The sequence below is a fragment of the Misgurnus anguillicaudatus genome, chromosome 10 (assembly GCF_027580225.2).
Source record: "Misgurnus anguillicaudatus chromosome 10, ASM2758022v2, whole genome shotgun sequence".
Classification (NCBI taxonomy): Eukaryota; Metazoa; Chordata; class Actinopteri; order Cypriniformes; family Cobitidae; genus Misgurnus; species Misgurnus anguillicaudatus.
The window spans coordinates 29,028,066-29,079,246 of NC_073346.2; the positions used below are offsets into that span (position 1 = coordinate 29,028,066).

A 51,181-nucleotide genomic window follows, 5' to 3' on the forward strand; every position below is an offset into this window, starting at 1 on the left:
TCTCCAGTAGCCTCCACTCGTATCCCCTCTTGAGCAAATGCCAGCTGGGCTCTACAGGTGGCAAGCAGCTTCAATAAAATGTAAGATGTATTTGGTCAGGTTGTTTTAAAGTCAATAAAAAATAAAAAATTTGTTATTATGATACAATAAGATTATTATTGATTTTATTTTTTTTAATTGTAATTACATTCATTTGAGCAATTTGCTTATCCACACAATAACTAACACAACAACTAATGTAACCCTTACAAGCTAAGCTATTAACTCTTTACCACCCTCAATTGAATTAAATGTGTACATGATTTTAACCCCTGACTATTTCAGAGTTAAATTTATATTGTATTTATAAATACCTCCTTATAAATATATGTATATCCATATACATAATATAGGAATTGTGTCTCTTAATATAGGCGTTTTTGAAGCAGGATTCTGTACAAGGTTAGGCTTTTTAGTTTCAAAATAATCAACTGTTTTAACATTTTGGAGACGTAAGCAGGCGTACACCTGAAACACAAAGCAGGTTGAAAGGTAAAATATTTAACAGTATTTAAAGAGATACGGGCTTCTCCATGTAAACAAGACAGAAATATACATTTCTAAAGTGTTTATTTAAATATTTTTTATATTTATAAAGTGCAAATTAAGCACATTTGATAATAAGGAAGTGCTCTTATTCTACATCCACCCCTAAATCGACATAATGGTACAGCCCAAACCGAAGGCCGAGATGGGCCGATCTTCAGCTCGCAATGAGCAGCGTGCCATCATCACATCACCTCACAGAGCGGCAGAGGGGAGCGACTGCGTCCGCTGATAGTCACGAAGTTTATTTACACTCACCGGGACCAACATACCGGATTTCTTGATTGGACTTTGATGTCGGGATATACATGCGTCTATCTCATACTTAACATTGTTTTTATAAAATCTTCCGTCTGATTGTTTCGGGGATTTTTGTCGTGCCTCAAGTGGAAACGGGGATCGGTCTCGTGTGCCTTTGGACACCGGAACGATCAGAGGAAGTTTCCGTGTCTCAGTGAAGGAATGAATACATGTCTAGCGAGGAAAATCCGCATGATTTAACGCAACACATGGAAAGCAAAGATATTGACACACAGCTGGGGATGAATCAGGTGACACCATCGGAAGCACGTAAGTCTATTTAACTAGTTTATTATTTAAATATTGTCCAGTAATCTCTGCACCTCAATATGATTAGCAATAAGGTAAGATAGAAATCCATAAACCTTTCATCTTATTAATACGCTGAATATATAATACAAGAACAATATTAAACCTGCAGCATGTAAGGTTAACTTTTACAAGATACTAAGGAATTAATGCAGTCTTTGTTTAGTTCTTAATAATCACCCCCAAAAATCTGATTTTGTGCATAGGGGTAACTTAATTCATTCCCTTATGAAAATCCCTCAGTTAGTATCAGATATCATTTGTTTCATACGAGTATTTTAATTTTTATTTGACGAGACCACCTAATATTCTCCATTACTGGTTTGTTATGTCGTCATCATATCCAGGGCATGACGTGTTGGGGGGCCTGACGTGACGTGTTGAATCATCAGGTATTCACGCGGGAATTACGCAATGCGTGCTGGATGAATGGACAGTGCATCAGATATTTGTTTACCCTGGTCGCGGGTTTACGCAATGGTTTAATGTAATTGAACAGACTTGCATAAAAACTGATGCTGTTTTATAGTGCCGCCTCTTTCTGTGCCTCGCTCATGCTCTTTGCAACCTGTAGCATAAAATAAAAAAAAGATGATAAAAATCGAAACCCATTGATCCAAGCGACTGATCAAGTACTTGAAACTAAAGAAAACAAACAAGTTTTTTATCAGTGACTAAACCTAATAAGTAAAACCATATGCTGTTCACTGTTCTACTACCGTAGGGAATAAAAGCAAGATGTTATCTTATCTGAGACCTGTGTTTTAAGGTTTTCTTCTAAACTCAGAAACTGGACTGAAGTGTCATTATTGGCATGATGTGAAATGCATTCATTTGGTGTGAAACTGCAGAAAGAGCAGCCATTGACTTACATGGTCATGAAGATTTTTCCAAACTGATCCTTATCCCAACTGAATTTATGTGGTAAATAATTCCACCCACCCTTAACACTGAATTTTAGCAGTTCCCTTGTTTATTGCCCTGCTGAATATCTTGTATGCAGCTTCATGCTGTTGCAGATGAAGATGGTGATCATATTGTGCATTGGTGATCTAATCCAGTGTATAAGAATTCCTAGAAATTTTCACAAATTGGTCGTCTATTGCATATTTCATTACTTATCTCTCTGTGAGAAGCATTGTCTTAAATCTGTTCCATTTATGCTTTAAGTGCAAAAATAGGTTCATACTCAACTTACTTGTTTGTCAATTGTCTACATTTTTATAAGAATGCCCTTTGATGTGGTGCTCACTTTCGAGACTTATGCTTTTTCTATTTCAATGGGCTTTTTTTGTTAGATAGTGGAACAAGATGCTGCTGTGTTTTTGTTGTTGTGTCCTTTACATTGAGGACTTCATTTACTGTTTCCTGTTACATATTAACTTTCTTTTAAACCATCAAAGAAGAGTCCCATTTGTGGCTTTAGTCTGATTAATTACCTTTCATTGTCCTACCATCTTGGGGACCATCCACACAGACGCTTTTAGCTGTACATGTACAAATCTTGTATTGGATTTGTATCGGCCATTTGGAAATCTGTTTTTTTAAAACCGCGGGTCCCACAGTAAATAAATTTGAGATCGACACCCGTGCGTATTTGTGTGTACAGTCAGACAATCCGTATATTTTAGCCCTTTCACACGCAGATAACAGAAAAAATTTGAAAAATGTATAACAGGGTTCCCACGGATCCTTGAAAGTTTGTGAATCTGGGTGAAAAAATCCAAGGCTTTGGTAAGTTTTTGAAAGTATACAAACATAGATACAGGTCATTGAAAGTGCTTGAATCTATTTTATGCAAAAAGTTTTCTGGAAAAAAAATCCATATTATTCCCCGTGTAGTGTAGAATAATATCATAAAAATTCTAGAATCTAGACTTTTTAAGCACACGTGCTAAACTGTTGCTAAAATGCTTATATCTTCTGTATGCGAATGTTGATTCATACCAAAATGCTTTTTTGCATAGTTGTGTTAGACACATGAAAAAGTCTCGGGTTATGTATTTAACTGTTGTTCCCTGAGAAGGGAACGAGACTCTTCGTCTCCCTTGCCTTACTTCCTGCGTCCCTGTAACGCCGTCTTTGGCACTATACTTCCTGGCTTCCGCGTCACCCTGTCTTTGTCGTTAAGCCTCACCATTGGTTGAATTTGATATACACATTCAGACGCACTTACCCTTGGAGGCGTCCCCAAAGTGTCACAGCAGTGTCACAGCAGTGACGCAGCGCGAGTTCCCTCGAAAAAGGGTACTGTAACAATGTATTTTTAAAGGTAACCTTGCTCTCACTTGAAATGTGTCCCCACATTTAGTACTTGAATTTGAGGGTTTTGGACCTGGAAAGTCCTTGAAAGGTCCTTGAAATTGAAGTTTACTAAGGTATGAGAACCCTGGTATAAGTTTACTTATCATCTGCTATTTCTCTTAAGAGAAGCCCCGCACATGCATTTATTTTCTGATCTTATCAAAAACGTATTCACTCGACTGAGATAAAATACAATGTGAAGCCCACAACATGAATAGGAGCTGAGGTGTTTTAAGTTGTATGAGGTCTGCTCTGTGGCGTTCTGCCTTGTCAGGAATTTTGAAGAGCATCTTCTAATCTCTCTTTTCTTTAGATCTGCATTCAGCTATGAGTGTCGCTCGGTTCCCCTTCCGCCTTTCATTTTACACCCCCAGCTGTCGGCACTGTTTGGTGCTCCCTCACTATTGTCCCACTCTGCTAAACTTAGAATCTGTCTGCATTGTGATGATTCATTAAAGTTCATTTTGCTCAATGAATCTGAATCAAACACTCATTAGTTGCTGTTTTAATAGTCGTTACACCTGTTTAGTTTTTTTGCATGCTACAGATACAGAATTGGTGTGAAACACAGTTTCAAAGAGCTAACACTTCTGTATATGATAAATCTGCCTAGTTTATATGTTACCCTCCACTAAATCAGGACAAATCATTATTTTTGTGGCTAAAAAGTGTAGTAATGTTGTCCATCAATGTTTTATTAGATTTAATAGCTCTGTTGTCTCTTCTTCTAGATAAGTTCAAAGAGGTGTACTGTTCAGGTTCAATAAAACATTAAACATGTATTGTTTGTCAGGGTCTGAGAGTGCCTTTGTTCTCATTGTGGAGACTTTGCCAGTTTAGTGTGATCAATAAATGTTGGCCATAAATGGGTTTGGTAGTAAATGGGTATCCATTTTAAATTCAAGTTGAAACTCAGTGATAACTTAAAAGCCAGTTTCTGTTTGTGTAATATGTAATGATGACCCCCCCCCCAACACATAGTCATGCACACATCTCTGTCACACCCGTAAAACTGTATCGTTAAGTTCCAAAGCCCTGTACCAATGAGCCGTTATGTAAATGTGCCTTTTTGGGATGACAACATTATTGGCTTGTAAGATAGCTTTGGGGAGGAGACCGAGACCTTGCAAAAGTTGAAGTCTGCCAAAAAGACAAGTTCAGCAATCAGCACAGTTTTTGACCTTTGGAGTATGCAAATTTGAAAATAACCTTTAAATGAGTACTAATAGCCTGGAGAAGTGTGTTTAATTGGTGTAAAACAATCAAATGATTCACATTTATGGACCCAAACCGCAAGCTTTAGCACTCATGTGCACCAGTGATAACTAAAACAGCCTGAGGAATGGATGCGCTTCTCCAGTACATCAAATCTGCCCTAGAAAGTTTATCTCTGGAGTAATTAATTGTCAGACCCAGAAACTGGAAAAAAAATGAAGCAAAGATATTTTCAAGGCCACATGTGTTTTTTGCATTGGGACTGCTAAACCCCTGGTAATTGTTCATTTCATTTACATAATCTCAGCTGCCAAAAAATATCAAATAAGCTTTACTGAATGTTTGCTTCTTACAATGCCTATAAAAGTTTGCATTTAAAAAGGATTTGGTAAATCCCCTGTGTACCAGTGGAAATCCTATTCCACTCCATAACAGTACACATTTTGGAAAAGCTTAACATTTATGCAGATTTGGACAAAATAATGTTTAAATTGCTTGTTGAAATAAGGACAGAGGTCAAGCTACCTTATTACGAACCATAATTTGACAGACTATGGTGTGTTTTCTGGTGTGGCCACGGAGTGCTAAGAATGTTAAACATTCCTCAGTGAATGTGTGTCCTCTGTTTAGCTGAGTGAGTGAGTGAGCGACAGAGAGATGAAGGAATAGAGAGAGAGCAGAGAGGGAAGGAACTGTGTGACGAAATTCCAGGCTCATGCCTGCATATACAGATTGAATCACGTCAGGTCTGCTTTCCCATGTAGCACCCAGATGGTGTAAATCACAGGCCTGCCCTGAAACAAGAAGAGCTTGCTGGTTTCTCACATTGAATAAAGGCGTCAAACTGTACTAAAATATGAAATTCCTTGAATACATTGGGATCGTTACATTTGTTAAATTTTAATGGAACATGATAGCTGATCTGCTTTTGGCAGTTACGTGTGGTGTGCAAAAATCATCCTTTTTTCAGCATTATATAAACTAAAATGTTGTGCACCTACGACCTCCAGTGAACTGTGTCCTAATAAGAAGTTAAACTTAAAGGTATAGCAGAAGATTTTCTTTTTCCGGGTGGATCATCAAGACTATTGGTCATCCCGGTTATCAATCATTCTGGTGATATGTTGTCCCTAGGTTCGCTTTCTCCAAATGCGCACTTTCAGGTGTATATGTGTGGTAGTCTACGGTTTACACCATTTTTTGAACTCGCGTTCTCACCTTGTTTTTTCAAAATGTCTGAGGGTCGCAAGAGAAAGAGTGTCTACGAATTGTATGACAAGAAGAGAAGAGAGAGTGTTTTTGGGAGAATATGTCACAAAAAGTCGAGGTTGGGCTTCCCACGCAAAGTTTCTACTTGACAGGTAAAGTTTGGCATGCTATTTGGAAAAATCCATTAAAAAATTTGATGTAAGCTATGATTAGCGATGCTAGCCCTGGCACAAGTCACGAACCGCGCAGACACGTAAACATGCCGACATCAACTTGTAAACAGAGCGAAGAGAAGAACTAGGCTCCTGCATGCTCTCTCTTGTGCACGGGTTCAATAGGCGTTCCCTCTCTGGAGCAGGTAGAGTGTTGCGCATATGCATTTTTTTTTAAAGTGGAGGGGCGGTTCTTTTCAAAAATTCGGGAAAAGCTTCCGCTATACCTTTAATATCCTTGCACTCTCAAAACATTAAATTCATTTTAGTTATGTTAAGAGCTTTTAAGATGTTTAGATATGAAGCTAAACACAAATATGATGAAATTTGCATCACATGCACTTTACACTGAACCATGCATACATGTAAAAACTGAACTATACTTCAGGCATAACAATCAGATTTGTGCGAGGAGCATGTATGTTATGTCTTACTGTGCATTCACACCAAATTTTTTGAAAATTTTGAGTTTACTCGCTTTATTCACAAATAAAATTCTAGTCATCCGAGACATTCATGCGGAAATTTGCATCATGGGAGGGGCTTCTGTGACTATACTCGCTTCCTGTAATCACGTCACTACTAGAGCAAGCTTCTGGTTGGTTAACGTGGTGCGAATATCCGCCAAAGTTCAGATTTTTCAACTTGCGCGTTTTCCCCGGCAACACTCAATTTGCATGGAACCACACCAGTTGTGACGCGCCATTCGCTCTTATGCTGCGTTTACACCAACCGCGGTAGAGGCGTGAAGCGCGAGTGATTTCAATGTTAAGTCAATGTGAAGACGTGTTGACGCGCGCCAGGAGGTCCCGCGGTGCGGAAGACTCGTTTCTGCCTCATTCGCGCGTGGAGCTCGCGTGAAAGGCGTGAATTGAGCGTTGTGCGCGGTACGCGCGAATGGTGCTTTTGTGCATTTTGCAGTTCACGCGAATTTGTGGCTGACGCCCGAGTTGAAAAATTTGAACTTTGGCGGAATTTCGCGACGCGTTAAACAATCAGGAGCCTGCCTGCTGCTGTGGTGGCAGCCCCGCCCAGAGTCACTCACTCAACCAACGCTTGATATTGTCTGTAAGCAGTCACCCGGAGCTATACGACACAAGTTCTTATTTCTATAGAGAAAACAGGAATAAAAAGGACCTTGCTAGGAAGAGTGTCAGTAAGGACTTTGGGCAACCTGGTAATGCAGGGTTTACACCAAACGCGTTTTGGGCGTCAAAATCGCGTCTACCGCGCCTAGTTTGCCGCGTGAACACTGTGAATCCATTCGCGCGTGTAGAGCGGAGTAGACGCGCGGAAAAAGCAAGCATTTGACGCGCGTCCTAGGCAAAATCCACTTCTTGTGGGAGGGGCAACTGCTGTGCGAGTGTCTGTTTGACTGATGTTGATTGTGCATTTATCAAGAGAGTTAGTTTGTATTGGGTAACCTTACTATAGGGGGGAAATAAACGGCGCGGGTCGATAAACGTCACGTGACTCAAAAGTGAAGTGTGTATTACAACTTACCAGGTTGCCCAAAGTCCTTGCTGACACTCTTCCAAGCGAGGTCCTTTTTATTCCTGTCTCCTAATAGAAATAACAACTTGTGTCATATAGCTCCAAGTGACTGCTTGAGGGCGGGGCTGCCACCACAGCAGCAGGCAGGCTCCTGATTGGTTAACGCGGCGCGAAATTCCGCCAAAGTTCAAATTTTTCAACTCAGGCGTCAGCCGCAAATTCGCGTAAAACGCAAAATGCACAATAGCACCATTTGCGCGTACCGCGCACAACGCTCAATTCGCGCCTTTCGCGCGAGCTTCACGCGCGAATGAGGCGGAAACGCGTCTTCCGCTCCGTGCCGAACGCCTCTTCCGCGCCGCGGGACCTCCTGACGCGCGTCAACGCGTCTGCACATTGACTTAACATTGAAATCACTCGCGCTTCACGCCTCTACCGCGGTTGGTGTAAACGCACCATAAGTTGTAATACACACTTCGCTTTTGAGTCACGTGAAGTTTATCGCCCCATTTATTTTCCCCCTATAGTAAGGTTACCAAATACAAACTGGTAACTCTTTTGATAAATGCACAATCAACATCAGTCATCTTGCAAACAGACAACCGCATAGCACTTGACCCTCCCACAAGAAGCGGAGTTTGCCTCTAACGCGCGTCAAATGCTTGCTTTTTCCGCGCGTCTACTCCGCTCTACACGCGCGTATGCATCCAAATTGTTCAAGGGGCAAACCACACGCAGTAGACGCGTGATGCATGAAACGCGGTTGGTGTAAACTCAGCATTACCGTGCCAGAGGATGCCTATTCGCATCTTTGCATTGACTTGACATGTAAATCACTTGCACAGTAAAAATTTTGTCTAGGTAGTCACCATACTAGGTTTTAAAACATAACGTTATTATCTTTCTAAAACACTTTTGAAATACCTGAGCTACATTCTTTGTCATACAGTATCATCTTTTTTAGGTGGTGTAAAGTTCAAACCTGGAAATGTAATTAGGGACTTCACTTTCCCTTATTTTGCAGTCTTGATGTGTCGTGTCCTAACTTTAGTCTGTATAAGCTGTACTCCACTTTAGACTTCCTATGTGTTGTCAAAGGCAGGATTTACAGTCTGTTTCCCATGAGAGGACTGGAAAGAGTTGATCATATCATAAAATACACAGACTGTAATGACAGTCAGCTGATCTGTTCTGTAATGTCAAAGCCAGTCTGACCCAAATGTCACCGAGTTTCAAGTGGATGTTTTGTATTTACTTTCATTTTTATAGGCTTTATTGGCCCTTTTGTTATAGCATCTGTGGTATATCAGGCCCTATTTAAATATTTGTTTCCATTAGGGCTGTGTGATGTGTATCAAATAAATATCATCGCTATCATGCACCGTTGCAAACGCACGCATATCCCAAGTTCCCAAGAAACATCCAGATACTATATTTGATATCGTCATTAGGGGTGTCACGATCCTCCAAATCCTTGATTCGATTACATTTTTGATCCTAAGGTCACGATTCAATTCGATTCTTGATTTTTACATTTTTTTAAAGACAAAAAAATGCTATGCCATTATTATTTATTATTATTTTATAGTTTCACATTAACATCCACATTGCCTGCTTTTCCTCCCATGGGGGTTTGTGGGCTTCACTACGCGAGAAAGCTTGTAGAGAGAGGACTCCTTCTTGCACACACATGGACTTAATGCGCGCGTCTTGGACTCCTAGCATCTGAAATAAATCTAGTGCGTCATAAGCAGCTGCGCTTCTTTGTCTCACGTGCACGCGCTCTCACATCTGTCCGAAGTCTAAACATAAACTAAAGGAGTAATTCTTACATATTTGTTCAGTTTTATGCATTTCATGCAAGCTGAAGCAAACTATCCCTTTTGTTTAAAATATGACCAGCTGCATCTTGGCGCCTCTCTCACTCTCGTGCACGTGCAGAGAGCTGCGCTCTGTCCAAAGTCAGATCACTAGGTAGTAATCCTGTTTATGATATGCATTTCAAGAAGTTGTAGCAATACATCCCTCGTGTTTAAAATATAAATCTCTAAGTTTTTTTCCCTGTGACATGGGGGCGTGGCAGCATCGACGATCCCAATTTTTAATTCGAAGTTCGAGGGTGTGACTTAATTTAGATCGATTTCGATTTAAAATCGAAATCGTGACACCCTTAATCGTCATCGACCTAAAACTTTGATCATACGTTACTTTTTAAAGTACTAAAATTAAATTGCTTTATATCACAAACCATTGTGATATGCTATAGGTGCACTCACTACCCACTGTGCCTTGATTCTACTTTAATTTAAGTTTTCCAAGCCTTGACAAATATTTCAAATATTTCAAACAGTTCAAAAGTTGATAAGTTTCAGAAAGGCAAACAAATGATGCATTTAGCCTAGACTCTTACAGGGATGGTCAACAGAGATTACTCAGCCATTTAGAATACGTCGCTGACGTAACAACCTCAGATTGGTATTTTGTTACGCTTCGTCTTTTGACCAGCACATTGCTCGCATTAGCTAGATACAGATCAGAACAGTGCAATCAAAACAATGTGGTCATATGACCTGTCTCTGGTCTTAACCAAAATAGTCACCACATGTTAAACAAAAATTGTAACAATTGGTGTGTTATTTTAAGCCTCATGCCTAATTTGCTGTATAACAGTTTGCTTATGTTTAATTTGCGAATGATTTTCTTGGCTCTGGTTCTCTCTTGCTGTCCTGGACATGGTAGGAGTGAGTTCACATTGTGTAAGTGCTCCAGCTCTCAGGTTGGGTCTACATGTGAAACCCATAATTAGGCTTTTGCTGCTGGGATATCCACAGTTGTTGGGTGGGGTTGGAAACTCAGAATTTCACAGAATCTATTTTAAATTGAGATATTTACGTCATGTACATGCTGGTTAACCTGTTGAAGGTTTTAGGTTTGCGTGCATTTTTATATGAGGAATTCTGACAGTCCTAAAATTAAGAGTTGATTTATACTTACATTGGCTGTTACTCATATCTTTATAGCTGGCTGATATAATTTAATGAAATTGTTCCAATTATTATACAGTTTATTTACATAAGAATAAATATAACTGCTTTCATTTTGAAGAAAGAGTATTCATTACATTTGATGAAGACTTGAGATATATTTGTGGTCTTTAAAAATAAATCTCAGAAATATTTTAATGCAGGTTACAGTTTAATCTAATAATCTAATATGTTGATTTGTGGTGCATGCTGAAAAATTGATTGTTGGTGTAAAGAAACTCTTGTTTACTTGAATGAGAGAAGTCTTCGAATATTTAACACATTGCATGAGTCCCCAGGAAAGCCTGCTGGCATGGTGATAAAGCAGAAAGTTATGAATGGCATCTGTCACTTCACGTTATCTATGACTTTCATCTTTGTGAAGGACTTGACACATAGGAGACCTTGTCTCTTTCTCTTAAGCCCGGAATACACTGCAAAATTTTTGCACTCCTATACGATCATTACCATATTGCACTGTGCGTCGTGGATCGAGTACTCGAACGTTGCATTGATGATCGACCGACCTATGACATCAGTAACGTTACCACGCATGATTCAGTCAGTCATAGTCAGTCATATTTATTTATAAAGCACATTTAAAAACAACAGCTGTTGGCCAAAGTGCTGTACAGAATGTAGACATAGAGCAAATACAAACAGATTAAAAAACATAGAGATTAAAAAACAAACAGATTAGTCCGCGCACCAACTTGCCGATCCACGCAATGCACGGCAACCCGACGATCCTGTGAAGCTGACCACACCTCACATCACTGAGACAATCTGGTTTAAGAGGATGCCGTGATTTTCGGAAATACAGTCAGTCAGTTAAATTAAGTTTTATTTGAGTGTTTTTAATAAAAATATTTTTATTTTCACCATGACGTGTACGCCTGGCCCCTATGATTGCCCCAGTTAATCGAGTACTCGTTCTTTAGACCTAGTATGGATTAATCGAAATAAAAAATGAGAAATGCACATCCCTTGTTTAAACTTGGGGTACGACAAGCATGACGGCTGCGTCACATGTTAGCGCAACGTCCCCAGCATGCGCTAGTGGTAAAAAAATACCAGTGCGCAGGTCGTAATAAACACACTGGGCGTTGATCATGCTGAATTTCTGACACTGTTGGAAAACTATTGTAGGCTATCTTTGGACGCAAGTCCGGGAAAATGGCCGTCTTTGAACCTTTCTCACTGAACAACATCGGACCACCGATAAAGAGCCACGGTCACAGAAATCGCAACGATTGTTTCACGATGGCAATCTTTCATCTGGGACAGCCAAAAATCATGCAGTGTATCCCGGGCTTTATTTTAAAGATCTTTTTTTGGAAGAAAACTGATTGTGGCCACAGAGTAGACCTTCTCCTATCAAAGCCCACACTTACATCTTATCTTATTGTGGTTGTGGTTTGAATGGGACCATGACTTGTGAATAATACATTATTGTCATTTATTTGGCAGATTCTATAGATAACTTTTTTTGAATGCCTGTTCTGTCCAAAAGGGAATTATAACCAGAATATATTACATTACATTAAATGATGCTATTATATTGTGTGAAAATAATCTTACTACGTATTCAATATATGTACATTCAAGCTGTGATTAAATAGGTTTTCATTTTTTATTAGCTATTTCTCTAACAAAGTTTAACAGCGAGAAGACATTACAGCACCCTCACAGTCTCTGGGTGGGGGGTGGGTGTCGAGGATGAGGTAATTCATTAGGCTTCCAATGAGATCCAGATTCATTCTTAACCCCCTCCCGTCTTCCGATCTTTGATTTCACGGACACTGCTTGCTTCCGGCTCCCTGTTCCCTCTTATTTCCATTTTTGAAAAACATTTCCCAAGCTTTTTACCCGTAAGGATCAGTGCTGTATTGTTGGCAGTAGTCTCTATTTAAACCGTTTTCTGTGATTTGCCTGTTTTAGGGCAGAGGCTTGTTTGTGACCAATTCTTAACCCTTTAGAACCTGAAGCAAAAATAGGTTGTTTTCACAGTTCATTATGCAAGGTCTTGAAAACATAGTTATGTATATTATATTGCATTTCGGTCAAGAGATCCTCCTTAAATTTATACATTGCACCTTTAAAGTGAGAAAAATTAAGTTAATTTTTTAGGTTTTAACAATTGAAGTAATTCAACTTTCACTTTTTACAATGGTGTCCTAATGCTTTTTACCTCAGCATATATAATACACTGCATTGCATAATTTGTCTCTGAACAGCATGCTGGTAGTGAGCGGGATGAGTCAAAAATTCACCTCAACCACACCTACAGGTTAAAGGATGCGTAAGCCATTCTGGATATTTTGCCAGACTTTGTCACCGGAATAGACACACCCAAAAATGATTGACAGGCAGAACGTTTTCTGAATCTGATCACAGTCCATGTCACCACATTTTGTTCTCTAGTGCTGTCAAAAACAGAGGCATGTTTATCAATGAGATCTGTCAGATAAAGCGAGTCTTTTGCCTTTAAAATGGCTTGTGGCAAGTTGAATTGCAAGTTCAAACTTCCAAGTATTAGTCAGTCTAAAACTCACAAACTTCCCTCATTCAGTGCCATAGCACCCTGTCTTTTTCTGCCATGTAAACAGTCCACCATTCATGCTTTTTTGTTTGGAGGGCTCTTCCGCCTCATAGAAGCTGAATAGGCATGTGAAGGTGCAGACAGCACAGCCGGTCCTCTCTGTCAAAGCAGGATGTTTTCATATTGGTTAGACTGAGCTGATTTCTTATCTGTAACGCATGTATTTTGATATACATGGTCTGTTTAAGTGTGTAAGTGAATCATTCTGTAATGTTGGCCAAAACCAAATCGGACTCTAACCCAGTTTATTCTCTTATCAGTATAAAACTAGGTGATCAGCTGACTTACCTCCTGCTTGTGCACCCTGGCATGGCATGACATTATGGATTTGAACTTAACTTTTCAAAAACATTTTTTTCTGGCTAAGGGCTTCAGAAACAATAAAAAAATCATATAGGTTTCAAAAGACGTAAGGATGAATAAATGCATACTTTCTTGTGAACTGTTCCTCCAGTATTTAGACTAAAGTTGAGATTTTAATCATTCGAGCAGTTATTTTCTCTCCACAAGGAAGTTTCTTGACCTGTATTAGTCTGTTATTAAAGTTCATTCCAGCTTACTCCAACTTTATGGCCTTTGTTGACTTAAGCATGAAAATGAAACTGGAAGATCACCCCATCTGCTGAATCCTCACTTTAGCAGGATTGATTTAGGTGTCAAGATAAATCAATTAATCTGAATCAAACATAGTCTGGATTTGATTTCTGTTGCATGTAACCGCTTTATGATCACATATGTAGCTGGTTAAGTTAAAGGGACCTTTCACTTTTTTTTAAATATGCTCATTTTCCAGCTCCACTAGAGTTAAATATTTGATTTTTACCATTTTGGAATTCATTCAGCTGATCTCCGGGTTTGGCGGTACCACTTTTAGCTTAGCTTAGCATAATCCATTGAATCTGATTAGACCATTAGCATCGCGCTAAAAATAACTAAAGCGTTTTAATATTTTTCCTATTTAAAACTTGACTCTTCTGTAGTGACATCGTGTACCAAGACCGACGAAAGGGAACACACTTGAATGTTTACCTCAGTTTTGGAATGAGGATGGACTGGTCTTTGTCTCTCTGTCTGTAGTAATTATTTTTTCCCCTCTATCCTAGATCCTTCAGCTGTTTCGGAGGCTGATCCCAGTGACCCCAACACTGAACAAGTGACACCCTCGAAAGCTGATTCGGGTCTTGAAGCCAGCACACCTACAAAGATGGACTCCACAAGGAAGTCAACTACCCCAACACAGTCAGATGTAATTCCAAAGTCCTCTGCAACACCCACTCCAAAATCTACTAGTAGCCCTCAACACAAAAAAGGTGTGTAGCACGAAGACTTGAGGATTAGCCACCACTTATTTGATTCAAACAGTTTAAATATCAGGCAGTTCAGCCTAGATTAACATCCCTACTGAAAAATCCAGCTAAAACCAGCATAAGCTGGTGAGCTGGTTTTAGCTGGTATTGCTGGTGTAGCAAGTTGGTCTAGCTGTGTTTTGGTCACTTTTTAAGCTGGACTTTGCTGGTCAGGCTGGAAGGCCAGCTGATCCACCAGCTTGAACAGCTTTGCCAGGCTGGGAGGACCAGCTTAGACCAGCTACTGCCACCTAAAACTAGCTACCAATTTATGCTGGTCTTTGCTGGATTTTTTAGTAGGAATGGTAGACCATTGTGGCAAATGGTTTTGGTTTACTAGATCTTAACATGTTCTAGCACAGAACATGAACCACCTTGACCCACTTAAGCGCCAGTTTTACTTTTCTACAAAAAAACAAAACAATTAGAAGATCCCATGGGAGTCGCTCAGAAATCAACAGGAAAGCTAACAGGAAAATAGTTTTTTAAGAGCATTTGTTTATTGGCCCATGTTCGGCTTTTATAAAAGTCTTAATGCATAACTTTACCCATTCAGTGAGGTAAATATTTGATGATAAACTTGATTTGTGGAGGCTGGATGCAGGCCGCTCCTAATCAACTTTGGGCATTAGCTAAGGTGAGGCAATGACTGGGCATTACATTTCACCAAGCTGTGCCAGCTGGCAGGATTTGACTGTACTTGTTGGTTTTTGTCACGTTTGTAATATAATTATTTCGCTTGTGTGCACATGTAGATACGTGATAATTGAAGAGTTGTTTGGGATTTGAGGAAGGGGATTTCTTTGCCTATTTTTTTGTTACAGCTATGTTGACTATCTGAAAATGTGCTTTGTTGTTAATTTAGTGAATTAATTACTACTGAGAAAAAGCTATTTTATCACTCTCAGACTAGCCATTTGTACTGAATGTTATTGCATCAGATACTGTGTAATCCGACCCAAATTAAGCCTTGTTTATACTTGTTTACAACACGAGTTGCAGCAAACAAGCAGTAATGTGACCACAGACGATCAAAAAGTGTACTTTGTAGGTGTGAGGAAAAATTTGCCGTTTTGGGGTGTGTCCTTTTAAATGAGCCTGTGAAATGCAAGCAGTGATCTTCATAATGGTGGTTTGTTAAAATTGGAACTCAATTGTGCTGTCAATTATCTCTCTCTCTCTCTCTCTCTCTCTCTCTCTCTCTCTCTCTCTCTCTCTCTCTCTCTCTCTCTCTCTCTCTCTCTCTGCCCTTAATGGCAGTGTTGGATTTCAATGACCTATTTTTTCACATGTTTGCAGAGAATGGTTTACCAAAACTTAGTTACTGGGTTGTTCTTTTACATTTACTTTCACATACTATTTTATCATTGTTGTGTTTTTATTAAAAAATAATTATTAATAATGAACTACAAATTAAAGATCCATTGTAATGTAAGGGGGAAAAACGAAGGTCTTTCAGGGTGAACCATGATGACACATGAGCCTGCCTTCCTTAAAAAAATACGCAACACTGATTTTTGGTCAAACTTTCCACAATTTAACAAACCCAGATATATACAGATAGCTTAAAGAAATCAGACTTCCCAGTGCTAATGTAATGCCAATAGTCAATCGTTAAGTTGGCATGCTTGTATATTTTACAAAGAACAATTCCCGCACACTATCTGCTTGCTGAAAATTTTTTTTTTAATGAAAGTTGCGTTGCAACGTTTCGATCAACTGATCTTCATCAGGGGCACATTCAATCTCACAACGATGCACAACTTTGTGTGAGATTGAACGTGCCCCTGATGAAGATCAGTTGATCGAAACGTTGCAATGCAACTTTCATAAAAAAAAAAAAAATTCAGCAAGCAGATAGTGTGCGGGAATTGTTCTTTGTATTTTGAGACTTTTTGTCATCTTATCCTACGCACCTATCTATTGACTTCAGGTGTGCGACGCTAATTAGTTTGAATGCTTGTATATTTTATCATTTCATAATTCAGTCTCAGACTTGATGGCACTTGTAAGTTATTGAATTGTGTTATATAGTTGTGCACATTTCACCTCCTATTCTTATAAAATACATTACTGCTGTCAACCAGAGGTCGAACTGAACCTCTTGTAAACTGTACGCTCTGTTCACAGCACTTTATTTTCCATCCATCCTGGACCACGGCTGCCAAAATAATGTCAATATATGATAGAGTATAAAGACAAGACCTGCAGGAAGGGCAGGAGTTTAGTTGTGTACCAGACATTGACTCACACTGTATGGTGTTTGAATGATGAATCATGTCTGTGGTTTTTTACCTGACAGACATGTTGTATATTGCTAAAAAATAAAATGTAGCAGTGCCCGAAAATAGTCCCCTGCTATTGAAAGTAACCAAGGGGGCTATTTTCAGTCAGTGCGTAATATCACTACGACTACGCCTGCTGCAGTCATGTTACGACCGCAAAGTCCTTGATTATTATGCCATTTTGAGAGTATAGTCCTAGCCATATCTGCCTAGAAAATCACAACTTTTAATTTTCCGTCGGTTTTAGTATACGATGTAACTACAGAAGAGTCAAGTTTTAATAGGAGAAATATCGAAACTCTTCGGTTATTTTTTTGCGCAATGCTAATGGTCTAATCAGATTTAATGGCTTGTGCTAAGCTATGTTAAAAGTGCTAGCGCCAGACCTGGAGATCAGCTGAATGGATTCCAAAACAATAAGAATCAAATGTTTAACTCTAGGGGAGATGGAAAATGAGCATATTTTCAAAAAAGTGGAGTGTCCCTTTAAAGGTTATCATACCTCCAAAATCTCATACCGGCCCATGCCTAGAGTACATATTTGGTCAAAGTGGAGCACAGGTCATGAAGAGGAACACTGCTGTGACCTTATGATCAATAATAATGAGCTTCCTTAGATAAGAGAGGCATTAGATCAAAGTGATGCAAGACTTTGGTTCATCAAAGGCCATAGACACTGCAAAGCTACACTGCAATAACTGGAATTTTAGTCAGAAAATCTTGTTTCTTGAAAATACATTTTGTTTGTCATTATGAAATATAAATTCACATTAGACTAGAAAAGGCAATTTCTAGTTCAATGATATGCTCACACAACAATCGCTGCAAAAGATGCTTTCCAACAGGTGTTTTAGCATTCGTTGTAAACTTGTGGACCTATTTTTCAAAACGCCTCAAACCCGTATATTCTTCCGTTCCGTTGAGAGCTTGAATAATAGACACTCCAGCCCAGTTGTTGGCGATATACCACCTTTGCCAATTGCAAGAATACAAACAACGTTCCCGGCGCGGAGTAATACCGTACCTCACAGCACATCTAATACAAGTCAGTGGAACTACGATAAAACCTGTTGGAAAGCATCTTTGGCTGCGATTTTTGTGTGAGCATATCAGTGAACACCCCTGACCACTCGGTGAGTTTCACGTCTTTGTAAACAAAAGTTAAATGCATTTTAGGAAGGATTGTTCCAGTGCACCTATGCAGCCATTGTAGAGGTGGGGGCTGATACAACAAACACCCGAAAATTCTCAGGCCAGCATCATATGTCCAAATTTCAGTCAAAACCTTTCTATTTCATCATAAACAATCTGAAAACAGGGCTTTAAGTGTAAAATACCGAACTTGTCCTTTAACAAAATGAGATGCATAACACGAGAGATATAAGAGGAAAGGTAATGTCGACTACAGTGGACAAAAATAATTTGCTGGGTCAGATATTTATTTTTAGAGCTTTGGGAGATGGTGAGGCCACATCTGTGCACCTGTATGCTGTCTCGAAACACTTTATATTTCCTTTTCTGGGTCGGTCTGCTGCTTTTTCTGCCTGTTAGATGACTCATCAATGGGAACACGGGCCACTCATCGAAGCTGGCCGACAAGTTTCTGCACTTCAGTTTCCTGAGCTCTAAAAATGGATTAGTCAAAGTGGAGCACAGGTCATGAAGAGGAACACGGCTGTGATCTTATGACCATTAATAATGAGCTTCCTTAGATAAGAGAGGCAATAGATAAAAATAATGCTATTTTCTGGTTGATAAAAATCAGTTTAAGGAATAAACGTGTGAACAGATGAATTTGGCTTTATGCATGAATAATCTTTTAGCTGCCTAAGAACATGTACCACCATATTATAATTTATATATTTGGCATACTTTTATGATAAGTGACATACGGTACATTCATCACAGAGACGTTCCATCTGGAGCAAGTTGGGATTTGTGATCTTGTACTAAGGTGCAATAATGATTGCTTACAATGTCTTGTCTTTTATTTATATATTCATTTACTTCAGTTATTCCAGGCTCCCCACAGTCTGTTATCTGTCTACATTTACATTACATAAATGCATTTGATGGATGCTTTTATCCAAAGCAATTCGCAAGATATGGATTTATTAGTTGGTTTGATCGCTGGGGATCAACAGTGTGGCTATTTTAAAGTTTAAGCCAATTTTAATATAACATTGTCTCTCTCTTTAGATGGACTGAAGTTGGACGAGAGGCAGAAACTAGCAAAGGAAAGGAGGGAAGAGAGGACCAAATATCTCGGTAAGTCAACACATGGCAGGCAGTAAGACAGCACCCCCTGCTGTTTGAGGGGTCTATGCACAAAGACAATATGATGTACAACAATGTCGATATGTGTTTTTCGAACTTTCAGTGCAGAAAATCTGTAAAGAATTATTTTATCTCTTTGCTTCATACTAACTAATGTGAATGCGGTTTGCATGTTTTTGCTTTGTTTATTTTTTATGTATTATTCTTTCATTTAATATGATTGTATTTTTTTTTGTTCACTGCATGTACATTTGAAGAAAAAAAAAGAAAAACATTAATAGCTTCTGTATGCATAGAGCAACTAACATATGCATTAAATATTTTTTGTTGCAATGTATCTCAACTAAAATACACGACAAGAAGCATCAAAATCACCTCTGGATGCTTCTTGACTGTTTGAGATGAAGCACCATGTGTAACCGTGCTTATAATGGCTGCTAAAGATGCTGTGCTCTGCTTTGCATGATTGACAGATGTTTGTCTTTCTCAATTTCCGTCCCCAGAACAGCAAAGCCAGATTCAAGGTAAGACACTCCCTCGTCTCTGGTGGTGTTGGGACTGATACGCTTTTGTTTTTTTATCATTTTCTCTACCAGTTTCTTTTTCCCTTGTAGAGCTGCTGTCTGTTTCCTCACTCTCATTTTCATAATCAGTCATAGCTTGTCAAGTGTCTGAATAAATCTGGAAAAGAAATTCACACTTTTCTACTGGAAAATCAAGCTTAAAGGAATTCTTCATCCAATTGAAATTTGAATATATTATTAAATTGTGTCACCTATGTAGTAGAACTGTGTAGTTATTTTAGAAATTGGTGCCTTCTAGGCCGAGAAAAGTCAGAAAATGTGGTTTTTTGCTCATGTGGATGAAAAACACCAAGTCCCAAAATGCATTGCTTCGCTGCTCTACGAGGCCACTCCCTAGTCACGCCTACCGGTTCGAGACGGCAGGAGGGAGGGAGGGAGATTCAACTCGGCTAAATACAACTTTTACAGACACGTCTGCAATGATTTAGTTGATATATTATTATAAATACTACCTTTTCCACATTGAAATGATGATACGTTGCGTTGTAATGGGATGTTCAACCAAAACCGGGAAAGGACAAGCAGTAAGTTTTCATCATTTGCCACGGTGTAAACAATGCAGTAAGGGCTGGCGCAAAATGCGGCAGCGGCATCTCGCAACGGCACTTCCGGCGGCATCTCCAGCAGCCAGGGACTTTTTTCCGGCACCAGCCAGTACAGCGTCATCTCGTGTCATCTTGTAGCGGCATCTTGAGCAGCCAGAGGCTTTTTTGTAGCAGCCGTGTCTGTTTGTAGCAACTTTTGCTCGCCAGTTACATAAATCAATGTAATATTTCACTTTAAAACTACATTTAAAAACAAAATAATATTATATACTGCCATTTGTAAGCATTTATCATGAAATTGTTAATATATTGTAGGATTTTGTAGCGGCATCTCGGGCATTCAGGGACTTTATCCGGCTGGCTGCTATAGGGGCATTTCGAGCAGCCAGTGACTTTAACCGGCCGCTTACTCTACAGGGGCATCTCGGGCAGTCAGTGACTTTAAGCAGCCGCTTACTCTACAGGGGCATCTCAGAGCGGCATCACGGGCAGTCAGTGACTTTAACCGGCCGCTTACTCTACAAGCGCAAAATGCGGCAGCGGCATCCCGCAGCGGCACTTCCGGCGTCAACTCCAGCAGCCAGTGACGTTCTCCGGCATTTCGCAGCGGCATCTCGCGCAGCCAGAGAATTTCTTTCGCAGTGTGGCTGTTGGTAGCAACTTCCGCGGGCCAATTACATAATTTCACTTTAAAACTACATTTGAACTTTCATTTTATCATGAAATTTGTTAATATAGTAGTAGTATTAATCTCCAGCAGCCATGGACTTTTATCCGGCAGTCCGTGACTTTTTCCAGCAGATGTCGCTCTCTCTGTCTGTGTGTGTATATATATATATATATATATATATATATATATATATATATATATATATATATATATATATATATATATATATATATATATATATATATATATATATATATATATATATATATATATATATATATATATGGATATGCAACATAATGAAACGTTTTTATAGTAAAAATTAAAGGATTGCAGTAATGAAGACACCCTTCAGCTCTTGCTGTTGTTCACTGTTTATTAAATAAGGTTTAATTTGTAGCCTAATTGTGTACAAAATATAAAGCATGTATAAAGCATGAATCGCTGCTCATCAATTCTGGCAAAAATATGTAGTTCCTTTAATCTACAAGTTCACAGCATAACTTTTCAAAGTCCTTTCATTTTCTTAAAGACAAACGTAAAAAGTTTGGCTGGAGAACTTTTATTCATCCTTCCAGCTGAGCAGCTTGGGTGATCGAAAGGATGTCTGCCAGCCAGGGATCGGGTAGAAAAGAATATCGGTGGGTAGGGGAGATGATGAGAGGAGCATTGGCCAAATAGGGAGACAGTTGATAGACACTTATAAAAGGAAATGTTTTAATGCGAAAGGCAAACGAACCCGACACTCCAATGCAATGCAAATGCAATGCTACACTGCTTAACCATAAACAACAAAATATAACAAATAAATATAATTAAATGTGTTTTATTAAAAATGTATCTATTTCACTTTGCGGTTGTAGCCTACTGGGCCTGGCCCATTTTAACTTAAAAAAAATGTTTAAAAAGGTGGGTCAGCTGGACTTTCGGGGCCTGTGGGCCGAACAATTATGTTTTGTTGCATCAAATCAGCATATAATTATTAAAAATATAAGAAAACAGCCAAATGCGTACATTATTTTGTGTCCCAAGCGAACAACCAAAAAGTGGGCCAATTCATGCCAAACTGCACAACCTATGTGCGCCACGTGTGGTCGCATCCGCTCCCAAAATCGAATTGGCGCGAGCTCAAAATATATTTGGAAGCCTACAAGGGCATCTCGTGCGGCTTCTCGAGTAGCCAGTGACTTTAGCAACCGGCCGCTTGACTCTATAGGGGCATCTCGGAGCGGCATCTCGGGCAGTCAGTGACTTTAACTAGCCGCTTACTCTAGGGCATTTCAGAGCGGCATCTCGGGCAGTCAGTGACTTTAACCGGCCGCTTACTCTATAGGGGCATGTCGGGCAGTCAATGACTTTAACCGGCCGCTACAGCGGCATCTTAAGCAGCCAGGGACTTTAACCGGCCGATTTAACTCTACAGGGGCATCTCGCAGCGGCATCTCGAGCAGCCAGGGATATCAGCCGTTACTGTTAGCAATATACAATATTATATATTGTCATTTGTAAGCATTCATTATGAAATTTGTAAGTGAGTTTCTGTTGCCTGTACATCAGAGAAAGTTAGCGCTGCAGATGTATGCGCTACGCGCGTGTGTGCTGAATTACTACACTTTCTGATTCAATCAATCACAGTTAGTTGCAGACTAAATCAAACTTATAAATCACATGCTTTAATAAATGCTATAACATATGAATATAAGCTGTTATTCGGTTAATATGAGTAGCAGGCCTAAGTTAATATGAATCCGAGCTGGATATCCAGCAGCCAGATAACTTCGCAGCCGTGGCTGTTTAGCAACTGTCGCCGCTCGCCGGCCTAAAACATTCTGTTGCTGCACTACATCAGAGAAAGTTATTCTGTTTTGTGCATTGATATACAGGCTGCATGCTGCACTATCATGCCTCGAGATTTACTGTTTAGTATATTGGTGCTGCTCCCAAATGTAAATGTTAGGAGCATCAGCAAAATTTTGGATCATCCATTGAAAATTATAAGAGCACGCTAACTTCATCATCCTGAAGATTAAAAGCTTGAACATTCAAATTTGATCTTAAATTATTTTTATGTACTTAAAATGTGTAGATTCATGGGGCCCTAAAAATGTTTTAACTTTTATTTTAAATGATGATTTAAATCATTGTTTTAAATTCAGTTTTTATTTTCACAAATTCCATTATTCTGTTTTAGTTTGTTTTTTTAATTTCTAGATTCAGAATTTTAACTTTTAATTTTACTTATTGGTTAATTACATTTCACGTCTCAAACGGCATGTTTAATAAACTGAATTCATAATAATATTTTTTTAAATAATCAAATAAAAAATATATTATACAAAAACATTATTTTTTAAGTGTTGCATAACAAAACTAAATTAAAAATGAAAGTACAAATCTTTTGAGGGTTATGAAATAAATGAATATAATTTAATATCACTATTTTTAATATTTTAAAAATACATTTTACTAATATATATATATATTCAACCTCATTACGTTTACAGACATTTATTTTAAGGGTTTGTCAGTGTGTTTTTGACGATCGCATTTCTGAAACAGCACGAAACTGAGTCATCCGTGTAAAGTATTATTGGTCTCTGTCATTGTTCCACAGTAGGCTTATATGTGATTGTTTCGTAAAGAAATTAAAACAGGTGGCACCACAAAAAATATTTGCATTACCACAAAGGCTTCCAAAATTTGGGCTCGCGCCGATTCGATTTTGGGGGCGGATGCGACCACACATGGCACGCGTGGATTGTGCAATTTGGCGTGGATTGGCCCACTTTTTGGTTGTTCGCTTGGGACACAGAATAACCCATGTGCGCATTTGGCTGTTTCTTATATTTTTAATATTTATATGTTGATTTGATGTAGTGAAGTGTGGTTGTTCGGCCTGCAGGTTTTGGGGGTTTGGCTGGCCCATTTTTCAGGCTGCAACCGCAAAGTGAAGTAGAGACATTTTTAATAAAACACATTTAATTATATTTATTTGTTATATTTTATTATTTATAATTAAACAGTGTAACATTGCATTAACATTACATTAGAATGTCAGGTTCATTTGCATTTCGCATTAAAACATTTTTGCATCATCTCCCCTACCCACCGATATTCTTTTCTACCCGATCCCTGGCTGGCAGACATCCTTATGATCACCCAAGCTGCTCAGCTGGAAGGATGAATAAAAGTTCTCCAGCCAAACTTTTTACGTTTGTCTTTAAGAAAATGAAAGGACTTTGAAAAGTTATGCTGTGAACTTGTAGATTAAAGGAACTACATATTTTTGCCAGAATTGATGAGCAGCGATTCATGCTTTATACATGCTTTATATTTTGTACACAATTAGGCTACAAATTAAACCTTATTTAATAAACAGTGAACAACAGCAAGAGCTGAAGGGTGTCTTCATTACTGCAATCCTTTAATTTGTACTATAAAAACGTTTCATTATGTTGCATATCCATATCCATATCCATATCCATATCCATATATATATATATATATATATATATATATATATATATATATATTTATATATATATATATATATATATATATTATATATATATATATATATATATATATATATATATATATATATATATATATATATATATATATATATATATATATATATATATATATATATATATATATATATATATATATATACATATACATATATATATATACACACACAGACAGAGAGAGCGACATCTGCTGGAGAAAGTCACGGACTGCCGGATAAAAGTCCATGGCTGCTGGAGATTAATACTACTACTATATTAACAAATTTCATGATAAAATGAAAGTTCAAATGTAGTTTTAAAGTGAAATTATGTAATTGGCCCGCGGAAGTTGCTACCAACAGCCACACTGCGAAAGAAATTCACTGGCTGCGCGAGATGCCGCTCCGAAATGCCGGAGAACGTCACTGGCTGCTGGAGTTGACGCCGGAAGTGCCGCTACGAGATGCCGCTGCCGCATTTTGCGCTTGCTGTCTCTCAAACAATGGCTGCGGGCTATCAACCACGCAAAGTTCAGAGAAGACAACGATGCGGTAAAATTGAAATACCTGAGGGTTTGCAGTCTCCATTTCAAGCTGGAAGATATCAAACCCCATGTACTCGGAATGAAGCGAAACACGCTAAAGGACACTGCGATTCCGTCTATATGTACCTTCACAGACACGACGAACAGCCGGGGCCATCTGGCATCAAACGCATTCGTCTACGTTAGAGGTAAGACTTTTGCTAATACTTGTTTCTGATCACACAGTAGCCTTTACATAGTGATACAGTTGTAAGCAGTAAAGTTAGCAAAGTAACGCTAGATAGACAATATAAGTTGGCTGTTCTCAATATAAAACAACTGTTAGCTACCGAGCTACTTCTAGAGTTTTACTTTACCACGCAAGCCTGTTGCTGTAAAGTTATTCAAAGTTATTCGAGATAACTGCAGATACATTTGCGAGATGTACATTATTAATTCAATAATATTTATGCTTGCTACACGTACCATATTCTTATTCAGACTTTATTGATAAGGTGGTGTTGATAAATTCAAAAACTACATGCTAAGTCAAACTTCTGCTGTTATTTTGGTGAAAGTAATGCAAAAGTATTGTTCTGGATTTACTCACAGGTTTCTGGGAGAAGATGCAGAAGAAGGGGAAAAAAGAACAATGAAATCCTCCTTGCATGGACCAGGTCAGTGTTGGTTTGTAATGTGGGAGACTTTACATTGGTTTGCAAGGTTCAAAGTTACTAATTGTATTATCTTTCATAGGTCTGTCATAAATCATATGTGGTTTTCCTGTGCAACCAGTAAGGGGGACGTCGAGGTAAGACATTTGATTCTAATTTGTTTCTTTTTTTAGGAAAAAAGATTTTTCTAGACTTATTGATAATAATCATATTTTCATGCAGGTACTGAAATGCCGGTGAAAGTCCATTCTACACTATATATTAAACATAATATTATATTACTACTCTTATAATGTTAGTTCCTGCACTACAATGGTACCACACTGCCCATAGCTGTACATATCTTATCTATATGGTTCTTGCTGAATATGAATATTTATTGTGTTTTTCTTATAACATATTCTGTTTATACACTACATCAATATTATTTATACTACTATTAGGTTACTGCTACTAAATCGCACATATCTGTACATGTTGTTCATACATGCTTCATTTGACAAATCCATATTTATTCTGCTCTTACAAGGTAACAGCTAATAAACTGCACACATTTATATTTTGTTTATATTACTCTAACCACCTTCTGTAAACAAACAGTATACTACTGTCTATACTGCACTATATTTTTTTCAGTTCTGGTTGGAAACAAATTACACTTTGTTTTTTTTGTACTTGTACTCTGCATAATGACAGTAACGTTGAATCTAATCTAATTTCCTATCCTTTACAGGAGAAGCACAGTTGAACCAAATGTTCTGCAAGAAATCCAAGCAGTGGGTCTTGAAGAAAAGCTTCATACCACACACCACACAGTTTGTAGACGAACTCATCCAGAAGGCCATTGACAAGACTCAATCCAAACATTGTGTTCAAAGTGCCAACGTCCTCACTTGCCCTGCCACAGCCTGTGCTGCCACCCAACATTGCACCAGTGCCTAAACCATCAAAGGAGGCTGCCACAACTTCTTTCAAAAGTCGCTTCTGAGACTGACACTTTATAATAATAATAATAATAATCACCTCTTCCCTGAGTCCTATTGCTGTGTCTAATCAGATTCTGCCACCACTCTTTATATTTATATTATTATATACTGTGTGTATATATACACAATGTTTTTGTATATATTTTGCTTTGTTTTTATTTTGTGCAGGACATTTTTAGAAGTAAATTATGTCATTGTTTATTTTAATGGTTTCTTTTCACTGGTGACACAATATTTTTCCTTTGTGAATAATAGAAAATAAATATCTTCATCTAACTCTGTCTTTTGTACACCAAATTTATACATTATAGAATTGTAGAGGCGCAATGATTACTGTTACTGTGATTTAGCTGTCATTACTTACTTTACAAAGTCATTTGGGTTAAAAATAAAGCCAAATATTATGTTTGTTACACAATTTAGACTTAAACTTTAAAAAAAAGGCAAGAATGCTTTCCTCAAATTGCAGTCACTCTAATGTAGCAGCAATAAGGACTATAACGCGAACCACAATCAATGTGAGTTATAACTTTTTATTAAAAAACATAAACAATTCACACTTATAGCTCATCCAGAGCTTCATCCGTTTATTTATAGTCGCTATAATGTCCGTGAGGAGCTGGATATCTACGTCTGATGTCCTGGACAACGAACACAGGCAGGTAAAACAAGTTGATGTCCTTTCCCCAGTCTTTCGCCTTGCAAAACTCATTCCAAGAAATGACGATAGGATGTAAGTCGATTGTCTAAAAACAGCAAGCATGACGTTAGCAATGCAAGCTATTTTCACATACAATAGGCTGACTTAGGTGTAAATATAACAACCATAGCTCAGCTGACGGACATGAAAAACAAAATACTCACTTTATACTCATGCCTCCGTTTCTCCTTGCGGGGTTCAAGAAGAAAATGCCATCGCTGAAATTCGCGACAGCAATATGATTCTCTTTCGGTGTCCATAGGCGCACAACGAGAGCGCTCACACCACCAGACCGGTGTTATGGATCAACTGGGGATCGTGTTATCTGGGGACATGCGCGTGCACGCACTTAAATTTACCTGACATACCAGCGACCGCGTCAGTTTCGTCAAATTCGATTTTCAAAAGCCCTTATTAAAAACGTATATCAAAATATTAATAATTGTTGTTATCAATGTTCGACCACTTTGTTTCCCCTGCTTGTGTTTCCGTTTATTTGACGCAGTTTAAATTAAGTTTTATCCTATTTTCCTTGAACCAATTGCACCACGCCCACGTTAAAATGGGACAGCTGTTACCTTTTCGATGCGATGTTATCATTAAACTTGCCAGCGGATTTAAGTACATTTGTAAGTATTTTCTTTGAATCACAAATGTATCGTAGGAAAATATGCATCTGTAGTGTACCGTCCTAATGAAAACATTTTGGATATTTATTAAATAAACCAGTAGTTAAAGCAAACATGTATTGAAACATCATTTACTTTTTTAGTGCAATGTAATTGCTTTTCTAAGCATTTTCTATGGTTCATTCTTCTTTTGATAAACAAGTAATTAAATGCATTCAACACGTCTAATTGTATAAAGTTCATTTAATATAAATTTGAGTTGAAGGCAGCATAGATGCACTTGTTTTGTTTTAGTGTTTTATTATTTGAAATTACTTGCTTGAAAAGTATATTAGCCTGACTTAAATGGACTTATGTTTTAATTGTAGGACTTGGCTGAAGTTAAGAGAGGCAAATGACAGTCAAACATCAATCTGTTTTTATTTTTCAAGCAGATCAGAATTTGTGACAAATGTGGAATTATCTAAGGTAAATGACTGATCTTTGAAATTACATCCATACACGTTACATATGCTTACAAAATGATATTGTTTTGTAACTCAGTGTAAAACTGAAAGTAAACTCTTTAAAATTGTATCTTGTTTCTGTGATTGGATATGTGGAGAATACATTGTTTTCTGTAAACTTTCTCAATAAATAACTGGTTTCTATTTTTCTGTGACATACTTAGTCTTTATAGTCTTTACAATTCAAAACTCATCATGCTGTAGGATATTGAGGGGACAATGGGACTTGCAGTTTTCTCCATCAATGCTACTAAAGATGATACAGTGATGATGATTTTATTTCTTTGTTACCATCCTAAGTTTAAAAAAATATTTTCTCAGCTTCAACAGGCCTGCTGCCCTTCTGTTTATGGAAGCTTTATGACAAGTGCTCAATGTAACCACATAAGCAGAACATATCAATAATTCATCAAATTCTGATTTAATAACAATTTTTAATAATTTTTCTTACATGTATGCTTTAAGACATTCTTAAATACAGAACACATCATTATTCATTACTGTAACTTACTATTTGGAAACAAAGTTGTCTTTAACACTGGCGGCTGGTGGTAATTTTTTGTTGTTGTTGTTGGGGTTATAAAATTATATGGTTTACATTCAGATAACTCAACATATAAAGAACACTTTTGCCAGATGTTCAGTGTCCTTAGGCAAATCAGCCTGAGGTTGATTGGCAGGCTCTATAATCCTCTCTTATTATACACATAATGTGGTAGTATTGTATTTGAAAATGAATTTAAAATGTTACAGTTTGTAACTGAGTGCATAGGGAACTGGTAATTTACCAAAAAAAAAACAATATGAAAAATATAAAAATATTTTTATATTTATCGAATTGATTGTTCTTCTTTTGCAGTTGTTTCTGATTATGAAATTAGTATTTTGTATATTCCCATTTATTTACAAGTTATCACAAGGACAAATGGTTTGTGCTTTTACTAATTATAAGAATATTTTTCATACTGTAGGTGTTGTTTCATATAAGAACTTCTTTTGAATACTAATTTGTTAAATCAGTTATGATCACTTAAAAATATATAAACGCTGGGTTTTCACTTGTGAGAAAATAAACATAAACGAATGAAGAAGGACTAGGAAGTCAGCATGCCCAGAAGTGAGGTTCGAACTCTGGTGGTTTGAATTGAAGCGATGAGCACTGTCCACGAGGCTAAGGCTCCACAACGCTAACTTAGTATATTATTGCGTGACAGACTGCAGACTTTATGCGCTCACACGTCTAACCAATTTAAATTGATTAGTCTCAAAATAATATGGGCGGGGCTTAACATTAAAACTTTTTAAAACCCGCTTATGAACAGCATTTAATACATGAAAACAGACAACGAGAAAAAGACAGTCTCAAATAATAATAACAACATTTATAGGTGCTCTAATAAAGGTTTTCATAAGGGCTCCTTTGGATAATCAAAGGGACGAATCTGTCGCCGTCTAACATCTGCTGGTATATCAGGTAAATTTACGTGCGTGCACGCGCATGTCCCCAGATAACACGATCCCCAGTTGATCCATAACACCGGCACCACCTCAGCTACAGCAGCCGCGGTGGCAGCCTCTTGTTGCTCAATCATCCGTAACTGTTCCTCGTTGTATTGCGGCTCGTACAGGTACCACGACCATCAGATTCGAGCAACAGCGAGGCGCACAGCGAGAGCACGTAAAACCAACAGACCGGCCCCACCTCGGCTACAGCAGCCGCGGTGGCAGCCTCTTGTTCCTCGATCATCCGTTCTGCTCCTCGTTGTATTGCGGCTCGTACAGGTAACCACGACCATCAGATTCGAGCAACAGGTCATCCTGAGCAACAAAATCCCCTTCTGCCATCCGTTTTCAAAACTACACTCTGCCGTCGCGGTTTGTTTACTCTGCTTTCTCCACAAAGCATGATCCAGGCTAGCTTAGCTTAGCGAAGATTAAAGATGGCTGACTCTCGTTTTGATTCGGGCTTTTCCGAATGAACTCGCAGTCCAACCCCTATGGGCGGGGAAAAAACATGCGGAAATAGCTCCTAATACTGGCTGTAGTCTTTGCCTCTGGCCAAAATCTCCTCCGATGACGCAAAAATCGTCATTTTGCGTCATCGGAGGACTTTTTTGCACAACCAGAATACAGATATCTCTCCTCTCACGGGGACATGAGGTAGGGAAACACAGTCATTCAGAAATACTGCCAGGTTTCTACTGATACAAAGCTGAATGCTAAATTGGTGAAGTATTCCTTTAAATTTGTTTTGAATGGGGTTGTTGCTAGATATGCATTCTTTCTTGTTGGTCCATGCTGGATTTGATGGAGAGCAGCTGAGGTTGAGTTCATTAACATGACTGGGCTTGTCAGGGTTTCATGACAGACAGTGACAATGAACCAAATAACTTTTCTCAAATGCATGAATTTTAATGTTTTAAGAAGGTTGAGGTCATGACAATGTCACCCTTTATACAAGATTTCCATAATTATAAACTTCAGAATCTGTTTTTCTTAAGTGCCTGGCCTGCGAATAAATCATGATTGATGAATATAATCAGAATTTGAAACATAAACACAAGTCAAGACCAGCAGTATGTGATTTTGTTGAACATTACAGCCATGCAAGCACAATGTGTCATTTAACAACTTAGGTCATAGTTGGGCCAACTCGTTAAATTCTCACTTTCTTGTAGCCAGGTACGGTAAACTCCATCTTTGGACTTTAAATAGCCTGGCCTGCAGTGAAGTAAGTGCAAGGTTCGTTGCCAATTTGTTGGTCTTCATCCACCTCAAATGTCTGTCAGCAGGATTATGAAATTTTGATGATGAAAGTCACCCAGGCTTTCTCAGGCCATCACTATTTCATAACTATTGAGAGAGGAGGTAAAGAGCAAATGTATGAAGATTTTGGAGCTTTTATTTTTTTAAAGAAGTGTGTAGGTTGTATTAACTGTATGTTGGTAAATTTTTTGGCATTAAGTCCATTATATGATAATGAGCAGCTAGATTTTACAAAATATAATGTAATGTTTTATTTATGTAGCCTTTTTATATAACAACAGTTTAAATGGCAGACCAGATTTTTAGGTGAAGCTTGAAAAAAGTGATTGCCTGTCATACTTATCATCCTCTTCATCATCATCATCATCATATGTTTGTTCTATGTGTCTTTGCCATTCTGTAGTTATTACATTGCATAAAAGATACATTGAATGTTTTTAATCAAAATTGCTAAATGCAAATTAATTTCATAAGATTCAAATGTCCAGGCTTAATGTTTGCAAAAGTTTCCTCCTATTAGCTGAAGTTGTGTCTTTTTAAATTGTGCCAATCTTTAAAGGTGCAGTGTGTAATTTTTAGAAGGATCTCTTGACAGAAATGCAAAATTATATACAAAACTATATTATCAGGGGTGTATAAAGACCTTTTATAATGAACCGTTATGTGTTTATTAATATAGAACGAGACGTTTTTATCTACATACACAGAAGGTCCCCTTACATGGAAGTCGCCATTTTGTGCTGCCATTTTTCTACAGAAGCCCTTAACGGACAATTTTTTTCACCAAGTTGTCTCCAACAATGACATGTTTGTCCGGTGGTGGCTACCGTACTTCCATATGTGTTTCAAAAGCGAGGGGTGAGCAGTGGATTAAGCCGTTGGTTGCAATTCGCAACCTTACCACTAGATGCCGCTAAAATTTACACACTGCACCTTTAAAGATAAGGCATGATTCTGAAGGCATGACTTCATTCAAAATGTGAATTTTGAAACCGTATCACTTTCAGCTTAAAGTCTAAAACCTTTGTCAACAATATTCAGTGATGTGCTTAAAGGTTACATAGGTGTTAAATGGTTTATTTGAGTTTTATACCACACCTGCGCTAATAGCTTTGTAATAAATGTGAAATAACATTTTATGGGTGATGTTTGTAATTTCTGTGAAAATGCAAATGCATAATCAAAGCTGTAATTTCTGAATTATTGTGGGCTTTTATGACCCATTGTTAAGGATCAAGACCTCAAAGATCTGCAGGATGTTGGCCTTGTTTGATGATGCACAATCTCTCTCTCCTCATAGCTAAAAAGAAATCTCAGTGGCTGGAGAAGGAGGAGCGGGCACGGCAGGTGCGAGAACAGCAGTTGGAGGAGAGAAGGAGAAAACTGGAGGAGCAGCGGCTGAAGGCTGAGAAACGGCGTGCAGAACTGGAGGAGAGACAGAGACTGAAACTAGAGAAAAACAAGGTGAGGAAGAGCCTGTAAGATACTTAATATGATTCTACAAAAGATGCCATACCAGTGTTTCCCACATAATTTTTTGATACTGTGGCGTTGATGACGTCACACACTAATTAGCATATTTGTGATGTCATCACGTCGTGTTTGCTGTTGGTCTAGTGTTGGTACTTAAAAATAGTTTTTTCTACTCTGTCTGATCTGACTTTCATTGATCGTTATATTGTATTTTAACAAAACTGAATGCTTTTTTCACTATTATCTGTTCTGTTCTCAGACATAAAGAAAGAGTTTAAAATAGTGACTAAACATGACCCAATAACACCTCGTGTTTAATCCAACCAGCTGTTACTTTAACTACTGCTAAAATCCTGATTTATAAATGCGACATCGTCTGACAAAATCACATTTACATTGGAGAGCTGATATACGAAGTGATTTTGGCTACATTACCTGTGTCTCATGCAGTGCCTGTTGCTCTTCTCATCTTGTTGTGTTATGAGTTGTGTTAATAGTTTTATTGTAGATCGCGTATAGCACAGACAATTCAGCGCAAATTCAAAAATATGAGAGAATATACTGTGTATATAATGTGTGTTGGAACTGGGAAACACCACTAACCTTTCGTTAAGTTATTATAAATTCGATTTGTCGTCTTCCAAGTACACAGAGGAATGCTTATGGAAAACACAGGCAACGTTTAATTCTTTTACACAGTGTCATGTGAGGGAGGCACTGTCAAGGTGCCGCACGCAGCATGAGAGAGACAGAGCGTGCGCGCGCACCAGAGAGGCGCCACTGAGCACTTGCAACAGTAAATGAAGCTGTTTTAAATGGTAAAATAAAAATGTAAATGGTAATCATGAAAGATCTATTTGTGGCGGGCAGTGTTGATTCAATGTATTGGAAACACTGCATAAATTTTCATTTATCAGTCAGTCACAATACACTAAAAAATTAGCAAAAGCAATACGTCCATCTCCTTAGTACCTCTCACTGCCAGTGCCACCTCTAAATATGATTGCAGAATATATAGTGTTTGCTACAAAGTTTGCCATTCAGTTTGTTTCATCATATTCACAGGTCTCATGTGTTTATTTGTTTGTTTAGGAGCGGTATGAAGCTGCCATCCACAGGTCTACCAAGAAGACATGGGCAGAGATTCGTCAACAGAGATGGTCCTGGGCCGGAGGCTTGAGCGGCAACTCCAGCCAAAGCCAGAGTGAGTTAAATTAAGACTTTAAACACGGATAGTAACTCACTCGTGTATCTATGGGTAATGGGCATAGATTTTTTTATGTTTATGTAACTGCATTGCATGTATGCATCAGCAGTGTTAGCAGAAGTGAGTTGGAAATAAGTTAATGGATTCTGGTAAAGCTGGGAAACTTGCAGTTTTATTAAACTTGCTAGGACAATTTTAAAGGGGCCATGGCACAAGACTTTTTTAAGATGTCAAATAAATCTTTGGTGTCCCCAGAGCACATATGTGAAGTTTTAGCTCAAAATACTAAATGTTAAAATTGCCACTTTGTAGGTGTGAGCAAAAATGTGCCGTTTTGGGTGTGTCCTTTAAAATGCAAATGAGCTGATGAAATTCAAACACTTATCACAATGATGGTGGTTTGTTGCAATTAAAACTCAATTGTGCTTTTCTCTGCACTAAATGGCAGTGCTGTGGTTGGATAGTGCAGATTAAGGGGTGGTGTTATTATAATAAGAGCTCCTTATGACATCATAAGGAGAGCCAAATTTCAACTACCTATTTTTTCATGTGCTTGTAGAGAATGGTTTACCAAAACTAAGTTACTGGGTTTATCTTTTTCACATTTTCTAGGTTGATAGAAGCACGTGAGACCCAATCATAGCACTTAAACATGAAAAGTCCGATTTTCATGCCATGGCCCCTTTAAACATCTTTTCAGTTTTCCATTAGCAGTGAATGTACTGGCCTGACCTTTTGGTAGCCTCTGTGCATTTTACCTTTGTGTTAATGATTTCGCTTTTGTTTTAATTTAGAAAGAATGTGATAAGCAAGTGCTGCGTTCTAGAAACATGTTTTAATAAAACTATGGTGAGAATGACTTGCTAAAAATGCTGGGATTTATGCTAATGAACTGCAGTGTAGCTTTGGTTCTGTACCCCCAAGACACAAGACCTCATTTTATAGTCTATCTCCAAACTGTTTCTTCAAGGTCATTGCAGTCTTTTAGAGATGGAGGCGGTGACCTCATTAGAAAAGTTGTAGAAGACCATGAACTCGAAAACAGTGTGACTCTTTAGATCTTCTTGAACCAGCAACAAACAACCTAGTTTTAACCAGCTATCATGTATCAAAGCACATCTCTCCGTCTGGGTAGTATTCTGACCCATTTAAACTTTTCCTTTGAGAAAGGGGCTAATTATAGTCTCAAGCCATTTGGGAATTGTCTGCCTGCTTCTATCGTGTCACCCTGAGTCTCCTTAGCATTGTTTGTGTGTGCGGTGTTTTTTGGATTTTGCAGGCAGATGCTCAATTTCAGCGGTCAACCTGCCCAAACATGTGGATTCAGTTATAAACAAGAGACTCTCCAAATCCTCCGCTACTCTATGGAACTCTCCTAGCAGAAGTAAGGACACGCCTCTGGATTTGGCTCCTCCCTCATCTCAACCGAGTCCTCCCCTTGCATATTAAGTTTTTATTTTATCTTCCCACCTTTGATTTCTCCCTCGAGACCAATCACCCGCCTGCCCTCCATGATCACAGAATCATCCACTTGTCTTCATATCACTTTGATTGGTCACGATTGTTCCCGTTTCGTTTATTACTCTGAAATGAATGTTTAAATGTTAATTACTTTGTTTTTTCATCTTTCACCGTCGAATCGTCGTTTTCCACAGTGGTGTTTTTTCTGTTTGCTCATTTTTGGTGGTGGTTGTCTTTTAAAATCATTTTTTCGTGTTCTGATGTGGCCAACATACAAGACACAAGAATGCTTCTTCATGTTTTTACTTTATCTGTACACTCACCTAAAGTATTATTAGGAACACCTGTTCAATTTCTGATTAATGCAATTATCTAATCAACCAATCACATGGCAGTTGTTTCAATGCATTTAGGGGTGTGGTCCTGGTCAAGACATTGATTCAAGCTGATAGAAGAACAACTTTGACTGAAATAACCACTCGTTACAACCGAGGTATGCAGCAAAGAATTTGTGAAGCCACAACACGCACAACCTTGAGGCGGATGGGCAACAACAGCAGAAGACCCCACCGGGTACCACTCATCTCCACTACAAATAGGAAAAAGAGGCTACAATTTGCTCAAGCTCACCAAAATTGGACATTTAAAGACTGGAAAAATGTTGCCTGGTCTGATGAGTCTCGATTTCTGTTGAGACATTCAGATGGTAGAGTCAGAATTTGGCGTAAACAGAATGAGAACATGGATCCATCATGCCTTGTTACCACTGTGCAGGCTGTTGGTGGTGGTGTAATGGTGTGGGGGATGCTTTCTTGGCACACTTTAGGCCCCTTAGTGCCAATTGGGCATCTTTTAAATGCCACAGCCTACCTGAGCATTGTTTCTGACCATGTCCATCCCTTAATGACCACCATGTACCCATCCTCTGATGGCTACTTCCAGCAGGATAATGCACCATGTCACAGCTCGAATCATTTCAAATTGGTTTCTTGAACATGATAATAAGTTCACTGTACTAAAATGGCCCCCACAGTCACCAGATCTTAACCCAATAGAGCATCTTTGGGATGTGGTGGAACAGGAGCTTCGTGCCCTGGATGTGCATCCCACAAATCTCCATCAACTGCAAGATGCTATCCTATCCTATATGCATTTCTAAAGAATGCTTTCAGCATCTTGTTAAATCAATGCCACATAGAATTAAGGCAGTTCTGAAGGCAAAAGGGGGGCAAACACAGTATTAGTATGGTGTTCCTAATAATCCTTTAGGTGATTGTGTATTATGCATGCCGGTGCAGTGGGTTGTAAAATGTTGTGACATTTAATTTTATTTCGTACTATATTTATATCATCTGCAAACTACTTGTTCAACCTTTAATTATGCCATTTCCCAGAACTAAATGGCCGTTTTACACAGGTGTATATTGATGGATGTAAGGTGCACATTGAAGGGGTCCTTTACTGTACAAGTGAATTGTGGTGAACAGTGGCTGGTTGCAAAAACAGTTTCCAGAAATGACTGATCATGCTTTTATGTAGTGTAAAACCTATAAAACCTCAATAGTAAGTAGGGCACAATATATTTATGAGAGTTGCCTGAAACAATAGATAAGAGGAATGCAGGAATCAAACATAATGATGAGTGTTCAGGCAGTTTGCCGAATATTTTTATTGCTGTGTTAAGATGAATGTTCAGCTGTAGGCAATCTCTCAATCACTTTCTCACTTTCTATCTCTGCATTTTCTTTAGTCCTTGTTTTCCCTCAGTCTTACATTTTTACATGTTTTTTTCTTCTCTCCTTATCTTGATCTCTCCTACCACTCCAACACATAAGAAATGTGTCTCATAGTAGTAGGGTTTGCTAAATAAAGGTCTTGTGTTTGAACAAACATAAAAATCAAACAAACAAATAAAAATGTTGCGAAAGGAGAGATCAACCACGGATACGGCAAGTTACAGTAAAATACTGTATTCTCTACTTCACTTTCAACTAGTAGTTGCATCTTGTGGTTATGTGGTTGTTGCTTGTCCCATGTTATGTGAAATCTAATACTGACTCTTTCTTTCAGCTCGTAGCATGCAGTTGAGACCATGGGAGAGCAGCATCGTGGACAGACTCATGACGCCCACTCTCTCCTTTCTGGCCCGCAGTCGCAGCGCCGCCAGCGTGCTGGGCAACAGCCGAGACGGCCGTGAGTCAATACTGTCATACTAGTCTTTATCCTAATGTTTAACCTCAAATTAAAGCAGCTTAGACAGGACTGTATGCTTTTCTGGATAGTATTTAAAGGTGCAATTTGGGGCTTTTAGCTGCTTTTAGTGGTGAGACCGTAAGCCATCAAAATCCAATAATATACGTGAGAGGCACTCGGGAGACGGAAAAATGGCGGCTGTTGCTTGTTCTCCCGACAGCATCAAGCTTCTGTCATGCTAACACATTGACCCCAGGTGATCTTTTGAAAAACTTTCCATTATTTTACTCAAAGCCAACGAAAATCGAGCAGGACCAAAACATTTTACAGCTGATCGCTGTCAAAAAAGTTAAGCAACGACGTCCCAAGGATGACAGCAGCAATGACAGTGTTCTTAATATGACAAAATAAGTGTTTTAATTAATGCCATTAATGTTTATTTTTTTCATCAGTGTATACCACTAGTCAACTAAATGAATATAACATGGCAAAGATAAATGCACATTTATATATTGATTCAATAGATTTTTAGTATTTTGAAAAAAAACTTGTCATGGATTTATTGCATTTTGTGGAAAAAATTATCAGTTTTTATAATAAATCTTTGAAAATAGTATTATGGATTTGAATTGTTTATGTTTTTATAACCTAAAGATTTTATGTGAAAGTTTGTAACACAAAATAGTGTTTTTCATCTTGTCACTTTCTCGTTATAGAAAACATGTTTTTACCCAAATTAGTCTAAATGAATTTATTGCGTTTTGGAACCAAACTCTTCATTTGCACTTCTGTTAAGAAATCCTTTTAAAAGTCCCAAATTGCACCTTTAAGTGGTAATATGCTGTAATCTTGAGATTTCTGTGTTTTAGGTTCTATCCAATTTTTAAAGCCAGGTTGTCTGATCTTTGATGATATTCAGACCTATTATAGAGTGGTGAACATGTTTCTCAGCTTTTCATGTGTGAACTAGCTGTCAGGCATATAATACAGTGTGAAAGCCGATGTGATCTTGCCAAATGCTGCACTCAGTTTAACACCGTTATAGGTCAAATAAGGCTTTGATGTTAATTTAGATTCGATTGATGAATATATGCCTCGATTGAACTTTGCAGAGTCTCCAATGTGTCCTCGCTCAGCGTCTGCCAGCCCCCTCACAACGTGTGCCCATCGGCCACATCACCGCTGCTCTGAACGGTGGGCGGTCACCACCAGTACACCCAACATTGCCCAGCGCAGGCGAGACTCCACTCCTGTAAGTTATTAAAAGCATTACCTTCCATCTACCACATTTTATTGTGATGTAACAAGAGGTGAGAATGGCTTTTTTTTACAACACTGGGAAATATGCAAATGACAGACAGTGCTCCTTTGGTTCTTTGGACGTCTACCAAGACCTCAGCTTGCAGTTTTCCTAATCGTCTTATTAACACAAGTGCTTAAAACTATCATGAAATGCATCAAAAGTCTGTAAAAGGAAAGCTTTAAATGAGTTATAAAATAAATATTTTATTTATTGCTGTTGTGTTCTGTCATTTCTGTTAAGATGAGGAAAGATAAGAAAGACAAGGACAGAGAAAATGAAAAGGAGAAGAGTTCCATCGACAAAGAAAATGTGCTGAAGAAGAGGCAGTCCATGCCATCAATGAAGATCAGAACGGAGTCTAGGTAAGAGATCTTATTTGAGGTTTATCAGTTTGGGTAGATGTTACTTTTCCTGTAGATCTCACACATTTAATTATTTCAATTTTCTTTTAAAAAATCCAGATAATTTACTCACCACCATGTCATCCAAAATGTTGATGTCTTTATTTTGTTCAGTCGAGAAGAAATTATGTTTTTTGAGGAAAACATTCCAGGATTTTTCTCATTTTAATGGACTTTAATGGACCCCAACACTTAACAGTTTAATTGTAGTTTAAAATTTCCGTTTCAAAAGACTCTTAACGATCTTAAACAAGCCATAAGGGTCTTGTCTAGCGGAGCGATTGTCATTTTTAGCAAGAAAAATAAAAAATATGCACTTTTAAATCACAACTTCTCGTCTTCCTCCGATTGTGTGACGCGCCAGCGTGACCTCACGTAATACTTCATCATGCCAAGAGGTCACAGAGGACATATCGAAACTACGCCCCAGTGTTTACAAGTATGGAGAAAGAGAACCGTTCCGACGTTGTTGTATGTGGAATGATACTAATTAATGTCTTTGTGTCAGTTTATTGTTTAAAATGGTCCGCAAATGTGCGTTTCATATATGTGAACTTTCTACGTCGTTACCCAATTACAGGTCGCTGTGGTTTAAAAGTGCTTTTTTTTTCCTTGCCAAAAATAACAATTGTTTCACTAGACAAGACCCTTATGCCTTGTTTGAAATCATTTAGAGTCCTTTGAAACTGCAATTTTAAACTGCATTAAAACTGTTAAGTGTTGGGGTCCATTAAAGTCCATTAAAATGAGAAAAATCCTCAAAAAACCTCAAAAAAATAATTTCTTCTCGACTGAACAAAGAAAGACATCAACATTTTGGATGACATGGTGGTGAGTAAATTATCTTTTTTTTTTTTAAGAAAATGGACTAATCCTTGTAAGGGACACTCCGATTTTTTGATAATATGCCCATTTTCCTGCTCCCCTAGAGTTATACATTTGATTTTTACCGTTTTGGTATCCATTTAGTCGATCTCCGGGTCTGGCGGTAGCACTTCTTTTTAAATATTAAAACATTACCGTAGATAAAGTCAAGGTAATGTTAGTTAATGCTGAATTCTAAAGGTGGTTACCTTCTAAGTTTGTTGTCATGTTTCTAGCCCAAGGCCCTTGTCCAAACTGCGAGCTGCATCACCTGTCACACCCAAAGGTCGGACGTCCTCTCCCAGTCCTGCAGTGTCTCCCAAACCCCCATCTGCCCGGGCGAGCCCCACCACCCCTATAGCCAGACCCAAGAGGGCCAGAACTCCCGCCCGCGTGGAGCCCCGCACTGCCTCACCTGTCGTCATAGAGAAGGTCAAGGAGACTCACAGGCCAGCTACGCCTGAAGAGACGAAGTGTAAGTGATCTTATTACATTGAACGTGTATTTAATGCAGTCTTCGGCGTGTTCGCTCTCAACTGTGTAGTTTTGTTCATGGGTTGAGGATGCAACCTTGTCAGTCCCCATCATAAACAACAGATCGTTGATTGTTTTGTTTTTCTTTTTCCAGTCCTCATTTTCTTTCCCTGTTTGTTTCTCTGTCATCTCTAGCCTCGTCTCCTGCCCCCTCAATTGTTGTGTCATCAGTTCCAGACACGCCCCCAAATGAAAGTGCACCAGTCACGTCAGTTTCCACGCCCTCTGCCCCTGAGGAATCCCCTCTTGTCCCCGCCCCTCCACAGGTAGCTTCTCCAGCCCCCTCTCCAGTTAAGCCAATGGCTGGCACCAACAATCCAGAAGAGGCCACCCGCATCCTGGCCGAGAAGAGACGACAGGCCCGTGAACAGAAAGAGAGAGAAGAGCAGGAGAAGAGAGAACAGCAGGAGAGAGAGAGGTATAGTTCACCAAAATACTCTTATTTTTCTTATGCCATCTTCTGGATGTGTATGACTTGCTTTCTTCAGCTGAGCACAAACAATTTTTTATTCAAATGTTATTATTGTATCTATTTATATGAAAGTCAAAACGTTCAACTTCAAAAGCATATCCATCCATCATGTACAGTATGTAATCTTCTGAAAAGTGTAAAAGGATTCTTAAAAAAAATCCAGATAATATACTCACCACCATGTCATCCAAAATGTTGATGTCTTTCTTTGTTCAGTCGAGAAGAACTTATGTTTTTTGAGGAAAACATTCCGGGATTTTTCTCATTTTGGTGGACTTTGGTGGACCCCAACACGTAACAGTTTGGAATTGCAGCTTCAAAGGACTCTAAACGATCCCAAACGAGGCATAAGGGTCGAAACGATTGTCATTTTAGGCAAGAAAAATAAAAAATATGCACTTTTAAAACACAACTTCTCGTCTATCTCCGGTCCTGTGACGCGCCAGCGCAACCTCACGTAATTGCGTAATGCCGTGGAAAAGGTCACGTGTTACATATATGAAACCCACATTTGCAGGCCATTTTAAACAATAAACTAACTGACACAAAGACATTAATTAGTATCATTCCACATACAACAACGTCGGAACGGTCCTCTTTCTCCACATTTGGAAACACTGGGGCGTAGTTTCGCATACCTCAACTGTGACCTTTCGGCATTTTTGAGGACAAAAATAAAAAATATGCACTTTTAAACTACAACTTCTCGTCTATCTCCTGTCCTGTGGCGCGCCAGCACGACCTCACATGAGGTCCCCTCGTTTGGGATCATTTTAAGTTTTTTGAAACTGCAATTTTAAACTGCATTAAAACTGTTTAGTGTTGGGGTCCATTAAAATGAGAAAAAATTTCCTCAAAAAACATAATTTCTTCACGACTGAACAAAGAAAGAGATCAACTTTTTGGATGACATGGTGGCGAGTAAATTATCTGGATTTATTTAAGAAAAAGGACTAATCCTTGAATACTGAGCCAATGCAAATTTTGCATGTCACGTTGTAATGCTTGGACTGTGTTTCCTATTTGAAGTTTTCAAGATTTGATCTGGCATTGCGAGATGACGCCGAAGTCCACTTATATCCCACTTTCATTGTTAAATAATTCACATAACTGAGTGGCTAATAGATTTTTGTGGTCTTCATACGTATGTTTGTTTGTGTGTGTGTTTGGCACAGGCTCCAGCGTGAGGAGAGGCTGGCACAGGAGGCGGAGGAAAGGAGGCGCAGGGAGGAGGAAGCACGGCTCATGGCGGAGCAGGAGAGGTTGAGGGAGGAAGCGCAGCGTTTGCGTGAGGAGAAGGAAGCGCAGGAACAAGCCAAAATCGAACAGGAAGAGAATGAACGCCTCCAGAAACAAGTAAAGACAATGTTTTTTTACGGTTATGTTTGCCATGATCTTTTTCTGTCAGAGTGAAAATAAGCATGCGCTTTTGTAACCCTGTCTGTAAACTACAGGCTAAAGTCTAATGATCTAATTGTAGATTAGGAGCATCAAAGTTTGATTTCACATTGATTTCAATCTTTGAACAAGACCTTAGTCCATATTAAAGGTAGACTTTTTTAATGAAAAATGCTAATTTTCTAGGCAGATATGGCTAGGAACTATACTCTCATTCTGGCATAATAATCAAGGACTTTGCTGCCGTAACATGGCTGCAGGAGGCGCAATGATATTACGCAGTGCCCGAAAATAGTCCCCTGAAATTGAAAGTTACCAAGGGCTCTATTTTCAGGCGCTGCGTAATATCATTGCACTTAAAATCGCAACTTTTAATTTTCTGTCAGTCTTGGTACACGATGTAACTACAGAAGAGTCAAATTTTAAATGGGAAAAATATCAAAACTCTTATTTTTTAGCGCGATGCTAATGGTCTAATCAGATTCAATGAATTATGCTAAGCTATGCTAAAAGTGGCACCTCCAGACACGGAGATCGGCTGAATGGATTCCAAAACTGTAAAAATCAAATGTTTAACTCTAGGGGAGCTGGAAAATGAGGATATTTTCAAAAAAGTGGAGTGTCCCTTTTAATAAATCAATTAAGGTTATATATTCACATATTGTTTCTTACATTTTGTAGAATTATTTTATGTACAAAATATTAAAACACAAAAATGAAGTTTTAAAACTATGGTGGGGTACAAAATGCTACAACTTCATGAAGTGCTCACAAATCTCTTCATACATAGCAACAGTACTACTTTTTAGGTTTTACCACCACCTTGTGTTCAGAACTGGAATTAAGTTGTACACATTTCTTTGATGGCTTATAAAGCAACGTTAAATGCTAAAGATCCCTAAATTTGATAGGAAGATAGTTCAATTATCAGATTGTGTTAAAGGGTTAGTTTACCCCAAAATAATTTGTTATCTAGCCTCATGTTGCTCTAAACCAGTATTTGACATGACTTTCTGCCATGGATCAAACAAGATGTAAGGCAGAATATAATGAATGATTGACAGCTGTATTCCCTATTCAGTTACATTTGAGGAAAAAAATCTTATCTCTTCATAATTTCTTTTTTGTGTGTTTTGTGGTGTTATTGAAGAGGAAACAGATTTTTGTTTGTCCTGGATGTTTAGTGTTAATCTGAATATATGATCATGTGTCTGTAGAAGGAGGAGGCTGAAGCGAAGGCCCGTGAGGAAGCAGAGAAACAACGTCTGGAGAGAGAGAAACATTTTCAAAAGGAAGAGCAGGAGAGGCTGGAGAGAAAAAAAGTAAGTTGGATCCTCACTTACCATATTTTACTGCAGTTCTGCGTTTCTAAATTCTAATTGGACAAGCATTGTTCAATAGGCTGTTATCTAATGACTATAAACGCACACCCGTCACTTCACTTTGTATATTGATTTGCCAAGTTTATACTGTGTTTACCAGTCGCAAATGGTTAGATTAAAATGAAAATGTGACTTTTTTTCATGTTTAAGTGCTATAATTGTGTCCCCAGTACTTCTACCAACCTAGAAAATGTGAAAAAGAACAACAAATAAACTTAGTTTTGGTAAACCATTCTCTGCAAGCATGTGAAAATTTTTTTTAATTGAAATTAGGCTGCCTTGTGATGTCATAAGGGGATAATACCGCCCCTAAATCTGCACTATCCAACCATGGTACTGCCATTTAGTGCAGAGATCAACTCATTTGCATTTAAAAGGACACACCCCAAAACAGCACATTTTTACTCACACCTACAAAGTGGCAATTTTAACTTGCAATAATAAATTATCTATATGGTATTTTGAGCTAGGACTTCACATACATACTCTGGGGACACCCAAAGATTTATATGACATCTTATAAAAGTCTCATGAAATGTCCCCTTTAAAGTTCACATGAAATCAACATTGACCCTATTTATATTGTTAAAGTACATTACGAGTCAATCCACAACTTTTTGTATTTGTAAACTGTAATCAAAATCTAAAAAAAATGTACAGTGCTGTGAAAAAGTATTTGCACCCTTCCTGATTTTCTATTACTTTTTCACAGAACACCAGGTTGGTTTGGACAGCTTTTTTGCCTTAATAAATCATTATTTTAAATTTAAAATCACTCATGTCCATACTGTAGTAGTCTGTAGTACACCCAGAGCTGTGGATCTATGATTGTGACAAGAAGAAGTGCTGTCATCTTGACTTTCACACTTCTTTCCCTTTCTGTGAACCCATGTACTGAAAGATGATGTCTGATAGTGTCATTAATCCACTAGGACAGCACGTCCCCTCTTCAAGTTTATCTTCCCTTTATCAGGACCATACAGCAGATCCTCCACCCCAGTGTCCTCGGTCTCGGGTGTTATTTTTGGCACAATGTCCCATTAAGCCCAGAGCTTTGCTTTCAAATTCTGTATGTTGCTTCGCTTTGTCTCTGGATTATTCAGATTTCTTACAATATTTAGTTTCTATCTTTTAAACCTGTGTCCAAAACTTTAGCATGTGTGGGCTTGGTGTAAATGAGCTCCAATCTTTACTAGACATATGTTCTTGACAGTTTTATGATGCATTAGTTCATACACATTTGTCCTGATCGTTTTTGTCTTGCGGTCCATTGTCACTAGCGTCTGGAGGAGATTATGAAAAGAACACGCAAAACAGATGCAGGAGACAAGGTGCAGTATGCTTCTTATTTAAAACTGCAGTAGTAGCACACTTTTTAAATTTGCAGTTAAAGAGCTTACAGACTAATTTTAACTTTTTTTCTCTTTCCTTCATGCAGAAAGACACCAAATCCCAATCTCAGGTCAATGGGAAAGATTCCCCAGCAGGTTCAGAGATGAATAAAGGTATTGATTACATCGGTCCATCTCTCTACACAGTTTTGATCTTAAAAGGGAATAGGGCATAGGAAGATCACTTCCAATTGGAATGAGTATTTATAGGAAATGAGCATTGTGTATTTAGATCTGTCAATTAGGGTGACCACCCGTCCCGCGTAGGGCGTGCACGCACACAGCGTTATAAAGCACAATTAATGCGTCCTGCAAATTGAGACCGTGTCACGCATAATCAATGCTTGCTTAAAAAAAGTTGGTCGCTCCATATCCTCGAGCCCCAGGCTGCCAAACGAACATTACCTGACAGTTCAGGCTCGCTAGCCACTCGCTACTCGCACGACTCCTCAGTTGAACTGCTGACTAGGTTGTTGTCAACTTTTTTGTTGTTGTCATGACAGCAAGTGCATAACTTTTAGATGCGCGCTTTCCAATTTCAGGGGTGCAAACTTGTCACCTTTCGGCGAAATTCGCCGTTTTTTGATACAAAATAGGTCATTCTTGTGATTCGTCTAGATCCGATGAGTTTTTGAAAATGAGGGGTGAGGGGGGTCTGCGACATGGTAGCAGTAAATGAAATTATGAAAATCATGTCCAGCTATTGTGGTAACGATGTCAAATTACTAGCCAGTTTGGCGGGTTATGTTTTACAATTTATAGCCACCTCATTTGCTGCCGAAGTTTAAGCAGTCTGCAGATTGAGTGCACATACTTAACTCGTAGTATTTTCTCATTTGAGGTTACGCGCCCACGTCACGTTGCTGTGCGCGTGGTCATAAAGCTTAACATTTGTTCACGCACCGCAGTTTTAAGTTAAGTGATTTTAAGCCGTTGACAACAGTGCTATATGCGCTATATACCTGTTTCTGTTTAAGAGGAGCGTGCAAGCCGCGCATCCGCTTATATAAGCGCGCTTGTGTCTTGTCACCTTTTTCACCCCTGATGAGTTTGCACCCCTGCAATTTGAAAAAATGGAGAAAGAGACCGAGTCTGACTCTGCACCGCCATCATCAACAATGAACAGTTTATTTTCCTGCGCCTGCCTTTACTAACATGCAAGTTCACCATACTTCCTCCCCCTTCTCTGGAACCTTTGGAGTTGTGAGTTAAGACTTTTTTTAACTGTTCCAGTGTTGTTGAGCAACTACAATTCGTGTTAATCCTATAATTTTATATTATAATTTATTTAAAGTGAATAAATTGTAATGAAAAAATTAATTAAATTAAATAGCTAAAGTAAATCGTAAATGGAAGTGCATCTGTCAATTCATTGAATGTTCAAAATATTATGAATCTTTATTTAGAAAAAACACACATTGGTTGGTCTATTCATGAGCATACATCATGTTTAGAATAGGGCATTATTAATATGCCATGTACACTGCAAAAAATTATTTTCAAGAAAAATAAAGATTCTTAGTAGGCTATTTTTGTCTTGTTTTTAGTAAAAAATATCTAAAAATTCTGAAATTAAGATGCTTTTTCTTGATGAGCAAAACCCAAGAAAATAAGTCAGGTTTTTAGACCAAAAATATAAAAATTAAGTAATTTTGTGCATAAAACAAGCAAAAAAATCTGCCAATGAATTTTTCTTGAATTTGGTGTTTAAGAAAAATGTTCAAGATTTTTTTTTTGCTTAGCCTACCCCATTGGCAGATTTTTTTTGTTTCATGCACAAAATCACTTAAATTTTATATATATTTGGTCTAAAAACCTGACTTATATTCTTGGGTCATTTTGCTCATCAAGAAAAATCATCTTAATTTAAGAATTTTTAGATATTTTTTCTTGAAAATCATTTTTTTGCAGTGTAAGGTGTTATGTGCTAGAAATGGGTAAACCACTATAAATAAGTCTGCCTGTGGGTTGGGTGCACTGCCGCGCCAGGGAGTGTCCCACATTGTCCCTCAGAAACATACGCCTTGTCCCCCCTTGGGCTTATTAGCAGGTGGTCACCCTACTGTCAATAATATCTACAGTAAACACTCTTGAATGAGTCTATATGCTCAGATGTTTATTCGGTCAGTTCTACAACTATTTAATAAAAGGACATTACAGCACTATTTTGAGTTAACGTTGAATTCTTTCTGTCTCATAGGATCTGCTGACTACCAGCCGAGCACAGCTTTAAAACAAGATGAGCAGTTTCAAAGTGCCATCAAGGAAAGGTGAGTCTGTGGATGGTGTGAGGAAATGCATAGCATACACATGTTGACATTAAAGGCACACCGCGGAACTTTTTGGCCACTAGGGGGTGCTAGACATGTATTTTTCACGTCTAGCTCCCCTAGAGGCCACAAGCGCCACAGCAATGTTGCAAAGGAAAAGAAGACAACCCTTTAGGTCACAAAGTGTGCCTTCCAGCATGTCATATGAATATAATTTCATAGGTTTTCTTTTATTTAAAACGCCAAAAGATCGCGTAGCTCACGTTTTCAACCCAGTTGTAACGGTGGTCGCTTGGTTAAAGTTTATATAAAAAAATTGCCTTAGGGGAATCGATCCCGGCACGCTTGGTCTACCACGGCGCTATAGTGCTACGCAATTTAAGTCTCTCTCTACACTACACAAGTAGCCTCCAGCAAAATTCACGTTAAAAAAAAATTGTGTTTGGGCGCCAGACAGGACATATATGCAAGCAATATAACATTACTTACTAGTCCAAAACCATGACGGCCAAGTCAGCATCGGTCAGGAACCCCTCCTCCTCCTTTAGTTAACGCTGCCCCTGTTTTCTCTTTTTGGTGTCCTCCGATAAAACCTTGGGTTTCTTTTTCTTAGTTGCTGCTTCGGCCATGACAAAAACATCAGAAAAATAAATAGTTGTGCTCTCACGTCCGAATTTGAGGAAGTGGAGGAATTGACGTATGCCGTAAAGCAGATTTTTGTAGTTCTTTTTTGTACTCGGGTTACTACCCGAAACCCCATGTTTAAAAGGACGAGTTAAAGTGATACAGACCTCATCAGGCTACGGTGGACATGTCATTCAACCTATTTTAAGTAGATGTACCATCACAAGAGTCTTGAAAATATATTATGAAGGTTGAAAAACTACAAAGTGTCACTTTAAGTGTTTTATTTAGATTTTTTTAAAATGATAAGTTAATAATATGTTGTACTACAAAGAACAAAGAATTACTTGTAACTACCTGCATCTATTAGTCATAGTTTAACACAAATATAATGTATGATTTACACAAAAAGTATGGCTAATGTAACACCTTTACAAAGTGCACGCTTGCTTTAGAGAATATGAAGAAGAGGAAGGTTAAAACGAACCATAAAATGTTAAAGATTTGTAAGTTGCTTTGGCCAAAGCATCTGCTAAATGACAAATGTTAATAACAAAAAAACGACTTTGCAAACAGTAAACCTAACAAAAGAAAGACATTTTTTTTTAAAGAGGTTTAGCAATAGGAATCTTGATAAATGTCAATGAAAAACTTCAATTCAATTTTATTTATATAGTGCTTCTCACAATTGTTTAATTTAAACAATTGAAAAATTAAAAAATCAGTAAACAACATAAGCAAAATACAGCGGCTAAGATTAAACCGTACTAGCGAGGGTAGTAATAATGTAATGTATAGACGAGAGTGCTAAGTTAAGCCAATGTCATCTGACTCCCTAGGGGTTGAAAAACGCTCCTAGGAGAAGAAAACTCATTGTGTGTTTTTTCTTTCTTTTAGTTTGTCAGCCCTTGTGGTAAATGGTGTACAGCCTACCAAACACGAAAATGGCTTGTCAGCTAAAGGAGAGGCTCCTCACTTTGAAAACATCCTCCAGCTATCCAATCACAGCAGTGGGCGGGAGATGTCAGAGACTGGCATATCCGACGAGCCAATCATGGCCTTTGATGGTGGAGAATCATATCTTAAGAAAACTGGTCCAATTAAACCTCAGCATGTGGCAGGTAATATCTCAACACAATGTTTTTTTGTAGGTGTAGTTTTGTCAAACGTGACAGTGTTCACAGTCATCTCCTTAGACAACAAATGGATTTTTTTAACACGTAAATGTGTTTTTAATGAATCAAATGTGTGATCTTGGCAATGTTATGTGCTCTACCTGTTGAGCTACAAAAGCTTTCAATGTGTTTCTAAAAATAAATGTCATCAAACACGTTTTATATCCACATTCAAAGTAAATCTTGCAGCCTTGATGGAAAATTTGCACTGTGTGGCGCCACAGATTAACCATCACCGTTACTTTTGGCGAGGGAGAGACATTCACCTTGTATTTCCTACTTTTATTGGCCCCTTAAAGTTTAATATTGTCTCAGGTGTGGGATTCAGAATAGGCGTGCGATTAATCCCTAGAAGAGGCTGTGGGGCGGTAGGCCAGGTACCGGGGTAAAAAGCAGTTTTGGCGCTGAATTGAATTTCAGAAATGGCATCGAGGACACCTGATCCAGCCCTCCTGGCACCCACCGTTAGATACAGGAATCCTGCACCCCGTTCACCCCCTTCTTTGGCCTGGTCAGCATTCTTGTGCTTGCTTCCCTCAGCATGTACGTCCACCTGCCAGCCTGCCGACAGCCCATCAGTTGTAAATTATACACAAAGACAACACAAGAAGGTTTAACCCAGGGCATTCCAGTTCTCGCAAACCGAGGTGAACATTTTTATTCGGAGGTGATATCCAACATGATTAGTTTTCCATATGTGGACCTCGACTATCCTGTGTCTGTTACACCTTGAAGGTCATACTAACTTGTTCATGTTGCCCATTTGGTAAACCATTGTATAAGCAATGCAATAGGTAAGAAGCATACTGATAAAACGTATACCTATACTGTCACTCCGGATAAAGTATCTGCAAAATGCATGGATGTCGATGTAAAATGTGAAGCTGTTAAGCTAGGAAATATAGTTATCCAGCACACCTGAATCCACACCATCTTGAATGCTTTGAATAATGTCCTATGAGGATCTAAGCGGTGGGTCATGTATCCTTGTCTAACCCTCCCATTGTTTTCCTGTGTCCTCTAGAAGTCCTATGAGGTCATGAGCTTTGGACGAAGCTTGCCTGTTTCTCAACGCAATCCGTCTGAGGAACCTAATATGAAAAAACACAGCATGAGCACCCCTGCGCCATACCCGAAAACCGACTTCTGATTAAACTGCATAATGCAAACTCGCCATCAAAACCCTTCTTATGAAGAACGATGGAAAATTACAAGGAAGCAGCGCAACAATCAAGCAGAGCTAAACAAATCCCACCCACATGCCCACCAGACCAATTCATGCTGATCTCTTTCTGATCACCAGACCGCAGTGTATTTTAAAAAAGGCTTGTGATGAACGTTCATAATCCTTGTCATGATTTGTGCTGTTTATGGGTTAAACAAAGATGTGCTTTGGATGTTTTATTTTGTAATGTTTAGATATTTAACGTGAAGAGACTTGTAACTACTGGCTACAGCTGTATGTGAATAGTGTAAATTGATGCATGGGAGGACAAATCTGTGAATAAAACAGAGTGAATGGAAGAAACCACTGCTTTTTATGTACATGTGATGTGTCAGATGTTTTCAGATTATGTTACGTGTTGAAAAACTTCTTTAATGCCATTGTTATATTAGATTAAAGGATTAATCAATTTTCTTTAAAAAATCCAGATAATTTACTCACCACCATGATATCCAAAATGTTGATGTCTTTCTTTGTTCAGTCGATAAGAAATTATGTTTTTTTGAGGAAAACATTCCAGGATTTTTCTTATTTTAATGGACCCCGAGACTT

General features: G+C 38.4%; 1 protein-coding gene and 2 long non-coding RNA genes across 5 annotated transcripts; 2 read left to right on the plus strand and 1 right to left on the minus strand.

The window, feature by feature from the left end:
* Positions 1 to 755: 755 nt before the first annotated feature.
* Positions 756 to 50,932, plus strand: map7d1a (MAP7 domain containing 1a). Of its 3 annotated transcripts, XM_055210665.2 has the most exons (19): positions 756 to 1,155; positions 14,357 to 14,563; positions 19,084 to 19,152; positions 19,665 to 19,685; positions 32,557 to 32,720; positions 33,822 to 33,933; positions 35,216 to 35,320; positions 37,468 to 37,590; positions 38,703 to 38,842; positions 39,134 to 39,255; positions 40,395 to 40,633; positions 40,828 to 41,110; positions 42,340 to 42,520; positions 43,780 to 43,884; positions 45,225 to 45,275; positions 45,383 to 45,449; positions 47,536 to 47,605; positions 49,127 to 49,350; positions 50,429 to 50,932. In XM_055210665.2, the coding sequence occupies exons 1-19, from the start codon at positions 1,056 to 1,058 to the stop codon at positions 50,437 to 50,439; spliced, it is 2,394 nt and encodes a 797-aa protein (XP_055066640.2). In that variant the 5' UTR covers positions 756 to 1,055; the 3' UTR covers positions 50,440 to 50,932. The 3 variants fall into 3 exon arrangements, with proteins under 3 accessions (XP_055066640.2, XP_073728409.1, XP_055066641.2); XM_073872308.1 differs by lacking the exon at positions 35,216 to 35,320; XM_055210666.2 differs by lacking the exon at positions 19,665 to 19,685.
* On the plus strand, positions 25,007 to 27,040 carry LOC129421307 (uncharacterized). Its single transcript, XR_012371589.1, has 4 exons — positions 25,007 to 25,204; positions 25,608 to 25,672; positions 25,752 to 25,806; positions 26,403 to 27,040. It is a non-coding gene; the product is annotated as an uncharacterized lncRNA (long non-coding RNA).
* LOC141367279 (uncharacterized) lies at positions 27,173 to 30,028 on the minus strand. Its single transcript, XR_012371588.1, has 2 exons — positions 27,520 to 30,028; positions 27,173 to 27,401 (listed from the first exon to the last, which is right to left on the minus strand). It is a non-coding gene; the product is annotated as an uncharacterized lncRNA (long non-coding RNA).
* Positions 50,933 to 51,181: the final 249 nt, after the last annotated feature.

What these genes read in the sequence shown, in the direction of transcription:
- map7d1a (XM_055210665.2), top strand. Translation starts at nt 1,056, where the DNA reads ATGTCTAGCGAGGAAAATCCGCATGATTTAACGCAACACATGGAAAGC. An exon ending in GAACAGCAGGAGAGAGAGAG is followed by an intron (nt 41,111 to 42,339) that starts GTATAGTTCACC and finishes TGTTTGGCACAG; the next exon opens with GCTCCAGCGTGAGGAGAGGC. An exon ending in AGAGGCTGGAGAGAAAAAAA is followed by an intron (nt 43,885 to 45,224) that starts GTAAGTTGGATC and finishes CATTGTCACTAG; the next exon opens with CGTCTGGAGGAGATTATGAA.